Source organism: Ceratotherium simum, chromosome 2, assembly GCF_057802395.1.
Source record: "Ceratotherium simum simum isolate JZ-2026a chromosome 2, ASM5780239v1, whole genome shotgun sequence".
Lineage (NCBI taxonomy): Eukaryota > Metazoa > Chordata > Mammalia > Perissodactyla > Rhinocerotidae > Ceratotherium > Ceratotherium simum.
In genome coordinates, this window is record NC_141901.1 from 43105897 (window position 1) to 43177334 (window position 71438).

Consider the following 71438-nt stretch of genomic DNA (forward strand, 5'->3'; position numbering starts at 1 on the left):
AATGAATAATAGAAATAGGAATTGCAATCCAGATTGCAAAAGGGAGCCAATACCAGAAGGGAGTCAAGTAAACAAATCAAGACTTGGTGTAGGGTCACTCACAGCATTCACCTACTTCTTCACGTGCCTTAGCAGAGATGACACATTGGAAGACTTGTCAGGTATAAAAACACAGCATTCAGTTTGAATGACTGCACAAGTACCACCTTGGGATGCAGTTAAACTATCTAAAGACATTCTATTTTAAATGGCAGCTTTTCTCATTAAAGACATTTCAGTATTTAATAAGACTATTCCTGCTTGATTATCATTAAGGTCTTGTTGAGTAAATTTAGTCAGGGCTTCTCTATGTGATATGACATCTTCTAGCCCCAAAGAAGGAACAAACACAGCCGTTAGGTGGTCATACCAGTGGAACACTGAATGAGCCCATCTGCCCTTAAGGAGAGGAAGATTGGCAACACTTGTTAGTTTGGGGAAAATCCTTCCCTGCTTCCAAGGGAAACCCAGGGTACAGTGTCCTAGCCATTGGGGAGGTAGCCAAGGCCAGAATTTTGTTCCATACAACCATTGAGTTCTATTAGGAGCCACCCAATAAATGCCTGGCCTTCAAGACCAGTCTGTTCCAAACCAATCACTTTCTTTAAGTATGATAGTGTTATGAAAACCTTACATGGTAGAGTTATAAAATGGGATATGGTTTAAGCATTACAAGGGTTTAAATGAGGAGATATAATGTTGGGAATACATGCCTGGTCCAGAGTCTTCAGACAGCTGTCTACAATGGATGCCGTCTTCTTCTCATCTTGGTTTGGAGGTATTTGTCTTAGTTAGTCAAAGTCAGGTGTCAGAAAGAGGAATTGAAATCCACTCAAGCAGAGGAGCCTTTTTTAAATGAGAAATATGAATCAATGAGTCTACGCTCTTTAATTTTGTAGTGCATGGATTGGTTAAAAGTACCTGTTATGGTTCTTTCCAATGGGGCTGCAGAGTCTTTTATTTGATGCCTCTTCCAATAAATAAATTCTCTAGGATGTAGTCCATGATCTTTAAGGTCTTCGTCTCCCAGGAGCTCTCTGTGAAAGGAATCAGCTACTAACCTTTCATTCCTGTCAAGCACCTCAGTGAGACCCTGACAATAATGCAATATATCCCCCTTAAGCAAAGTTGGTTCATGTGTTTCCTCATCTAATTGCATAGGCTGTCCTGTTATTATTTCAAAAGGAGACATCCAATGTTTACCAAAAGGTGTAGGTGAAGTTACTAGTGGAAGAGCTTTTGGCCATGAGAGATTAAATGCTTCTTAAATCTTTGCCAGTTCAGTTTTGATTGCACTGTTAGTTAAAATGTTGCTTTATTGGCCAAAGGTCGCAAATAGATTTAATTATTTGTCTGGTGAAATGAGTTCCCTGGTCACTGTCTAACTTGGTAGGAATTCCTCAAACAGGAATTATCCTTTCCAATAATCATTTACCTAAAGCCATCACTCCTCTGCAAGGAAAGGTTTCAACCCAATGTGAGAACATACAGATCATTACTAAGGTATACTTATATCCTTGAGATGGTGGCATTTTAACAAAGGGTCCCTTAGAAAAGGGAAATTGGCCTGGTGACCCAGGAAGTGGTTTCCTGGGATTATATTTAGGACATATAGTACAACAAGCATATCCTTTATGAGTCACTGTGGGAGAAAGTTTCCAAAAGTATTGCTCTCCCCGTAAAATCATTTTTTCAGGTCCCCAATGGGTTAATTGATGTATATGATGGAGAATTAGCAATTGCATTCCAATAGACACTATGGTTTGTTGTCAAGTCAAAATCACATCTGTGTGGTGGTGTCAGAAATTCCCGCTTTTTGTTTCCACCTTTGTTTCTCTCCTTCCATGGTGATTTCTTTTATTTTCTTTTTCTTTTTTTGCTGAGGAAGATTCACCCTGAGCTAACATCTGTGCCAATCTTCCTCCACTTTGTATGTGGATTGCCACCACAGCATGGCCACTGATGAATGGTGTAGTCCATGCCCAGGAACTGAACCCGGGCAGCTGAAGCAGGGTGTGCTGTACTTAACCACTGGGCCACAAGGCTGGCCCCCTGTGGTGATTTCTTGAGCCTGTAGAAAGAAATCCTTTACTGGGTTAGCAGAGTTAATAAAAAGTAGTGAGTATTCTCGAGGCTGGCCAGCATATCCAGCTTGATAATACCCTTGCTTATCTTTTCAGTAAGACCCAGCTGTAAGCCAAATTAGATAATAGGACGCAGTCATGGTCGTTTTCCTCCTGTGGTGCTGGAAGCAAGGTGGAAGGGTTAAGATGGTGAATAATATTTAGCTACACAATATAACCTAAGGTTTATCATCATTTACTTGGCAATGCTTTTCATGCAATTTAGCACACCAAACAAGCCTAATTAGTTTAGTGTTGCCCTCGTTATAGGAAGAGAGAAAAAATTTATTTGAGAAGTCCCAGGGACCCTCTGAAAATTCTCAGAGAAATTTTTAAGTTAAAAGAAACACTTCCTATAGGATTTGAATTTGGGGAAAGCTTGTCAAAAATATCAAAAGGTTTAAACACTTGGTCAATCAAGATCAAGTATTTGTTGATCTTGTGTCACTGTGAAACACTGGTCGCTATGACATACTGCTTAGTTATCTATTTAACCAAAGTGGCAAGAGATATTGAAGGCAAACAGTTTAAAAAAAAGCCCTTTAGTTATTTTAATAAAAAGATTTCAGCCTTTTAGAACATAGGAAATTATTTTGACAAAATATAGAATTTCTGTCTTTTAGGTAGATTTACTCAAAGGTAAAAAAATACCTTTTATAATCTCATTATCAAGAGCCAACTAAAAGTTCAGCAAAATTATCCTTTTAAGAGAGAGAAAGCCAAATTCTAATTTTTGTACCAGCTTCCTTTTGGTATTAAAACTCTTTTACTTAAATTTATTCCAATCTTAGCCAGCTTGACCTTGCATAAAACTCTTTTCTCAAGGTTCCTTTTACACAAACCTACTATAACTTTCTTTTGGCCTTCAGAATTTGTCCCATGCCTTTTTTCCCTAGTACTTTAGGACAAATTTATCTTTCTTAACAAAACAAGCAAAAATATTTCCCATTATTTATACCTTCTTTCTGAAAACACACATCTTACTTTCCTTGAATACAAAGATGTTTCCTTACTTATTTTTAGTAGCTTTAATCACATATATTAATTAGAATTATTAACCCTTACAGACCTTAATTTTTAGTGGAACCTAAGAAGTAAGCAATTATAAACTGTCTTTTACATTAGCATTCTGTGGCTTTGCAAATTTATGAATATTTTTAATAATTTCTAGAATTGCGCTACTTCATAGGACAATCTTTTAATAAAATACAAGACATGTTTACTAATAGACTCAAACATCTTTTAGTTTCTCTGTAATAAGAAGCCTAAAGTAGAGAAACCTATATTTAGTAAGTAATGTCTAATGTTTTATCTTATGTGGAAATGACCTAGATACTCAACAAATTTCTATCATTTAACTTAACAAAACTCTAAGGTTTTTCTTTTTTTTTTATAATTTTTTATTTATTTATTTTTCCCCCCAAAGCCCCAGTACATAGTTGTATGTCATAGCTGCACATCCTGCTAGTTGCTGTATGTGGGACGCGGCCTCAGCATGGCCGGAGAAGCGGTGCGCCAGTGCACACCCAGGATCCAAACCCGGGCCACCAGCAGTGGAGCGTGTGCACTTAACCACTAAGCCATGGGACCGGCCCCAAAACTCTAAGGTTTTAAGTCACCAAAAGGTTTTGAAGTTATTTTAAGTACATATAGCATAACATAAAATTATTGTTAAAAAGTTCACCCCAAACTTTTATATTTTTACATCTAGTTAGTTTACTTGTTTCCAATAATTGTTCAGATTGCCTACAAAAACTTCATGGACATTAGACAAAATCAGCTATGATTCAAAGCTATTTTGCTGACAAATTTTGTAACAGAGATAACATGAGCTTATTTGACTAATAAACCTAAGTAGAATGAAGGTTGCATGTTTGCGTCATATCCAATGCTGATAACTCTGAAGACATACTTATTTTGATCAAAGAAACAAACTTAAATAGGCTGTTTACCAAAGATTTTTTTCCAAGTTAACTTAAAAGACATTTGGGTAAGTTTCTATTACATTTATATAAACTCTTACTTTAAGCCAATTAAATAGATCTCTTTAGAAATTATACCATCTGTGGGTGGAAAAATATCACATATATTAAATATACATAGACATACACATAAGCACACAGACAGATGCAGCAAAGGTTTTATAGTCTCCATTTTCAAAATTTTCCTTAGATTTTTGGGCAAGGGTGCTTTCACAGCAGTCTTCAGCTCCAAAAACTTCTTTCTCCTCCCTCCCCTGTTTTTTTTCAGTCTTAGGAATCTGGGATGGTCTAGATAACAGCTCCCAGAGAGGTCGAAAGTTTTTTTGAGATAAACGGGGGAGGTTAGTTTCTTTTCAAAGGACTGACACATCCGTCCAATTACATTTTCCTTAATTTGCTTCTTTCCCTCTGAGTACTTAGTTTTATCTTAATTTAGGGAAGAAGGCCTAAAATATTCCTTCAGGCTTTAAATATCAGCTTCCAATTTGGCCAAATTTCTGATCATATGTTACCAAATCCTTTGAAATATCTTGTCAGGTTTCAGCTGGGACAAATAGTAACTATTCCTGACAGCGTTAAACAACTCCATTAATTTTTAAAATTTTAGTTTCCCCTTGACTGGTTAAGGGTAGCAGTTTCCCAGAAAACCTTTCAGAGTCTCTTTAATCCTGGGAGGAGCTCATATTGGGTCCTCCTTTGAAGGTAGATTACAGGGGTGTCCATAAAGCCATGACTTAATAAGCACACTTCTTAAATGATCTTACCTAATTTGAACGTTCCTTCTAATAGCCAATCTACAAGTTTTGGAGGCTCAAAGGAGCCCCAAAGTGGCCACACTAGTTTTAAATTATCCTGGGTGATCTTGATCCAAAGATCCAATCATTTACAGCTATCCCCATTTTGTTAAGCACTTGCAAGTATCCGCTGCACCATATGTATTGTACACAAAGCCAGCCAGAATTTCGGGGGTGGGGGCTGCCTTCCAGGAGCTGGTTGGCTTTTAGAAGTGAGATTTCACGTTGTCTTTTAGTTTTATTTTACTATAATAAAGAACAATACTTAAGGAGAGTATAGTGGGTCAGAAGTGTGCTGCTTGTGAGTGTCACTCCATAGAAAGTTCGTGAGCATTCTCTTATGTGTCTCAGTTTCTCCTGCCAGCAGTCTAAAACTACTATGGGGGCTCAGAGCTCATGGACAACCAACCCTCACGTGCAGCATCCCCAGATGAGCTGTCAATTACTTAAAGTGAAATATCACAATGGAATTCCATATAGGATTGCTGCATGTCTCAAGGCTCAACCTCAGACACTGCCACTAGGTTCTCAGTTGCCTGAGAATGCCTTACAGCTGGAAGGAGCTGGTATCCCTTCTCTTTGGAGCTAAATGAGTTTTCAGTCTCTAATTTTGCTGTTAAACAATTTGTTCAGACTTTGTGGACACAATTCTTTCAAATTTAAATCCAAATTAAAAAGGTCAGCCTGCCCTGTTCACTCCAAAGTTCCCTCTAGGCTTCCCTGGCCTAGGAAATTCCCCCTAGGTTCCTCTTACCTAGGAAGGGTACCAGTACCCCCTTAAGACACCTAGTCTTAAAACTTGAAACAGCTCAAGTAAAAGTCAGGACCTACAACTTAAATAAGGAAGTCTGGGTTTCAGGAAAACTCACTGGGGGCACCTGAAGAGTGACATGAAGCTGGAAGGGCTCAATGGGCCTGTGTGGTACCAAGTGCCAGTTCAAAGTAGATTACAGGTAGTCTGGTGGCTTTCTCTGAAATCCTACTGACTACATCAAGAAATGTTGACACAAGGGGCCGGCCCAGTGGCGCAGCAGTTAAGTGCATGTGCTCTGTTTCGGCAGCCCGGGGTTCTCAGGTTCAGATGCTAGGCACGCACCGATGCACCGCGTGTCAAACCATGCTGTGGTGGCGTCTCATATAAAGTAGAGGAAGATGGGCACAGATGTTAGCCCAGGGCCAGTCTTCCTCAGCAAAAAAAAGAGGAGGATTGGTATCAGATGTTAGCTCAGGGCTGATCTTCCTCACACACACACACACACAAAAAGAAATGTTGACCCAAAATAATGAATAACCATTCTATAGATAAGAGAAATAAGGTGAGTTTTACTTGAGCCAGAGTGAGGATTATAACCCAGGAAGCATTCTGAAGAAGCATAGTTTTCAGGACAGTCTTGTATCTTCTTAGAAAAAAGAACATACATTAAACATATCTAGGATATATTTTCATCAAAGTTTCAAGGAAGTATTTAGTTGCAAATTAGTAGGTCAATACGAAAGGGATTAATATAGGCATTACCAATAGGCTGTTACTAATACTGTGTAGGAGGGGAAGTGTGCATTCTTATCTTAAGAGAGAGCATTCTTTACTTCAATGGTTAAAGCAGATGTACAATGTATGTTTGATAGGCCATAAGTGAGGCTTCTTTAGTTCAAGCCAAATCAGTTTTGAACCTGAATAGTAACCCCATATACCTCAATATGTGAAAATCTCTTATCATCTTCTTGGAAACATTGCTAGGAAAAAGCGCCTCAGAGTTTCTTACTCTTTGTGGATGTTCTCATGGGCAATATGCAGCACAGTGGCCACCAGGAAGATGAATTCATTAATGTTGACCTATCCATCTCAATCAGCATCCAGATATTGGAATATTTTGTCAATGGTAGCTTGATCTTTGGTATTCTAGGAGAAGGGGAGAGGAGAGACAGTGAGAACAGACTCTGCCTCTGCCTTTATCCAGACCTCTCATTCCTCAGAGCTCAGCTTATGTGACCCCAGGAACATTACCTCATTATTGAAAACTGTGCTGGATAATCCAATGTGGCAAAACAGAAGATATAGAGAAACAACTATCATGAGCCATCCTAGAATCATACAAGTATTGACCTGGAACGTGCTTTGCAGCTCACTAATCAGACTCTTCCCCTCCCTGCCCCGACTCGCTCCACTCTACAGATGAGGAACAATTCCAGAGAGGGGAAGAGAGCAGAGCCTAAGGCGATAGAGTGAGTTATTGAGAGAGGGAGGCAGAGCTGTTGTCTCACAGAAGAGTGGGAATATTCTTGGGAGCTCAAACTGGGGCCAGTCCCACCTCAGTCCTTGTCACATCATCCTTCTGGCCTTGCCACTGGCCTCAGTGCAGGGGGGTGGGCAAGTTTGGATGAGAGGGGCATCACCTACCTTGAGTGTATTTGTAAGTTCCTTTGTGACCAGCTGCTTCAAATCACCCTTGGAGAGCTTGTCAAAATGCCCCATCTGAACTGGGTACTGGTGGAAGACATTGATGACTCCGTCCAGGTGGTCTTCCAGCTTACTCATCTTCTCAACCTCAGGTTAACCTTCAGGAGACAAGGGGGGTCTAGGGTAGCTCCTCCCCTACCCATTACATCCTCATTCTCCTCTATTTTTGCATCAAGGGTTTAGACAAGGGATGCCTTCCCTTACATCTGCTTTGTGTTCTCACTGCTCTGTGTTTGACCCATGGTGAATTTTTCATTTGTAGATAGGATGGGGGGTGGGGGTAAGGACATAAAATACCATCTAAAGTCTAAAGGAATCAGCCTCAATTGCCACAGTGTTCCTTGTCCCCCTGTCTCCTAGGGAGCATGATATGGAGGGTATTCCTCACTAAAGCACATCTAGGAAGGGTTTTGTGGTTGGCCAGGCTATTCCCTCTCCCCAGGTGATGGTACTTTGGCTACAGGTCTTTTACAGACATTCACCAACTACCCACCTTCACCAACCCTTGGTCCTGAGACGAGTCCACCTACCACAGTAGCAGCTGATTTCTTTGAGTCCAAAATGCAGTCAGCCCAGAGGTGCTCTGGTAAGCAGATGGCTGTGTCTTCCAATAGCCTGCAAAGGGACTACCTTCAATCACCACCCTGTGGACCCCGTGAAGGTCCAGCCAAGGAGAGAACACTTACTCCTCAATGCACAGGAGAGTGGATCTGTAGCAAGAAGCCACCATTGGTAAGGAGCGCTGAGCCAGGGAGGTTTTTATAAGGCATTCCAGGCTTATCTTTCAACTTCAATTGAAGTAATCTCTCTGCTTCACCTTGAGGCTGTTGCTGGGCAGTGCTCTGTTGCTCAAGAGGAGCTTCAAACTTGTGGCTTTCACTGCAGCATGGGCAGCTCAGATGGCACCCATCACACATGCCACCCTCCTGCTCAACCTGAAACAGAATCCCAACACCACTCCACTCACACACACACAGGTGCTCTACACAGTTCTCAGCTCTGGGACAGGATTTACTCTGTCCCTACTTCTGAAGAAAAGGCTAAGGGAACAAACTTTACTGCCTGGATGGCAGCTACCTGGAAAGAAAAGGATTGGAGAGAGACATTTGCTGAGTGTCTATTACAGGAAAAATGATAATGATAGTAAAAACAATCCAAGTGAACATATAATCCTGGAACAGAAAAAGGACATTGGTTTAAAACTAAGGATATCTGTATAAAGTATGGAATTCAGTTAATAATAATGGATGAAGAGTGGTTCATTAATTGTAAAAAATGTACCACAGTAAAGTAAGGTGTTAATAATATGGGAATCTGGAGGTGACGTCAACAACATGGCAGAGTGAGCTATTCCCTTTATCTCTCCCCTTTTGAACTACAACTAAATGGACATTCATTAACAGGTGGAGGACAACCACACAGCACAACAGGATGCCTGAGAGACCCACGCAGCTATACATCTGAAGATGGATGGACTGGCTCCCTAGGAAGTGGTGGAGATAGGTGAGCACTCTCCTACCCTTCCCCAGCAGCCTTTGGCAGCAAAAGTGGGAACATGCCTTGGCACGACTATGGGAAGGGGTGGTGGCAGCCCTGGGCCTGCATGCTAATGCTTTCTTGGCCAGTGGGTGAGCCTACTCTGCCACTGTACTCCAAATGAGTGGTCTAGGCTCAGACCCCACAAAGAAGCCCCTCCCATCAAGCACAGCAGCCAGAGCAACTACAAGAAGAGGTGGCAGCTGACATATGCACACACCTGAATGCTTTCCCAGCTGATGTGAGTGCCCATAGTACCACTGCAGCCCTGAAAATGAGAATGTGCCTCTATGCTACTGTGGTAAGAAGCAGCAGCAGCCCTGGGCCTGTGCGCAAACACTTTCCCGGCTGGTGGGAAAGCCCATTCTGCTGCTGCAGTCCCAATGAGTGGCCCAGGCTTGGACCCCATGAAGAAGCCCCACCCATCAAGTGCAGCAGATAGCACAACTGTAATTAGAGGCGGCAGCTGATATATGCATGCACATGAATGCTTTCCCAGCCAGAGTCCCCAGAGTACCGCTGTGGCCCCACAAGTGGGAGTGTGCCTTGGCACGGCAGCAGCCCTGAGCCCATGTGTCAACACTTTCCTGGCTGGTGGGAGCACCCACTGTACCTGCACAACTTGCAGCATATGGGGTGGGATCAGAAACACAGCTCCTGCTTTCCCGCAGGGGTAGCAGGTGGAATCTACAACCTGATGCTACCACAAATGCACCTGCAAAAGATTAGTTCATCAAATACCATGAGAAACTACAGCAACAATTCAGGGCAGAAGAAAAACGACAAGTCTCCAGAAACCAACCCTGAAGTCACAGAAATTTACAATCTAAATGACAGAGAACTCAAAATAGCTGTCATAAAGAAACTCAGCAAGTTACAAGAAAACTCAGAAAGACAGTTAAATGAGCTCAGGAATAAAATTAATGAGAAGAAGGAATACTTCCCCAAAGAGATTGAAACTATATATATATATAAAAAACCAAGCAGAAATTCCGGATATGAAAAACACAATTAATGAGATAAAAAATAACCTACGATCTTTAAAAAATAGAGCTGATGTGACAGAGGAAAGAATTAGTGATTTAGAGGATAGAAATATAGAAATTCTTTAGGTGGAGGAGGAGACAGAACTAAGATTTAATAAAAATGAAGTAATTCTTTGAGAAATATCTGACTCAATTAGGAGAAGCCACATAAGGGTTATAGGTATTCCAGAGGGACAAGAGAGGGAGAAAGGGGCAGAAAGATTGTTCAAAGAAATAATAGCTGAGAACTTCCCAAACCTGGGGGAGGAACCAAAATTACAAATACATGAAGCCAATAGAACTCCTAATTACATCAATGCAAAAACATCTTCTCCAAGGCACATAATAGTAAAAGTGGCAAAAGTCAATGATAAACAAAAAATATTAAGAGTGGCAAGGCAGAAGAAAATATCCTACAAAGTAACCCCTATCAGGCTTTCAGTGGATTTCTGGGCAGTAATCTTACAGGCTAGGAGGGAATGGAGTGATATATCCAAAATACTGAAAGACAAAACCTTTCAGCCAAGAATACTATATCCAACAAAACTACCCTTCAGAAACAATGGAGAAATAAAAGCTTTCCCAGGTAAACAAAAGCTGAGAGAGTTCATTGCCACTAGACCTCCCTACAAGAAATGATTAAGCATGACCTCACACCTGAAACAAAAAGGCAAAGATCTACAAATCTTTGAGCAAGGAGATAAGTACACAGACAAAATCAGAAAACTGTAGCTATCTTGCAGAACAGGGTAGCAAATACTTAATTTTAACTTAAAAGGTAAAGGGAAGGAAAGCATCAACAATAACTATAACACTTCAACTTAGTCATAAACTCACAACACAAAACAGAATAATTTGTGACAACAATAACTCAAAAGAGGTAGAGGAAAGGGATGGAACCTGCTTAGGCTAATGGAGATGAAATGCTATCAGAAAATGGGCTATCTCATCAACAAGATCTTTTATACAAACGTCATGGTAACTACTAAACAAAAAATCAGAGCAGAGCCACAATTTCAAAAAGAGAAAACTGAGAAAGGCTCCACAGAAAACCACCAAAATTAAATGGCAGTCAGAAATACAAAGGAAGAGAAACACTGGAATGTAGAACAACCGAAAACAAGAGATAAAATGGCAGTATTAAGCACTTGTATATCAATAATAACTCTAAATGTAAATGGATTGTATTCTCCAATCAAAAGATAGAGTTGATGGATGGATTGGAAAACAAGACACAACAATATGCTGCCTCAAGGAAACACATCTCAGCTCTAAAGACAAACATAGGCTCAGAGTGAGATGACACTTCTGGCATATGGCAAACAAAAGAAAGCGGGTGTTGCCATACTTATCAGACAAAGCAGACTTCAAGATAAATAAGACAAGAGAGAAAAAGATGGCAGTATATAATGATAAGAAGAACATTCCACCAAAAGGACATAACACATATAAATATATGCACCTAACACAGGAGCACCAAAGTATATAAAGCAACTATTAACAGACCTAAAGGGAGAAACTAACAGCAGCACAATAATAGTAGCGGACCTCAACACCTCATTTACATCAATGGATAGATCATCCAGACAGAAAGTCAACAAGGAAACAGTGGATTTAAATGAGACACTTGATCAGATAGACTTAATAGATATATAGAGAGCATTCCATCAAAAAACAGAAGAATACACATTCTTCTCAAGTACACATGGAACATTCTCAAAGATAGACCATATGTTGGGAAACAAGGCAAGCCTCAATAAATTTAAAAGATTGAAATCATATCAAGCTTCTTTTCCAACCACAATGCCATGAAACTAGAAATCAACTATAAGAATAAAGCTGAGAAGGTCACAAGTATGTAGAGACTAAACAACATGCTACTGAACAACCATTAGATCAATGAAGAAATCAAAGGAGAAATTAAAAAATACCTGGGGCAAATGAAAATGAAAATACAACATAACAACTCTTGTAGGATGCAGGAAAGCAGTTATAAGAGGGAAATTCATAGAAACACAGGCCCACCTCAACAAAAAAGAAAAATCTCAAACAAGTAATCTTAAACTACACCTAACAGAACTAGAAAAAGAAGAACAAATGAAGCCCGAAGTTGGAAGAAGTATGGAAATAATAAAAATTAGAGCAGAAATAAGTGAAATAGAGACTAAAAAAAGTAGAAAGGATCAATGAAACAAAGAGCTGGTTCTTTGAGAAGGTAATTGAAATTGACTTAGTCAGACTCACTAAGAAAGAAAGAGAGAAGGCTCAAATAAAGAAAATTAGAAATGAAAGAGGTAAAATTACAATGACTACCACAGAAATACAAAGGATTATAAAAGAATACTATGAAAAACTATATGCCAACAAGTTGGATAACCTAGAAGATATAGATAAGTTCTTAGACTCATACAACCTTCCAAAACCAAACCAAGAAGAAACAGAGAATCCGAATAAACCAATCACAAACAAAGAGATTGAAACACTAATCAAGAACCTACCAAAAAACAAAAGTCCAGGACCAAATGGCTTCTATGGAGAATTCTACAAAACATTCAAAGAAGATTTAATACCTATCCTTCTCAAACTATTCCAAAAAATTGAAGAAGATGGAAGGCTTCCCAACTCATTCTATGAGGCCAACATTACCCAGATACTAAAACCAGGCAAGGACAACACAAAGAAGGAAAATTACTGGTCAACATCACTGATGAACATAGATGCAAAAATCCTCAACAAAATATTGGCACACTGAATACAGTAATACATTAAATGGATCATAGACCATTATCAAGTGGGATTTATACCAGGGACACAGGGATGGTTCAACATCTACAAATCAATAAATGTGATACACCACACTAACAAAATGAGGAATAAAAATTACATGATCATCTCAATAGATGCAGAGAAGGCATTTGACAAGATACAGCATTCATTTATGATAAAAACTCTCAATAAAATGGGTATAGAAGGAAAGTACCTCAACATAATAAAGGCCATATATGACAAACCAAGAGCTAACACCATACTTAAAGATGAAAAACTAAAAGCCATCCCTCTGAGAACAGGAACAAGACAAGAGTGCCCACTCTTGCCACTCCTATTCAACATAGTACTGGAGATTTTGGCCAGAGCAATTAGGTAAGAAAAAGAAATAGAAGGAATCCAAATTGGAAAGGAAGAAATGAAACTCTCACTGTTTGCAAATGACACAATTCTGTATGTAGAAAACCCTAAATAATCCACCAGAAAATTTTTAGAAATAATCAACAACTACAGAAAAGTTGCAGGGTACAAAATCAACTTACAAAAATCAGTTGCATTTCTGTACACTAATAACAAACTAGCAGAAAGAGAAGTCAAGAATACAATCCCAGGGGGCGGAGTCAAGATGGCGGCGTAGGCAGACTCTGAACTCACCTCCTCCCGTGGACACAGCCAATTTACAACTACTCGTGGAAAAATTACCCCTGAGACAGAACTGAAAACTGGATAAGAGGAACTCCTGCAACAACGGACAATCCTAACTGGGGTAGAAGAGGCAGAGACTCCCTTCTGGAGAGGAAAAACGCCGCCTTCACAAGCCGCCAGCTTCACGGCCGCCGGGAGCAGCTCACAGGTACGCAGCCTCCCTGGAGGCGCGGGGCCCTGAGCCGGGAGCGCCCCGCTGTGGGCATTTTGTGGACCCAGCACAATTGAGACCAGCAGCATAATATCTGACTTTGCCTGCTACTAAAGCATTGGGTAGCACCCCAGAAAACCCGGTTCACAAAGAAACTAAAACTGGCTCTTAAAGGGCCCACGCACAAACTCACCCGTTCCAGAAAGCATCCTAAAATCACCAGAAAGAAAGGTGCACAGTGCTTCGGTGACAAGAGACTCACCTAATAGGCCCTGAGTGCATCTCGGTGAGGGGTGAGACCTCTCCAGGGACTGGGACATTGGCGGCGGCCATTGTTGTGGCCTGGTGTGAGCGTGCTGACACAGACGCCATTGGAGTTCTCCCTGAGACCTGCTAGCCCAGGGTCTGCTCCACCCGCTAGAGCACCGATTTAATCCAGCTCAGCCAGGGCAGGCAGCCCACCCTAGAGACTAGCCCCACCCAACAACAAGCCCTCAGGCAACGTGTGGGCCTGCATAGATTGGTGACTGGATTCTCTGCAGCCTGGCAACTGAGCTGACTTGAGCGGGGCAGGGTGTGCACAAGGAGCGGGTGGAGAGTGTGGGGCGGTGGCAGAGTGTGTGGGGCTCCCACCGTGGAGAGACTGGGTCCACTTGGGGAGGTCGGGGCGCTCACACAGGGCAGGACTGTGTTGACTGTGTGTGTGGACCTGTGGGCGGCAGGGCTTCTCAGCCACAGAAGACTTGTACTTCTCAAAGACCCACATAGGAGGTTTGCCCCACCTTCCAAAGCCTGAAACAATTGGGTGCTCCTGTGCCTGAGGCCAGCCCCACCCAGCTGCAATCCTCAGAGAGCTGGCAAGAGACCTAATAGGCTAGAGGCTTACAGCAATTGTAAGGCCCTGAGCCTAACAACCTGCCACAGTGGGGGCCTACTCACTTAAAAGAAATACTGCAACACAAATGTGGTATTAGAACTTGCAGCCAACTGTGCTGGGGCTCCCCACAGCTGATAAAGAGACTGAAGGGCCCACAACAACTACAAGCAGCTGAGCATTACAACAGCTGGCCAGGAGCATAACTAAGCCTCCCTGGGCGCCTACAGGGAGAGCAAACAGGCCACAGCAGAAGGATACACGTAGCCCACATAGGGGTCACCCCTGGAACATTAAGAACTGAGGGAAGCACACTGGAAGCCTCCTAAGCCATCACTTACATAAGGTCACCTATCCAAGAGCAGGAGACGTAGCTGACCTACCTAATACGTAGACACAAGCACAGGGAAAGAGGCAAAATGAAGAGGCAAAAGAATACATTCCAAGTAAGGGAACAGGACAAAACCCCAGAAAAGGAACTTAGTGAAACAGAAATGAGCAACCTACCCGACAGAGAGTTCAAACTAAGAGTGTTAAGGATGCTCACTGATCTGGGGAGAAGAATAGATGGACTCAGTGAGAATGTCAACAAAGAAATGGAAGATATAAAAAGAACCAATCAGAAATGAAGAATACAATACTGGAAATGAAAAACTCATTAGAGGGACTCAAAAGCAGAGTAGAGGATACAGAAGAACGGATCTGTGAGCTGGAAGAAAGACTAGAAGAAATTACCCAAGGTGAACAGGTAAAAGAGAAAAGAATTCAAAAGAGTGAGGACAGTCTAAGGGACCTCTGGGACAACATCAAGCACACTAACATCCGTGTTATAGGTGTCCCGGAAGGAGAAGAGCGAGACAAGGGGGCAGAGAATCTATTTCAAGAAATAATAGATGAAAACTTCCCTAACCTAAGGAAGGAAACAGACATCCAGGTACAGGAGGCACAGAGAGCCCCAAACAAGATAAACCCAAAGAGGCCCACACCAAGACACATCATAATCAGAATGTCCAGAATTAAAGATAAAGAGAGAATCCTAAAAGCCGCAAGAGAATGTCAAGTTACATACAAAGGAAACCCCATAAGGCTATCAGCTGACTTCTCAGCAGAAACCTTACAGGCTAGAAGAGAATGGCATGATATATTTAAAGTGCTAAAAGGAAAAAACTTACAGCCAAGAATACTCTACCCAGCAAGGTTATCGTTCAAAATGGAAGGAGAGATCAAAATTTTCCCAGATAAGCAAAAATTAAAGGAGTTTGTCACCAAGAAACCAGTGTTACAAGAAATGTTAAAGGGACTGATTTAACGGGAAAAGAGAAGACCACAAATAGGAAAAATTATCTATTTCCACGATTAGAACGTAATGGATACAAATGCACAAAAAAGAGGTTGGATATGATATCAAAAACATAAAAGGAGGGAGGAGGGTAGTTAAAGAGTACAGCTTTCAGACAGAGGTCAAACTAAAGTGACCATCAATTCTGTATAGAAGAAGAAAGGAACAGAGAAGGACTACTAAAACACTGAGGAAAAAAAAAAAAAGTTAAAAAATGGCAGTAAGTACATACTTATCAATAGCTACTTTAAACGTCAATGGACTAAATGCTCCAATTAAAAGGCATAGGGTGGCTGACTGGATGAAAAAACAAGACCCATATATATGCTGCATACAAGAGACACACTTCAGACCTAAAGACACTCACAAACTGAAAGTGAAGGGATGGAAAAAGATACTCCACGCAAATGGCAATGAAAAGAAAGCTGGGGTAGCAGTACTCATATCAGACAAAATAAACTTTAAAACAAAAACTGTAAAACGAGACAAAGAAGGGCATTACATAATGATCAAGGGAACAATCCAACAAGAGGATATAACACTTGTAAATATCTACGCACCCAATGTAGGTGCACCTAAATATATAAAGCAATTATTAACAGACATAAAAACAGAAATAGACAGTAACACAATAATAGTAGGGGACTTTAACACTCCACTTACACCAACGGATAGATCATCCAAACAGAAGATCAATAAGGAAACATTGGCCTTAAACGACACACTAGAACAGATGGACCTAGTAGATATATACAGAGCATTCCATCCAAAAACCGAAGAATACACGTTCTTTTCAAATGCACATGGAACGTTCTCCAGGATTGATCACATATTAGGCCACAAAACAAGTCTCCATAAATTTAAGAAGATTGAAATAATACCAAGCATCTTTTCTGACCACAAAGGCATGAAACTAGAAATCAACTATAGGAAGAAAATCAGAAAAGCCACAAATACATGGAGATTAAACAAAATGCTACTGAACAACGACTGGGTTAATGAAGAAATCAAAGAAGAAATCAAAAAATACCTGGAGACAAATGAAAATGAAAATACGACATGCCAGAATTTATGGGATACAGCAAAAGCGGTTCTAAGAGGGAAGTTTATAGCAATACAGGCCTATCTCAACAAACAAGAGAAATCTCAAATAAACAATCTAACAATGCACCTAAAGGAACTGGAAAAAGAAGAACAAACAAAGCCCAAAATCAGTAGAAGAAGGGAAATAATAAAAATCAGAGCAGAAATAAATGAAATAGAGACCAAAAAAACAATAGAAAAAATAAATAAAACGAAGAGGTGGTGCATTGAAAAGATCAACAAAATAGACAAACCTTTAGCTAGACTCACCAAGAAAAAAAGAGAGAAGGCACAAATAAGTAAAATCAGAAATGAAAAAGGAGTGGTTACAACAGACACCTCAGAAAGACAAAAGATTATAAGAGAATACTATGAAAAACTATATGCCAACCAATTCGACAATCTGGAAGAAATGGATAAATTCTTAGAATCATACAACCTTCCAAAACTGGATCAAGAAGAAGTAGAGAATTTGAATAGACCAATCACCAGTAAGGAGATCGAAACAGTAATCAAAAACCTCCCCAAAAATAAAAGTCCAGGACCAGACGGCTTCCCTGGTGAATTCTACCAAACATTTAAAGAAGACTTAATACTTATCCTTCTCAAACTCTTCCAAAAAATTGAGGAGGGGGGGAAGCTCCCTAACTCATTCTACGAAGCTGACATTACCCTGATACCAAAACCAGACAAGGACAACACAAAAAAAGAAAATTACAGGCCAATATCACTGATGAACATCGATGCGAAAATCCTCAACAAAATACTAGCAAATCGCATACAACAATACGTTAAAAAGATTATACACCATGATCAAGTGGGATTTATTCCAGGTATGCAGGGATGGTTTAACATTCGCAAATCAATCAACGTAATACACCACATTAATAAAATGAAGAAAAAAAATCACATGATCATCTCAATAGATGCAGAGAAAGCATTTGACAAGATCCAGCATCCATTTATGATAAAAACTCTGAATAAAATGGGTATAGAAGGAAAGTACCTCAACATAATAAAGACCATATATGAGAAACCCACAGCTAATATCATCCTCAATGGTGAAAAACTGAAAGCTATCCCTCTAAGAACAGGAACCAGACAAGGATGCCCACTGTCACCACTCCTATTTAACATAGTATTGGAAGTCCTAGCCAGAGCAATCAGGCAAGAGAAAGAAATAAAAGGGATCCAAATTGGAAAGGAAGAAGTGAAACTGTCACTATTTGCAGATGACATGATTTTATATATAGAAAACCCTAAAGAATCCACCAGAAAACTTTTAGAAGTAATAAACGAATATGGGAAAGTTGCAGGATACAAAATCAACATACAAAAATCAGTTGCATTTCTGTACACTAACAACGAAGTAGCAGAAAGAGAAATTAAGAATACCATCCCATTTACAATTGCAACAAAAAGAATAAAATACCTAGGAATAAACTTAACCAAAGAGGTGAAAGATCTGTACACCGAAAACTATAAAACATTTCTGAAAGAAATTGAAGAAGACACAAAGAAATGGAAAGATATTCCGTGCTCTTGGATTGGAAGAATTAACATAGTTAAGATGTCCATACTTCCTAAAGCCATCTATAGATTCAATGCAATCCCTATCAAAGTTCCAACAACATTTTTCACAGAAATAGAACAAAGAATCCTAAAATTTATATGGAACAACAGAAGACCCCGAATAGCTAAAGGAATCCTGAGAAAAAAGAACAAAGCTGGAGGTATCACACTCCCTGATTTCAAAATATACTACAAAGCTATAGTAACCAAAACAGCATGGTACTGGCACAAAAACAGACACACAGATCAATGGAATAGAATCGAAAGCCCAGAAATAAACCCACACATCTATGGACAGCTAATCTTTGACAAAGGAGCCAAGAACATACAATGGGGAAAAGAAAGTCTCTTCAACAAATGGTGTTGGGAAAACTGGATAGCCATATGCAAAAAAATGAAAGTAGACTCTTACCTTACACCATACACAAAAATTAACTCCAAATGGATTAAAGACTTGAATGTAAGACCTGAAACTGTGAAAGTTCTAGAAGAAAACATAGGCAGTACGCTCTTCGACATCAGTCTTAGCAACATCTTTTCAAACACCACATCTGACTGGGCAAGAGAAACAATAGAAAAAATAAACAAATGGGACTACATCAAACTAAAAAGCTTCTGCACAGCAAAGGAAACCATCAACAAAACGAAAAGACAACCTAACAATTGGGAGAAGATATTTGCAAACCATATATCTGATAAGGGCTTAATCTCCAAAATATATAAAGAACTCATGCATCTCAACAACAAAAACTACCAACCCAATTAAAAAATGGGCAAAAGACCTGAACAGACATTTCTCCAAAGAAGATATACAGATGGCCAACAGACACATGAAAAGATGTTCAAAATCACTAACTATCAGGGAAATGCAAATCAAAACTACAATGAGATATCACCTCACGCCCGTCAGAATGGCTATAATTAACAAGACAGGAAACAACATGTGTTGGAGAGGTTGTGGAGAGAAGAGAACTCTCATACACTGCTGGTGGGAGTGCAAACTGGTGCAGCCACTATGGAAAACAGTATGGAGATTCCTCAAAAAATCAAGGATAGAACTACCATATGATCCAGCTATTCCACTGTTGGGTATTTATCCAAAGAACTTGAAAACACCAATTTGCAAAGGTACATGCACCCCTGTGTTCATTGCAGCCTTATTCACGATAGCCAAGACTTGGAAGCAACCTAAGTGCCCATCAAGGGACGAATGGATAAAAAAGCTGTGGTATATATACACAATGGAATACTACTCAGCCATAAGAAACGATGAAATCCAGCCATTTGTGACAACATGGATGGACGTTGAGGGCATGATGCAAAGTGAAATAAGTCAGAGGGAGAAGGTCAAATACCGTATGATTTCCTTCATTAAGTAGTAGATAATAACAACAATAAACAAACACATAGGGACAGAGATTGGATTGGTGGTTACCAGAGGGGAAGGGGGGAGGGAGGAGGGTGAAAGGGATAATTGGGTACATGTGTGTGGTGATGGGTTGTAATTAGTATTTTGAAAAAAAAAAAAAAAAGAATACAATCCCATTTACAATCACAACAAAAAGAATAGAATATCTAGGAATAAATTTAACCAAGAGGTGAAAGACCTATACAATGAAAACTATAGGATATTATTGAAAGAAATCAAAGAAGATATAAAAAATTGGGAAGATATTTCATGCTCATGGATTGAAACAATAAAAATAGTTAAAATGTCCATATTACCTAAAGCAATCTATAGACTCAATGGAATCCCTATCAGAATCCCAATGATATTCTTCACAGAAATAGAACAAAGAATCCTAAAATTTATCTGTAACAACAGAGGACCTCAAATAGCAAAATCAGTCCTGAGAAAAAAGAAGAAAGCTGGAGGCATCACAATACTGGGCTTCAAAATATACTGCAAAGCTATAGTAATCAAAACAGCATGGTACTGGCAGAAAAACAGACACACAGATCAATGGAACAGAATTGAGAGCCCAGAAAGAAGACCACACATCTATGATCAGTTAATCTTAGACAAAGGAGCCAAGTACAATGGAGAAAGGAAAGTCTCTTCAATAAATGATGTTGAGAAAACTGGACAGCCACATGCAAAAGAACGAAAGTACGTCATTATCTTGCACCATACACAAAAATTAACTAAAAATGGGTTACACTTGAATGTAAGACCTGAAACCATAAAACTCCTAGAAGAAAATATAAGCAGTACACCCTATGACATCAGTCTTAGCAGCATCTTTTCGAATACCATGTCTACTCAGGCAAGGGAAACAAAATAAAAAATAAACAAATGGAACCACATCAGACTAAAAAGCTTCTGCAAGGCAAAGGAAACTAGGAACAAAATGAAAAGACAAACCACCAACTGGGAGAAAATATATGCAAATCATATATCTGACAAGGGGTTAATTTCCAAAATATATAAAGAGCTCATACAACTCAACAACAAAAAGCAAAACAACTGAGTCAAAAAATGGGCAGAAGTTATGAACAGACATTTCTCCAAACAGGATATACAGATGGCCAACAGACACATGAAAAGATGTTCAACATCACTAATTATTAGGAAAATGCAAATCAAAACTACAATGAGCTATTCCCCTTACACCTGTCACAATGGCCATAACTACTAAGACAAAAAATAACAAATGTTGGAGAAGATGTGGAGAAAAGGGAACTCTCATTTACTGCTGGTGGGAATGCAAACTGGTGTAGCCACTATGGAAAACACTATGGGGATTTCTCAAAAAATTAAAAATAGAAATACCATATGATCCAGCTACCCCACTACTGGGTTTATCTAAAGAACTTGAAATCAACCATCCAAAGAGATTTATGCACCCCTATGTTCATTGCAGCATTATTTACAATAGCCAAGATGTGGAAGCAATCCAAATGCCCTGCTAGGGACAAATGGATAAAGATGTGGTATATATATACAATGGAATACTACTCAGCCATAAAAAAAGACAAAATTGTCCCATTTGCAACAACATGGATGGACCTTGAGGGTATGATGTTAAGCGAATAAGCCAGACAGAGAAAGACAAATACTGCATGATTTCACTCATATGTGGAAGATAAACAAATGCACGGATAAAGAGAACAGATTAGTGGTTACCAGAGGAGAAGGGGGTGGAGGGTGGGCGAAAGGGCTAAAGGGCTAAAGGGGCACATATGTAAGTGACGGATATAATTAGACTACTGGTGGCGAGCACAATGCAGTCTATACAGAAACCGATAAATAATAATGTAGATCTGAAATTACACAATGTTATAAACCTTTATGATTTCAATAAAATAATTGAAAAAAAATGATATGGGTATCTTGGTGCAGGTATATGGGAACTGTCTATACTGTCTTCTCAACTTTCCCATAAATCCAAAACTATTCTAAAAACTAGTTTGTGTGTTTTAAAGAGTGGATATTGGGTACTCACAACATGCCAGACACTTCTTTACACAAACCCACACTTAATTCTCAGCCCTGTGGCATAAATGCTAATAAGATGCCCATTCTGCACATGAAGAATATGAGTTTAGAGACGTTAAGTAACTTTTCTAAGTGTCAAACTCTAATTTGCCTGCTTTCAAAACCTTTCCATTTTTGTAATTTTTTTCCCTGAAATGAGAAGAGTTTTTTTAAAATTTTTTGTTTATTGCAATAACATTGGTTTATAATATTGTAAAAATTTCAGGTGTACATCATTATACTTCTATTTCTGCATAGATTACATCATGTTCACCTCCAAAATACTAATTACAACCCATCACCACACACATGTACCGAATTATCCCTTTCACCATCCTCCCTGCCCCCTGCCCCCCTGGTAACCACCAATCCAATCTCTGTCTCTATGTGTTTGTTTATTGTTGTTATTATCTACTACTTAATGAAGGAAATCATGTGGTATTTGACCTTCTCCCTCTGACTTATTTCACTTTGCATTATACCCTCAATGTCCATCCATGTTGTCACAAATGGCTGGATTTCATCGTTTCTTATGGCTGAGTAGTATTCCATTGTGTATATATACCACATCTTCTTTATCCATTCGTCCCTTGATGGGCACTTAGGCCGCTTCCAAGTCTTGGCTATTGTGAATAATGCTGCAATGAACACAGGGGTGCATGTACCTTTACAAATTGGTGTTTTCAAGTTCTTTGGATAAATACCCAGCAGTGGAATAGCTGGATCATATGGTAGTTCTATCGTTGATTTTTTGAGGAATCTCCATACTGTTTTCCATAGTGGCTGCACCAGTTTGCACTCCCACCAGCAGTGTATGAGAGTTCCCTTCTCTCCACATCCTCTCCAACACATGTTGTTTTCTGTCTTGTTAATTATAGCCATTCTGACGGGCGTGAGGTGATATCTCATTGTAGTTTTGATTTGCATTTCCCTGATAGTTAGTGATTTTGAACAGAGAAGAGTTTTTTTATTATAAAAAAATACATGCTCATATTTTGTCAGGAAACATAATTTTTGGTAAATGTAGACAGTCATATCAGACTCTGATCTTCTCCTTCTAGCTTTTTTCCTAATATAGTCAATTCTCGATTAGCCTTTTTAAAAACGCACCCCTTGTCCTCCATGCACCACTACACCCCAAAAGCACTGTGTGGAAAGTCTCCTGCCAGGCTCTGGGACAGGTAAGCTGTCTGCAGGGCCATCGATAGTGACCATAAAGTTGGATTCAGGATGAAAGTAAAATGGGGGAGGAGGGTCAGAATAGGATGAACAGTTGGCAGGAGTGAGCAGCTGGACAGGGCTTCATAACAGATGGGAGTCTGCACGTGGGGATACCATGTTGGCAGTGGGTTCCCTCGTATCAGAAGGCCATAGCGGGCCCCATGGTCCCAGGCTAGCCCAGGCCTGGGTGTGGCCAAGGCTGAGCTGTGGAGGTCCTGACCTGGCCAGAGGATGGAATGAGGGATGGTGGGAAATGGGCTCTTCTCCCTGGAGAAACTCAGAGCCTCTTGCTAGGGCATGAATTGGGGCAATTTTCCTGGTTCTGGACAGTGACCCTGGAGGTTGCCATTGGGGGAAAAGGATATGGTCTCCTCAGCTGTGTTAACCAATAGGCAAACAAGTAAGCAGGCAGAGGCTCCTGCAGCTTCAATCCTGTCACTGTGCTCCTCCCCGATGCCCGGGACCGAGGGTGGCTGTGTGTCTGTCCCCATCTCCACAGCCGTCCTGCTCTTGTCCTTCAGGGAATTTTGCCCCTTCTGAGTAGCTGATGTTAAACCGGGCGCTATAATGGACACAATGGGGCCTTCCCCAGGCTCTGCATCCTTTCACCTATGGGATCCTGGTTGAAAGCTTACAGTGCACTGAGGGGCTGAGAAGCTGGGTTCTAGCCCTAGCTCTGCCAGACTTGCTGGGTGGGCTTTGAAAGTCACTTCCATGTCCAGGCCTCCATTTTCTTATCCATTAAGTGAGGAAGTTGGATCAGCTGGCCTTTAGGTCATTTCTAGCTCTGACCCCAGGTTCGATGGAATCTTGGTGAGCTCCACAAATAACACAGGCCTTGTGGCTCCAGGGCTGTGTCTGACCCCGGATTACCTGCTGTTCCCCCAGCAGATGAATCAGGTTTCTCCTTCCCACAGGGCAGCTGGACCCTGGGGCCCAGCCCCTTCCAGCTACACCCTGCTGCCTCTTCCTCCACTTGCTTCCTTCCTCCCCTGCCCTCCTTGCCTCTGTCCCAGCCCAGGACCCTCAGATGCTCGTCCACGCAGATTTCTGGATCTGGACTTCTGACCACAGACCCCCCTGGCATCCTCTGTCCCCTACTGCCCATTCTGTGTCTCTGGTGCATTAGAATGGCTCAGAGAAGTTATTCATGGGCAACAAGACCGCTGTTCTGCGCCTTTGGGCTCAGCCCATACCAAGCCTTGGCTACCTCCTTGCTTCCTTGAGGCCTTCACTGATGTCCGTCCTGAGGTCTCTGAGACACCCTGCTGACAGCAGCCCGTTCCCTGCCCCCTGCCGCACTGCTCCAGCACCCACAGTGAGGCCCCTCCAGTAACCTGGCTTCCTAGATTCTTGACCACAGTGTTCCCAGTAAACAACCCCTTCTTCTCCTCCTTGGCTGTCTTTTCTCATAACCCTCATGATTTCTGGGAAACTTTACCTTCCAAATTGAAAAATCTGGTGTTCCCTTTTCTGTTCCCTGGCTTCTGTTTTTCCAGTCCTTCTCCTCTTCTGACTCTTGTAGAAACTGTTTTTTGTCCTCATTATGTTCCCAAGGTTCCAGATCCTTCCAAAAATCCTGGAGAGTATCTCAGTATCTCACTGTTGGCTTCCTGTGCCTCTCAGGAATTGCTTTGAAGTATTCATCCCTTTATAGAAAATAAAGGACTTTCACATACATTACCATATTGGCATTCTAATTCCTGGCCTTTGAGTCGGTCTCCTTCACAAGACTATTAACTCCTTGAGAGTGAGGGTTCTGGTGTTTACTCATCCCTGGATGATAAGCTTTGCATATGAGAGACATCTGATAAACGTTTGCAGAATAATGTCAGTGACTTGGGTTTGATGGAACCTATGCTTAGGTTATTATTTCCTGTAATTAAGGAGTTGTGCAAAACGGGAGAATGCAGAGAAGGAAAAAAAGGAAGTGATGTGCAGTGAAGGGGATAGGGAGATGGGGGAAGATTCCTGAAGGTGAAAGGGGGTGCTGGGATTATCAGGGTGTGTGCTGCCCCCTTGTGGCCGGCTGTATCAGGGCAGCCTGTGGCATTCCTCGCCTGGTTCTCAATCTTTGTTATGGACTCTTTTACATATGAAAAATTATTGAGTAAATCTCTTTGAAGAAATGTGTGTTCAGGTCTTTTGCCCATTTTTTTTTAAAGATTTTATTTATTTATTTTTTCCCCCCAAAGCCCCAGTAGATAGTTGTATGTCATAGCTGCACATCCTTCCAGTTGCTATATGTGGGACGCGGCCCCAGCATGGTCGGAGAAGCGGTGTGTCAGTGCGCGCCCGGGATCCGAACCCGGGCTGCCAGCAGCGGAGCGCGTGCACTTAACTACTAAGCCACGGGGCCGGCCCTGCCCATTTTTGAATTTAGTTTTTTATTTGTTCATATGTATGAGTTCTTTATATATTTTGGATATTAACCCTTTATCAGATATATGGTTTGCAAATATCTTCTCCCAATTGTTAGGTTGTCTTTTCATTTTGTTGATGGTCTCCTTTGCTGTGCAGAAGATTTTTAGTTTGATGTAGTGCCATTTGTTTATTTTTTCTATTGTTTCCCTTGCCTGGTCAGACATGGTACTTGAAAATATGTTGCTAAGACCAACGTTGAAGAGCGTACTTCCTATGTTTTCTTCTAGAAGTTTCATGGTTTCAGGTCTTACATTCAAGTCTTTAATCCATTTTGAATTGATTTTTGTGTATGGTATAAGATAATGGTCCACTTTCATTCTTTTGCATGTGGCTGTCCAGTTTTCCCAACACCGTTTATTGAAGAGATTTTCCTTTCTCCATTGTGTGTTCTTGGCTCCTTTGTCGAAAATAAGCTGTCCATAGATGTGTGGGTTTATTTTTGGGCTCTTGATTCTGTTCCACTGATCTTTGTGTCTGTTTTTGTGCCAGTACCATGCTGTTTTGTTTACTATAGCTTTGTAGTATATTTTGAAAGCAGTGAGTGTGATACCTCCAGCTTTGTTTTTTTTTTCCTCAGGATTCCTGTGGCTATTCGGGGTCTTTTGTTGTTCCATATAAATTTTAGGATTCTTTGTTTATTTCTGTGAAAAATGTCATTGGAACTTTGATAAGGATTGCATTGAATCTATAGATTGTTTTAGGAAGTATGGATATTTTTACTATGTTAATTCTTCCAATCCAAGAGCACAGAATAGCTTTCCATTTCTTTGTGTCTTCTTCAATTTCCTTCAACAATGTTTTATAGTTTTCAGCATACAGATATTTCCCCTCTTTGGTTAAGTTTATTCTTAGGTATTATATTCTTTTTGTTGCAATTGTAAATACGATTGCATTCTTAATTTCTCTTTCTGCTACTTTGTTCTTACTGTATAGAAATGCAACTGATTTTTGTATGTTGATTTTGTATCCTGCAACTTTACCATATTCATTTATTATTTCTAAAAGTTTTTTGGTGGATTCTTTAGGGTTTTCTATATATAAAATCATGTCATCTGCAAATAGTGACAGTTTCACTCCTTCCTTTCCAATCTTGGATCACATTTATTTCTTTTTCTTGCCTGATTGCTCTGGCTAGGTCTTCCAGTACTATGTTAAATAGGAGTGGTGAGAGTGGGCATCCTTGTCTGGTTCCTGTTCTTAGAGGGATAGCTTTCAGTTCGTCACCATTGAGAATGATATTAGCTGTGGGTTTGCCATATATGGCCTTTATTATGTTGAGGTACTTTCCTTCTATACCCATTTTATTCACAGTTTTTATTGTAAATAGATGCTGGATCTTGTCAAATGCTTTCTCTGCATCTATTGAGATGATCATGTGATTTTTATTCTTCATTTTGTTAATGCAGTTTATCACTTGTTGAACCATCCTTGCATCCCTGGAGTAAATCCCACTTGATCACGGATCAGAACATGTACGAAGTTTTTAATGTATTGTTGTATTCGATTTGCTAGTATTTTGTTGAGGATTTTTGCATCGATGTTCATCAGTGATATTGGCCTGTAATTTTCTTTTTTTATGTTGTCCTTATCCGGTTTTGGTATCAAGGTAATGTTGGCTTCATAGAATGAGTTAGGAAGCTTCGCCTCCTCTTCAATTTTTTGGAATAGTTTGAGAAGGAGAGATATTAAATCTTCTTTGAATGTTTGGTAGAATTCACCAAGGAAGCCGTTTGGTCCTGGACTTTTATATTTGGGGCGGTTTTTGATTACTGTTTTGATCTCCTTACTGGTGATTCATCTATTCAAATTCTCTATTTCTTCTTGATTCAGTTTTGGAAGGTTGTATGATTCTAAGAATTTATCCTACAGATGGCCAACAGGCACATGAAAGGATGTTCAACATCATTAGCTATCAGGGAAATGCAAATCAAAACTACAATGAGATATTACCTTACTCCCATCAGAATGGTTATAATTAACAACACAGGAAACAAGTGTTGGAGAGGATATAGAGAGAAGGAAACTGTCATACACAGCTGGTGGGAGTGCAAACTAGTGCAGCCACTATGGAAAACAGTATGGAGATTCCTCAAAAAATTAAGAATAGAACTACCATATGATCTAGCTGTTCCACTGCTGGGTATTTATCCAAAGAACATGAAAACACAAATGAGTAAAGATACATGCACCCCTGTGTTCATTGCAGCATTATTCACAATAGCTAAGGCTTGGAAACAACCTAGGTGCCCATCAAGGGGTGAATGGATAAAGAAGATGTGGTATGTATACACAATGGAATACTACTCAGCTATAAGAAATGATGAAATCCAGCCATATGTGACAACACGGGTAGACCTTGAGGATATTATGCTAAGTGAAATAAGTCAGAGGGAGAAAGTCAAATACTGTATTATCTCACTCATAAGTAGAAGATAAAAACAACAACAAACAATCACATAGAGACAGAGATTGGATTGGTGGTTACCAGAGGGGAAGGTGAGAGGGAGGGGGGGCGAAAGGGATGATTAGGCACACGTGTGTGGTGATGGATTGTAATTAGTCTTTGGGTGCTGAACGTGATGTAATGTATACAGAAATTGAAATATAATGATGTACACCTGAAATTTACATAATGTTATAAACCAATGTTACTGCAATTGAAAACAAAACTAAACTAAAAAAAAAAAAAAAAAAAACTAAAAAAAAACACCAAGAAAAATTATTGAGTATTCCAGGGAGCTTTTGTGTATGTGGGTTACACCTATTCATATTTACATTAGAAATTTAAAAATTTTATAATACTTATTAATTCACTTAAAGTAGCAAACCCATTATATATTCACATTTTTTAAATGGAAAATAATTATATGTTCCAAAAAGAAGCTAGTGAGAAGAATGATATCATTTTTAAAATTTTCGCACACCTCTTTAGAAGAAGACAGCTTAAAAGAAGACAGATGGATTCTCATATCTAATTCTGCATTCAGTGTGTTGTATGTTGTTTTGGTTGAATGTGTGCAGAAAATCCAGTCTCATACAGATAAGTAGTTGGCAAGGGGAGGAATATATTAACAGTCTTTAGAAGTCGATGTGGGTAGTCTTCTTTGATAACCCACCAAAACTCAACAAGTGGAGGTTTCTTAAATATTAGTTGCACTATAGAATCTGAAAACTTATCAATGAATCCTTTGGGTCTATCATGAAATCTGACAGGATCTTTTATCCAGGCATGATTTTGTAACTTCATCTATTGGTCATTTGGAAAATATTGATTCACTGAGTTATCCACATGTTCCAAATGCTGACACATTTTATTATCTAATATATATACATACAGTCACATTTATTAATATCACCATTGATCTCATCAGAAAAGTCTTTAAGTATTGGGAGACTGTCAACTTACAGTGGCAGACACAAATGTACCAAAATTCTAATTTTTGCTTGAAATCTCCAATTTTATTATGCCAACAAATCCCTTTGGGTTTTTTCCTTGAAGTGAAAGGTTCGCTCTGTTCATTTTCGAGAAAATGTCTGCCTCATGTACCCTAGCATGAATATCCATAGTTGGGCTGTTATTTGTTCTTTCAAGTAAAAATGATGCTCCATGAAAAAAGTGGCTAGTCCAGCTCGCCACTCCATCGTACAAATGCTTTTCCTTGAAACAACCATGGTTGAGATTTAATAAAATGAACACTTCTCACTGCTTCATTAAGAATTTTCTCGTGGATCATTTATTCATTTTGAAAGAATCTACTGTGAAGAATACAATGACGGCCAGTGCAGTTTGGTGCCACTGCCTTTGTTCCTGCTAAGACACTCGCAGTTTTACCCACTGTTGATTTTGTGTCATAGTGTAAAAATCAGCAGTGAGGAAGAGGAGGATCTGGGGATTCTTGGTTTGCGGGGTGCTTCCTGTGGTGGGTGGCTCAGGGTATATTATTCTGGAAATTGTGTTGACCTCATGGAGCTCCTGAATGGTCTTGGAGACTCCCAGGTTTCCTGTACCACTCTTTGAGAACCACGGCCTTAGGTGATGCATTATTTGAAGCACATGTGTGTGCCTGCCTGCTTTTCTTTTCCTTTCCTTCTTTTCCACAGGAGGACTCTTGGAAGACGCCAGGCTGATGTGGAGCCTCAGGCCCGGGTGAGGAGTGAGGTGGGGACACTCAGGAAGTGAACTGCTCTGGATAGAGATGTGAGAGTGGGCTGGGGAGGGTGACCAGGGCCAGGTCATCCAGAACGTAGCAGGTCTGTTAGGATTTTAGTCCTAAGTGCCAGAACCAGAGGGACACAGCCCACGCTGCACTCTTCCTCCCTCCTGACCCTCATCCAGAACAGGCGTTTGCCTCAGGGAGCCCCTCAGCCTATTGCTCCCCAAGAATTTGTTGGTCTCTAGGTAGGCCCTAGGCTCTACCTGCTTCCTCTTCACTTAGGCAGCCACCACCCAGTCTCTCCTTAGGGCTTCCCATTCTCCAAGCCCCTCTGCAGAAGGGAACCAGGCTCCTTACTCCCTAACTTGATGCCCCAGAGGTGAGCCCCCAGGCCTTCTCATTGTGAGAGTTTTACTACCAGTCAGGATGGAGAGACAGCAGAGGCATGGAGAAACAGAGCAAGTGACAAGGTTCAGGAACCCTACACGTCCCTCCAGTGTCGGTCCCCAGGCTTCAGTTCTTCATCTCCTCCATCTCTTCTCCAGGCCTGCCCCGTTTCCACTCTTGCCCCAGGATGAGCTCATGAACCCCCTGCTCTCCTCACACTGCTCCAGGCGCCTTTCTCCCCAGCCCTGGGCCTGGGTGGATGGACTGGGGAGGATAGCAGATGGAATTGGTGTATTCTGGGGTCCCTTCAAGGGGACTTTTCTGGGGACCATGGGCCTGAAGGTGAGGCTTCAGCTCCACTCAGAGCAACTTGTGTGGACTTGGGGCATTCCCTCAGAAGTGTCCATCTAGCAGTCTCAGGAGGCTGCCCCACCTGCTGGTAGGTGAGGGCCCAGCAGGTCCCTGTGGAGACACATGTCCTATTGCACTTGTGAAAAGTGTCATGTGGAGTTTCCCCTGTGAAGATTCAAGGGCTCTGGGAGACCAGAGCTGCAGACTGTGGAACACATTAGGTGATGACTCTAATTTGGCCTTCAGCTGGGAGTGGGCAAGGGGCTGGAGATTCTTGGTTTGTAGGAGGTGTCCTGAGTGGGTGACAGCTTGATGCTAAGGTGGGGGTGGTGGATGAATGTGCCAGTGGCCGCAGGGTCAAAATAAGTTCTAGTGATGATGACACCTTCTGTGCTGCTTCCTGGAAAGTACCTTTCTATTTCTCTGCCTCCATCCTGTCCCTGCTGGTGACCCTGGTGGAAGGGGTGCATGGGACATGGTATTGGTGAGTGACCTCCACCCACAGCCTTCACAGTCCTACAGCAGATCTGTCTCCACGGGCAGCAAGTCCCTAGATGTCGGGACACAACCCCCATGTCCCTCCTCAGGCACCGCCAGTTTGGCTGGGCTTCCTGAGGTCTGGGGATGGGGAAGTTGCTCAGGGAGCATTGGTCAATCTCATCTTTTCCCAGGGAGGAGGTACCTGGGCTTAGTCACAGGGCGGGTCCCTGTGCTCTCAGCCAGAGTCTGGTCTCACCTAGTTCCTCTCGGTGCTATGGACAGAGCCGGCTCAGAGCCTCAGAACTCTGCTCTCCTCCTCCTCACTACGTTTTGTTAGGGATCCTGGGCTTTCCTCTTCTCTCTGGAAAGCCAGAGCCCCAGTGCTCCTTCCCAGGGATGGAGTGCCCTCTAGTGCACAGGAGAGTGACGGCCAGAGGAGGCAGCAGCTGGAGAAGGGCAGGGCCAGAGGCCAAGTCTGGAAGGGAGGAGCGCCAGCCAATGAGGGGTGAGCCGCCTACACCCTGACCTTTGGGGCTGGGACAGCACGGGACCCACAGGTATTCTGAGTGTGAGTGTGAGTGTGAGTGTGTTTCTTCTTGAGAAGCCCTCTCTCTCCAAAGGGACAGGACTCCACCAGATGGAGTGTTAAGATCAGGAGATTTCCCCTGCACTAGACCTGGGGTGCTCTCATTCCTGTACTCCCCCAGCTCACCCTATCCCCAACTGGGAAGTTCTCTGTGCTAGACCCATCCATGTGCCTTTGGATTTCTTGGTTCTAGTATTCCTGGATCTTACAGCCCTCTTCTTTAAGAATGGGGGTCAGTGATCCTACATGCAGGGTTAGTGTGAGGATTAAATAAGATTGCATGTGCGAATGTCCATACAGGCCTTGCGCATAGTAGGCACTCAATGAAATCAAGTTGCCCAGGGAAACAGGATGAGGGTGTTGACTGTGATGACCACCTGAGGTGTGCTGGGACCAGAGAAGTCTGGCCAGGTGCTGACCCTCAGGAGGAGCACAGTTTGGTGGGGAGGCAGACAGGGGCACCAGGCAGTGGGGTGGGTGCCCCGTTTGAGGGGTGAGCACTGTAGGGTTAACTGTCAGTGTTTCTCCTAGGGCTGCAGTCCACACTTTCCCTGTCAGTGTTCTGGGACCACTTGAGGATGCTGCGGTGGCTTCTTGTCTTCTCTGCTCTGGGTCTCGGGGCCTGCGGTGAGTTTTCCTTCTTGGATCAGAGAGTAACTGAGAAGGATCATCCTGAAGTCCCATAACAGGAATTCTTTAAATGCTTGCTTTCCCTCAGGGAGAAAGAATAGCTTTGCGTTTAGAGCTCAGGACTTGGAGTCTGTAGATCGGGATTTGAATCCTCGCCTTGCCTCGAGCAAAGATTTTGAACAAGTTATTCAGCTCTTTCACCCTTAATTTTCCCATCTGAAAATTGAGAAAAGATTATGCTCTCCTAAGCTTATTGTGAGGATTAAATGCAATAATGCACATGAAGGACTTCGCACTTGGGCAATGGGAACAATGATTGTATTTGTATTATTATCATGTCAACCAGAGTCAACCTATGCCTGGGGTTTGTGCTTGTCAATAAGAGAAGTTCCTTGTGGGTAGGATGTCATCCCCATGGGCCCCACACAGGAGCACAGGCATAGCAAGCGCCCCCCAAATCAATCACACCTCCCAGAGAAACTGACTTGATTTGTGTAGGTTATTCTGATCCTTTCTCCACATAGTCTCCCCCGTCGCTTCCGTTAGGTAAATCCACACAAGAGAGGACTTGGTGGTTGAAGTGCTTGGATGCATTTCCAGGTTGGATTTTTTTTTTGCCAATTGTGTGTGTAGATGCAGCTTGTGAGAAAAGGACAATATTTCCAACTCCTTGCCCTTGGCTCTTTAACTATCTCCCTGGGGGATAACCTGGGTTGGTATTGGAGAAAACCACGCCATGTGCTGCTACTGGAGGTGGCCCTCTGGTCAGCCTGGAGGTCAGCCTTGTGATGGGGCTCAGGGATCTTAGGAGACAGAGGGGTCATGGAGAGGGGGAGGCCACTTCTGGCCTGAACCTGTGCCTCTGAGATGGCTGGTCCTGGGGCTCCCTGAGGACTGAGGCAGAGTGGAAGGTTCCTTTGCAGGTGATTCCTCCTGGGATGAAACACAAGCTCAACACTTGTCAGAGGGGCTTCAGTACCTGTTTGGCAACGTCTCCCAGCTCATTGAAAAAGGCAAACTGGGTGTCGGTGGTGAGGAGGCCTGAGAACTGGCTGGGGTTTCTTGTGTGACCAGAAGTGGTGCTCAGATCTGAGAGCCACTTGTGGCCCCGATGGGGGCGGGTGGGGCTGAGATGCAGAGAGGTGAACTGGCAAACCACCAGCATGGATGGCCATGGGCCATAGGGGCTGGGGGTGGTGCTGGGAAAGGTCAGAAACCCAGGGACAGGAGAGGCAGCCTCTGCACCCAGGAGCCCCCTCGCCTGGGTATGGAGACCCACACCTTGCCCTCAGGGAGTCCTCAGACTGAAGGGAAGACCCAGGCCCTACCTGGAGGGAACCCCCAGGCTGAGGAGGAGATGTAGCCCCTCCCAGGGAGCTCGGAGCAGGACAAAGGACACAGTTAGAGTCACAGAGAAAACTGTCAGTGAGCATAGTGCAAATGGAGGGCATTAGTGCTGAGGTGAAACTGAGAGGGGTTGCTCAGGGCTTTCCCAGAGTGAATGGTGAGGAGATGCTTCCTAAAGCAGGGGGGCCTAGAGCAGAGCAGGGAAGAAGCTGCAGGATGGGATCTGTCTGTGATGGGGGACGTACTGGGATCAGGTAGCAAAGCATCTTGGCTTCTCTGGGCAGGTGTAGACTCTGCATTGGGGGTGAGTGGAAGTGAAATGGGAATGTGGAAGTGAGAAGAGGAGGGTTGCCTGCCGGCTGAAGACCTCTTCCTAGGGATCTCCCACCACCATGGGGCAGACACTGTCCAGACGGCACGTGTGGCCCAGGGGGCTAATGCGGTAACAATGGGGCAAGATACACCCCCCTGTGGTTACCCGACAGCTGTCTCCACTATGGTCTCTCGCAAGGAGTGGGGGGCGGAAGCTGTTGGCTGCGGCACCAAGCTGACCATGCCAGTGAATTTTCTTGTCACGCATCATGTTCCTGGACTGGAGTGTCACAACCAGACTGTCTGCAGTCAGAGGCTGCGGGAGCTGCAGGCCCATCACGTGCACAACAACAGCTGGTGCGACATGGCCTACAAGTAAGAGGCTGGGCTGGAGGCATGTGGAAGGACGTGGTCAAAGCTGCTCCTTAGGGCATTTCTCTCTCCCCTTCTCATCTCTGTTTTCCTTATTTTCCGGGTTGAGGTTATATCAGGTTTATAATGAATAAAACAGTAAAAAACCCTATAAAATTCCAAATCCTTTGGAACTTTTATGAGATCCTTGACTCCGAGATCTCCTAAAAGGGAGCAAGGAAGGTTAAGTAATAACTATACTTTCTATTTGCCTCATACCTGGTTCACACAGCACATGACAGGTTATGAATGACTTCCATGGATGTGAGCGCATTTGCTCCCCCGACAAGGTGTGAGGTTGTAAGGCAGGCGTTACCATCTCTATGCTGTGGGTGAGGGGACCCAGCTCAAAACTGGCTCTTTGCCTGCTGCCTGTCCCACTGCACTGCATGTAGGGGCTTTCACGTGGGTGAGGCATCTCGTACCCCAGAGGTCACTCTCATAGACCCTCTTGGTGCCCAGGACCACAAGCCCTTGGCCCATCTCTGACTTCCGCTGTGGACAGTTCCTGTGCATGGTGATGGCTTTCTGCCGCAAGTGCCCAGTGCATCTCTGTTTTCTGCTTCAGGCTTTCACCCAAGACCCTGATAGTGAAGGGGAGTTAATGTAGCTCTGGGGGGTGGGAGTTGTAGAAAACTTCCTCAGTCCCCAGCCCTTCTGAAGGGCAATTCTAAGGTGCATATGCACGGTTACTTGGAAGATCACGTGTCGGCAGAGTGACTGAGCCCCAGGTGGTCATGGTGAAGCCAGCCCAGTTCCACCCACTTTGTTGGGTTTATTCCTTCTGCCTCACTCTCCATGTTCCCTCACTCTGGCTCCAGGGATCTCTTCCCAAATAAACCGCCTGCATCTATGTCCTTGTCTGAGTCTCTCCTTCCTGGGAAGTCTATGTAAGACGATCACCCTGGCAGGGAGAAAGCACATGAACAGGTTGTGTGGAGATTACACAGGCAGCATGCATTTTGGAGGAAGGAAGAGAGTCATGTTTGAGGAAATGTGGAAGCTGAGAAGAATCTTACATTGTGTGTTTGGGTCTGTGTTAGCTACTGTGGTGGCTCCAGGACTTCTCCTTCTGAGCTTGCAGGGTGATTTATATAAAACCTGGGTGTCTGAACAAGGGAGGGAGGTGGGAAGCATGGGAGTGGGTCCTTCTGAATTCTAAGGATGAGTATAAATCACTTGGTCTTTCCATTGTCTGTGATGAATCCTTGCCAAGTCCCTTTAGTGAACATGACTGTAGTCCTCCTCCCGTTGGAGGTTGGGTAAGTGGTTCTTCTTACAGGGATGTGCTATGGGCCAGCCACTAAACCTGTATTACCCTGTCCCACAGCTTCCTGGTTGGGGACAATGGCAGGGTGTATGAAGGTGTTGGCTGGAACATCCAAGGCATGCACACCCAGGGCTACAACAATGTCTCCCTGGGCTTTGCCTTCTTCGGCACCAAGGAAGGTAATGGTCATCTCAGCTTTCCCTTCTATGAAGAGTTATCTACTTTGTTTCTACACTCTCTCCTCACCCTTGTCATACTTCCCTGATGATCCACTGTCTCCTGGAATTCTGCTTTCCCCTGACTTCCATGAATGGCATTGGCGGTCCTCCTCCTACTGCTCTGGGATCCCTCTGAGCCTCCGTGGCAGGATTCTCTTCCTCTGGCCATCTCACAGTGCAGGTGCTAGCCAAGCTTCTCCCCACAGCCTTGTTCTCGTCCTGGGAGGATCTGGTCTTCAGCTCTCACTTCTGTGTCAATGACTATCACATCTTCCTCTCTAGCTCTGTCACTTTCTTTTGCTAGGCCATGCTTTCTCATTTCCTGCCAGGCATCTCTCTTACTCTGAGATTTTCTATACAATTATTAAAAACCACTTGAGGCCTCCAATCCCTGAGTCCCTTCCACTTTCTTCTAGTCTCATTGCTGCCCCATCCCACCCACATCCTAACATACATGCTCCAGGACCATCCGTTGACTTTCTGCACCCTTGATTGGTAACAAAGCTCTTGCACATCTAGTTTCTCATTGATCCCTCCCAATACCCTTTGAGATAGTCCAGATAAGTTTCATGGTCATATGACACAAAGGTGCAGCCTGAGTTTCAGAGAGGTAAGTGACCCAGGTGACACAGCTGTAAGGAAAAGAATCAGAACATGAGCCCACATCTTCCATTTCCAGCTCCAAGGCAGTTTCCAGAATGCCACAGGACTCTTTGTTTTCAGCTTGGTTTGTTTTCATGACCACTCTTTGCCTCCTGGGCATCACCTTGTTAGCTGTGGAATCTTGAGCACATTACTTCTCAGAGCCTCAAGTTCCTCTTTGTGAGTGATGGGGTTCATAATGGAATCTACCTCAGAGGTGAGGATTAAAGAAGTTAATGCAGGTAAAGAGACTGGCACATGCCTGGAAGGGCCCTATCGATGGAAACTCTGACCTAGCCAAGTGGGTATCCCTGAGCATGGCACTGCCTTCCAGCTCTTCCACAGAGAGAGAGGGTGGATGAAGGAGGTCTTGGCAGGTCATTGGGAAAAGTCTTCACCTTGGGCCACTGAGTCTCCATCCAGGTGGATCCTTGACTCTCAGGCTTTCCGACCTAGGAGATGAGGCTATTCCCCTCCAACAGCTATGCAGGGGCTGGCAGGGCATCTCGTCCTTTCCCAAAGCCCCCTGAAACTTAGGCCAGACTGAGGTTTCCCACAGATCTCTCTCTTCCAGGCCACAGTCCCAGCCCTGCTGCCCTGTCAGCCATGGAGGGCCTGATCTCCTACGCTGTCCAGAAGGGCCACTTGTCATCCACGTATGTTCAGCCACTTCTTGTGAAAGGCGAGGACTGCCTGGTCCCTCTGCAGAAGGCAAGTCCCAAGAAAGGTAAGACCTTCAAGCCCACTGGGCCTCCCTCCAGATTCCCCCCCACCAACTTCCAAACACCGTGGGAGTGACCCTTCCAGTCAGGCTCCCATTGGATTCCATCTGACAGGCAACTGGTCATCCAGCTCTCTGAACCTTTAGGACTGGAAAACCTTGAGAGGGATCCTCCAGGTCACCTCTTTATCCTTCAGATTCCTAGAATGATAGAACCATGCACTATGTGTGGTGTAATACATGTGCACTCACTTCTTTAATCATTCAACAATTATCTACCGAGCACCTGCTAGTTATTGAAGATATTCCAAGCAACAAAAGACACAAAAGCAGTGCCCTCATGCAGTTTCAATCTAGAGGGAAAGACAATAAACAAATAAACAAGTGAAATATTTGGTATGTTTTATGGTGAAAAGTGTTATGGAAGAAAAAGAACCATGGAAAGGTACAGGATATACAAACACACAAGCACAAATGCACATCTTTCTGAACGCAAAAGCTAGAACAACACTAATAGCCTGAAGTGCTTAAGTCACCACTTGCACTGACTTCAGAGGAAGAGTTTAACATAATTCAGGTAATAAAAAGTAGATAAAATTTAGATTATGGGTTTAACAAGCAGGAACATCAAAACCAGTATAGTTAACAAGCACCTTCAGCCTTTTCTTGGGCTTAATAAAGTTGTAAAGAAAATTAGCTCTGTTATATAAAGCTCTGAGTGAATTTGATCTCTGCCTTTGGATTGGTGCCATCTGTCAATATTAATAACTGCTTACATTGACAGAGAGTTTTGTGGCCTGCTAGCGACTTTCAAAGACATGTTTTCAGAAGAAAATTCAACTGATTTCTCCAAAAGGGCCCTGTTACACATGTACACACACACATGAAACAATCATGCAGACAAATAAGTACACCTTGCTCTTAGAATAGACCACCCATGTCCCCTCAGGATCAACATTCCCACTGTCCTTTGCATTCTGTTTTTTGGGTTAGAACCCATGGATTTATGGTTCCTGCCTCTTGACTCCAATCCCTCTCTGCAGACTTACCCTGTCCCCAGGTGGACCATTCCGAGAGTTGCTGGGCTCTCTCGAGTTCCACACTCAGGGTCAGGTCAGGATGCCCAGAGGGTGGTGGGGATGTTCAGTAGTGAGGTAGTTGACATGGGTGGGCAAAATGAATCCTAATGTCCACGTTTTTTGCCCCACCACAGGTTGCCCCTACATTGTCCCTCGGTCTGCTTGGGAGGCCAGGGAGGCCCACTGCCCCAGGATGAACCTACCGGCTAAGTACGTCATCATCATCCACACCTCTGGGAGAACCTGCAACATGTCTGATGAGTGCCGCCTCCTGGTCCAAGATATCCAGTCCTTTTTGATGGACAGACTCAACTTATGTGACATTGGGTATAAGTAAGTCTACTTGAGGATACATGGGCTTCTTTTCCCTTGGGGGCAGTCACTGAACCTTTGAAAGGGAGGGGAAAGGGGACTAATATTTACTGAGTGCTCACCATATAGAGGTGCTCCATATATAACCACACTGATTTCTCACACAACCCTGGGTGGGCCTTAGTTAGGATAAAGCCAAAGGAGTGGTCATTTCCCTTGAGCATGTTCTCAAAATGTGAGTCCTTTTTAAAGGTCATGTATTGACATGATGGAGGCCAAGGGTTTGCTTAAAAGATATTAGAGGAAGTTGTATGCATGCAAGGTTGTGAAACCCGTAGAAAGGATAATCTAAAGGGTGTGCCTTTTTCATGCAATCGCCTCCCACTACTCAGTGGCTCAGGCTCTGCCCCTCGGTTTGGCCACAACCGGAAGTTTGTTCTCCTTCGTTTTAGACTGTTCCTCTGCATCTGGGAACTGTCAACCTGCTTGGGGAGAATATCTTTCCTGTCTGAAGGCAGAGGCGAGACCAGATAATAGCTTTTGATTTCCCTAATGCCAAGGTCCGTATATCTTTAATAAAGAAGGCATCAACCTAACAGGAGAGTAGAAACTTCTTGAAGGGGGCCTGCAGATAAGATGTCTGGGATTAGACGCCGTCTAATGTCCCAATAGAAACAATCACACTGAATTTTAAGTCTTAAGATGGGCCACCACTAGCCCAGAGGGCATATTGGTACATAACAATCAAAGGAGCCCTTCTCTAGGGGTGTTCATGGCTTAGCTAGTGCAGTTGGATTTTAGTCCCTGCTTGCCCCCACGCTAGGCACCTCTGTGCAGGGTGCAACCACCAACCTGTATGCAGAGGCCCTGCCTTAGATGGATTTGCCATTACTTGATACATGCTTCTGGGCTGACTGCCTCTCCTCTCTCTGTCCCCATTTTAGTAACAACCCTTTCAAGATAGGAGAAAACTTTTTCTTCAACGTCTGTTGTCTATCAGGACCTACCGTATGCTTTGTTAGGTTCTGCTATGCAGGATTATTCACAGCATTGCTCTGTTTAATTAGAGCAGATACCTGAAAATTGACTATAAAATTGGAAATCCTAACCTGGAAAATGATAGAGGCTGAGGGAATTCCTTTCCCTTTTCCCATTCAGGTTTCAGAGGGCAGTTTCCTGTCCCTAGGTTTGGCCTTTTATTGTGTCTTCTGTACCATAAGTTAGTGACCATGCTGTTGCTTGCCTTGAGATGGTCTGCAGTCAGGAGGAAACACCCACTTGGGATAAATTAATTCACTGAGCACATGATTGAGTGCCTACTCTGTGTGGGCACTAGGATCTGCTCTGTGGACGCCATCAGATGTAGCTCAGATATGGTTCTTGCCTTCTTGGGGCTAAGACTCTGGTGAAGGAAAAGATAATTATGCAAAAAAATCCTAATAGAGTACATTAAGGGTTATGATAGAGGATGCATGGGGTGTAAACAGGAGGTGTTTTTTTAACTCTCGTTAGGTCTCTGAGGGAATGGGTGTGAAGGAAGCACTACCTGAGGGAGTAACATATTATCTGGGACCTAAAGGATGAGTAGGGGCTGGTCAGAGGAGGGAGAAGTGTTTCAGGCAGATGGAAAGGACTTCTGTGGAAATGCCAGATGCCAGCCTGAGAATAGTGCCTTTGAGGAGCTGAGAGAAGTTTATCATGATAAAAATAGATGCCAAAGAGGAGTATGGTGAGAGGTAAGGCTGGGGAGGCAAACGGGGGCCTTATCATGAAGGATCTTGTCACTTAAGCTGGGGAGTTTGGACTCTGTGACAGGGGCTGAAAGTGGGTTTTATATAAGATTTGTAGTAGAAAGGCCACTCACAGTTTCAGGAATGGAGAGGAAAAGGGCAAAACTGGAGGTGGTGATATCAATCTCTGAGGACTGTGCAGCAATCCAGGGAAGACAGGGTGGTAATATGGCTGGGGGGAAGCAGCTGTCATGGAGAGAAGTGGAGAAATCTGAGAGGTCAATGGAGATTGGTGGTTCACGATGAGGGTGCAGGGGTCAATCAGGGAGAGTGGTTGGGAGACGCGGTTGACAAGCCATTAACGAGTGGATGAAGTGGGTGATTGATGCCCATATTCCTGGCTGGGCTGATTGGAGGATGGGTGGTGGTGCCTTTCACCAAGATGGGGAGTCCAGAAAGGGGAACAGGTGGGGAAGAAGGTGGCTCCAGATGTGTCCATGTGGACTCTCCTGAGTGGTCACTGAAGCAAAGGAAGTGGTTGGGGTAGTCCTAGAAGAATGTGTCGAGTGAGAAGAGGAGAGGTCTTAGGGCAGCATCCTGAGGAACCCTACATGTGCAGGAAAGCACACAGGAAGAAGAAGTGCAGAGGAGTCTGAGGGGCAGTAGCCAGAGAAGAAGACAGCTGGGAAAGTGTGGTAGATGGGAGCTTAGGGGAGAGAACACTTGAGAAAGCAGGAGGGAGGGGTCAGTAGGGCACCTGTAGCGAGATCAGGTAAGGCAAGGTCAGAGAAGTGTGCTTTGTACTTAGTGATGTGGAGGTCACAGGTCACCCTGGGGGAGGCAGTTTCATGGGTGAGGTGCGGGAAAGGCCAGGTGGCAGAAATTGAAAACTGTCACTCTTTTTCTTCTTAGGCTGAGAGCTACTTGGGGCAGCCAGATGGGCTCATGAGACTGGACTGTTGGAGATTCAGGAATTTTAAGAGCCAGTTGTTAAATCATTGGTAGCCTGCAATCAGCCACGGTGGGAATTTTACACCACAGAAATCAGTAAAGTCTACAAATCAGGGCTTCCTGCCCTCCCCCTCCTCCATGAGAGCGGGTTTACCAGCACACCACTGGCAAGGACTCTGTCTTTTTGCAATCCAGTGCCTGGAATTCAATAGCTAATCAATGTCTGATGAGTAAAGGCATGAATGAATGAATGCAACAATCCCAGAGTGCCTCTCTTTCATGCTGGTCACCATCTCCCCTTGCTGTCCTCTAGCTTCCTTGTGGGCCAGGATGGTGTCGTTTATGAAGGAGTGGGCTGGAATGTCCAAGGCTCCCACACCACTGGCTACAATGACATTGCCCTGGGCATCGCCTTCATGGGCACCTTCTCAGGTAAGAGGATGCCTTGGGTAGTAGTGGTCGTTGTACAGTCACATGTCACTTAACCTCGGAGATAAGTTCTGAGAAATGCATTGTTAGGCCATTTTGTCCTTGTGCAAACATCATAGAGTGTACTTACACCAACTAGATGGTATGGCCTACTACACGCGTAGGCTATACGGTACTAATCTTATGGGATCGCTGTCTTGTATGGGGTCCATTGTTGACCAAAACGTCGTTATGCGGCTCATGACTGTAAGGTGTTTGAAGGAGAGTATCTGACACGGAAGACAACGGCATCAGACTCAGGCATCATTTTAGTGCCTGAAAATGCTGGATTTACCTAGCTTCAAATTTGATGTTTGACTAAGCTCAGTGTGACCAGAGGTGACCCCCAGACAGAATGCCCACCCTAAATCTACTCCCTTCACACTCGACCAAATGTCTCTCTCTTTCAATCTCCAAGGCACATGTAAGACAAGAGGAAGAGATCTTTGTGGACGTTTTTTTTGCTAGGTTTTTACCACGGCAGCAAGGTAGGGACACTTGCCTTATTTGCCACAGCTGCAGATGAGCCTCTGTCTCTGCATCCAGAGTGCACGCTGAGAATTGTCATTGCTCAGAGCTCTTGATCAGAGTTTGTTTAGATTCAGGGGTGTTTTGCTGAGCCTCTGGGAAGAGGAGGCCATGTCACTGGGGCTGGTTCAGGTTGATACTAAAATGGGTGTTGGGTGGGAGCAAGGGGTGACCCAGGAATGTGCCTGGAGATGGGGCTGGGCATATGAATAGTGCAGGAAACATCAAGTGGCTAAACCAAGGTTTCTCAGTCCATGATTGACATTCTGGATCAGATAAGTCTTTGTTGTGGGGCTGCCCTGTGTACCACCCCTGGCCTCTACCACTAGATGCCTTTAACATCCTTCCCCTAGTTGTGATAACCAAAAATGTTTCCACACATTGCCAAATATTCCTGGCAGGGGTTAAACTGCACCCAGTAGAGAACTACCAATCTAAACTTTTGCAGTGGACAAAGGCTTTGTACATCCCCAGAATAATTATATATGTTATCTCAGGCTCTGCTCTTTTGATTCAGGAAGAACTTTGGTGCTGAGGAATCTGAAGTCTTGACTTGGTTTTCTGTCTGTCTCTATAGAGTGGCTGGCAACAGTGGATATGCTAGCTTGGTGGTTGGGGTGGATTAGGGGGGATCTAGGAGTGTGTCCTGCCCTGGGCAGGGCGCCCTGGAATCCTATAACTGATTGGCTGGCTGTGTTTTGCAGGTACCCCGCCCAATGCTGCAGCACTGGAGGCAGCCCAGAACCTGATCCAGTGTGCAGTGGATAAGGGATATTTGACTCCCAACTACCTGCTGGTGGGGCAGAGTGATGTTATCAAAACGCTGTCTCCTGGGAAGGCTTTGTACAACATCATCAGCTCCTGGCCTCATTTCAAACACTGAGGGAGCCCCTGCTCCTTCTGAGATTGCTCCCCCTGCCTCCTGGTTGCTGGGCCTCCCCTGCCCTCACCCTCCATCCTGGTTCAACACCTCGTGTCCCCTCTCTGCCAGCCCCATCGTGTCCCTCCTGTCTGGGTTAGCATAATCATCGCCTGCTGGCATCCTCCAGCATCACCCAAACCCCATATCTGGGCATTCCCAGCCCTCTGAATCTGGACCCAGCCTTCCTCTCTCCTCGTCTTCCTTTCCCCTGGGCACCCACCTCCTCAGCCAGATGAGACGCCAGGCTGGTCTCTGTTTGACTTCTCGTTCCCTTTGCACACGCCCCTCTGCCTGGTGTGCCTTCCCCTGCTGTTTGCGTGGCAGCCCCCAACTTCACCCATCAGCCAGGTCAATGCCCAGCCCCTCCTCTCTGCTCACTCTGACCTGTCATATTTGGATGCAGCCCTGAGTTTAGGGCTCAGTTGTTTATGGACGTGTCTGTTCTCTCCACTGGATTGTGAGGTTGTCCAGTTTTATTCATCTCTGTGTCCTCAGTTCCTCAGTTCCTACTGTCTGGAAGCCAGTAGGTGCTATAGATGTTTGTTGAAGAATTGGATGAATAAACAAATGAGTGGATCAAGTCCCTGTTCCCCTTGCCAGTTTGCTCTGTCATCCCCACTCTGAGGACGACTTCCTGGAAGGTCCCCCATCCCTCCAGCATTCCCTCTGTTCCTGTTCCCTCCCAGTCTGGGGCCAGAGCTGGCTCTAGTTGCTCATCTGTAGTGGTTGCTGTGTCTCTCGAGTCTTGTGTCCCTGTCCCCTCTGAGCTTCTGAGGGCAGGGACAGTGCACTCCTACAGGCCCAGGCCCGGGCTGTGTTCACACTAGCCACCCAGTGCCTGCTGCCTTCCCTTGCCTGCCGAGCCCTCTGGGCGTTGGGCTGAGCAAGGACCCAGAGTCATGGGACTCGGCAGCCCTCCATGCCTGGGCTGTTCAGCCTCTTATTGGAAGCAGAAGATGTGTTCTTTGTTTTCTCTGGATCTTAGTCTGGAAGAAAAGGGAGGAGAGACAGAGGATAAAAAATGGATAGGATAAATAAAAGGAAAAAATTGTGTATGAAGAGCTGTAGATTTGTACCACACTGTGGAAGATCTGTATCTCTCTTCTCCAGTCACACTGTGCTTCCGTACTGTGGGGATTTCCTCACATGTTCCCCTGAACTCTGGCCCCCTTCTATTTCCTCCTGTCCACAGACTCCCCTCTAAGTGGGCAGAATTTCAGGCAGTATATGTGTTTTTTGCTTTGCCTGGAGGATAAGATGTCTCCTGTGGGCAGTGGCTAATGGTTTCGCCTGGTGACCAAGGACTGGAAAGAGCAAGATTGGACAACTGGTGTTCCATATGAGTGTTCATCAACATTTGTTGCAGAGCAGAGTCTTGATAATCAGGTAGATAAGATGATTTCAGTCTGTTTCCCTAACCACCTGGGTACTTGCTCAAGGGACTTATATAAGTAAGTAGCCATGTGGCAGAGATGAAGGCTATACCTGGGCTCAACAACAATGTCCTTCCCTTCACTAAACCAATCTGGCTACCACTCCTGTTGGATGTTCAACCTGCCAGTGGCAGAGGCCAGTAATGAGTTCCCAATTGGCACTGTTACCTGGGAGATCCAGCCACCACCTGGCAACAGCCTGATTACCTAGTGGTAGAGTTAGCAGCTTGTCTTCCCTGTAAGAGACACTTGATATAGATATGCCACCTTGCACGTAATGCTTCTGCCAGCACCACCACCTGTGGACTTTTGGAATGCCTTGTTCACAATCATGGAGTCTCACACAGCATGGTTTCTGGCAAAGACACATATTTGACGGCAAAAAAGGCGTAGTGGAAGATGGTAGCCCCAGCACAAATTTTGAATGTCCCCCATAAAAAGACATAAATCAACTAAGATAGCAAAATGAGTGAAAAATCCATAGGAAAAATAAACACAACAAGATGACAGAGTATCCTCACAAACTCCAAATATGAGCAGGTTGGGACAAACCAACAAGAGCCATAAGATCCATATAGTATCAAAATCTGTGTAAGAGGAAGCAGAGGAAATAGCAGGGTGCCTGATGGAACTTAGAACCTCAAATAACTAAGATGTACTTGCCCAAAAGTTTAGATAGCTCAGCAGGTAAAATCAAGATGGGTTTACACACTCCAGCGGTGTGTGCATACAAGGGTTCTGCGGTGCATTTGCAGGACCTGGACCAGTCAGGTCCTATGACTCTCAACACTAGCCAGCCGAAGTTCCCTTCTAGGACCAAGTCCCACAGGGGAGAACATCTGGGAAAGAATCTAATAGAGATCATGGATAAGAGATACGGAAGAAAAGAAGAAGGTTCAGATAAGAGTGGGTATGGGGAGTCAAGCTCGGAGCTCTCTGAACAGAAGCAGCCACATCCTTGAACACTTACTTGACAAGGATGACGAAGAGGGAGCTCTAGACTGGTGATATTAGAAAAGCTATCTCAAACCATACATCCCCTTTAAAAGTTCAGGAAAACTAATTTTATGTAAAATAAGCAAGAGAAAGGAATTGAGGTCCAACCCCATATAAAGTTATTAGAAGACAAAAAGACAGTCAGGTCAAGAGGGTGGGGCCCTCATGATGGGATTAATGACCTTAGAAGAAGAGACATCAGAGATCTCCTTCTCTCTCTTTCTTGCCCCCCACCATGTGAGGACACTGTGATACGGCAGATGTCTACAAGCTAGGAAATGATATCCCACCAGAAACTGACCGGGCTGGCACTTGATCTTAGACATCTAGCCTCAGAACAGTGAGAAAATAAATTTCTGTTGTTTAAGTCACCCAGTCTATGGTATTTTGTTATGGCAGCCTGAACTGAGACACCAATATATCTTAATTTTAATTTTAAATCTCCAGATTTTTGAATAATCATGGCTGATGTAGTTGAATTACAAAACTAAAAATAATATGCAGGCCCCATAAAATGTGTCTCCAAGCAGTCAGGTGCAGCCTCTGCTCTGAGGGTAGTTGTTGGTGTGCTGGTCCAGGGTCCCCCTTCCGGCCCTGAAATTCTTAGGGCGGGGACCTTGTTTTGTTCATCTCTGTATTCCAAGCACCTAGCCAGTACCAGGTACAATGTGGCATAGTAAAAGTTTGTGATTTTTGGAGTCCATTCCAAATATTGCCCTCCCTGAGAAGATTTCGCTTTGTGTCCACCTACCTGACCCCTGGAGCTGCATCCTTGGCAGAAGACTCTTCGAGTTTCCCTGAACACTGTGCACCTCCTTCTATTAAGTTGGACTGCCTGGCACGCTGGTCTATGATTGTTGATGTCTCTGCTTCTCCTCTAGATTGTGAAATCCTTGAGGCCAGGGTCTTATCCATGGCTCTACCCTCAGTGCTTAGCATGGTGCTGGACAGGGCCTGGCCCACAGTTTCTGCTGAGTGAATAAATGCTGAATAAATAAAGGCATGAATGAGTGAATGAATAAATGAATAAATGAATGAACATCAAGTCTGTTCACCATTGTCCTGTGATTTTGCTGTAATTATATATAATCACATGATATATATTATATAACTATATATAATCGCATTATACATATCATTACACATTACATATGTTATATATGATGTATTTCGTTCAGGTGGAAAATAAAATGGGGGAGGAGATGTAAGGGAAGAAGGATCAGGAGATGTCTGGTAAAGAGCAGGTGGACCAACAGCCAGGGATTCCACATTTACTGTGGGTCATCCACAGAGGGCAGTCCTCACTGCGGAATCCCACTTCATTAGTGGGTCCCTTGTCTCTAAGGCCATAGCAGGCGGATGGTTATTCCAACCTCTGCAGGGCTTTGGGGCTCCAAGCTCTCACCTTTAGCCTGATACACAGGAGCCCCTGCCCCAGACTTGGCTCCTCACTGTAACCAACGTCCCCAGTTAATAGTGAGGGGGCACAAGGGGTAGGTTCTTCTCTTCAGGGGTGCTATTTGTCAAAAAGGGTGGCACCTCTGCTGGTGCATGAACAGAGGCAACTGTCCTGACTGTGTTTTTAGTCACTGGGAGGCAGCCATGGCGTTTCTTCAGATGGCTGTTCAAACACAAAACAGAACAAAGCAAAACAGAAGCTTATTCGCACCCACTCAAACCAGCATTCCTTTCTCTTGCCCAGGACAGAAAGAGTCTAATTGCATCCCGCTGATGCCTTTGGAGCTTTTCTCCTTCTAGAGAGCAGTCAAGGCCATTGAGACTTGATTTTGCCCTCCCCCATCACTGGGAGGTGGTGGGGGTTGTTCCACCTGATGCACAGAGTGACTGTTCCAAGTTCTCTTCCTCTAGCTCTGAAAGATCAGAGTCCCCTGTGCCCACTAGATGGTGGGGATGAGAGCTGTATTCTAGATTCAGCTTTGCCTGACTTTCTCTGTGGTCTTGAGAGTCTTTCCCTCTCGGGGCTTTAGTGTTCTTTTCTTTAAAATGAGGATTTTGGACCACTTCTATAGCTGATTAGAGTTTTCAGATTCTATGTTACCATGAGCCTCAAGGCTCCAGGTTCCTCTTCTGAATCAGGTTTACCTGCTGCTCCACCAGCAGAAGACACCCTTGTCCTATCTGTGTACACTGACCTCTCCTCCCTGGAGGAGTTTGAGGTCTGGAGAGAGTCACAGACTCCCAGAGGTGGGCCTTGAGCCTAGCACCTTCGAGAATGAATTCCAACCCTCTGCTCCTCAACCTCTCCCTTCATCCCAGGTCTCCTCTCAAGGTGCTTTCTGTAACCATAATATTATCTGGCGCTATTGTCTGCAAACTTCTTGACACTGTCTAATGCATTCATAGTCTACCCACTCCCCTGTGTCTCTTGTGCATTAGAAGGTCTCAGCATACTCTTCAAGACTCAAAAAGTGTCTTCAGACCGTGGTCCTGTCCTTTGGGCTCAGTCCAGACCAAGACTTGATCACTCTGTCGGCCTCTAGGCTCCTTTGACGTTCACACTGAGAACACTTCTGTTATCTTATTCCTTCAACCCACTCAACTCCAAATGCTTTCCTCTGACTTCATCTCAGTTGTCCCTGGTCACAGAGGTCATCATCTCTGGGGACTACCTCACTTCCCAAACTGAGAACCCTGGAAATTCCTTTTATATTCCCAGTCTCTTATACTTCTAACACTGTTCCCACCATTTCACTCCCTGGCTGAGCTCAAGCATGAGGCCACCGAATTACAGCTTAATAGCCCATTTAATAGCTTCAATTCCTGACTTGATAACCCATTCCTGGCCTCCCTGTTCCTCCTTATAATTCCTTTTACAAAATATCACTTTACAGACAACATGTATTTCCATACTGCACCTCATCGTCACAACAATTATTGGTGTTTGAGCCTATGTCCCACATTATATGATTAACTCCTTGAAAGTGAATTAATTCTTGTTTTACTTATCTTTGGATAATGAGCTTGACATAGAGTACACCTTGATAGTTGTGTGCAGAATAATTGAATGAATAAAATGGTTTTGATTTGAAGGATTGGTGTGGCCAGGAATATGGTAATGCTACAAATATGTATAGAACACTTACACGTTCTCCTTAAAAGATACTAAAAAAATTTCTAAAAAATTCTGTGGTCCTTTTTCTCCAAAACTTTTAAACTTGGCAGTAAATGAAGAAGCTGAAATTTCTTTTGATACCCCTAATATTTTTTTTTTTGCCCGAGAGCTTAATACTTATCTTTCAGTATCAACAAAATATTGAAGTATATTGAAATGAGATTTAACAAAAATTAATTCAAAACCATCATCTGTTTTTGATGGAAAAGTCAAATTAACACCTTTAATAAAGATATATTTCAGAACTCAACCTAAGTTATATATTTTATAATAACCATTTTTAAATTCATTGCCTTAATAATAGCTTGGCATAATGTATTTAATAAAATTATTTTTATGAGAAAAATTATGTAAGAATCACAATTCAGTGTTCATAATGTTCTTGAAAGCAGACAATTTAAAGAAACTATTAAAAAAAAGAGGCAAGAATATTTATGGAAAATGTATTAATTATGCTCACAAATTAGGAATCCCTTGACTATGACAATAATTTTTCCAGTGTACAAAATATTAGAAAAAAAGAAGACTCATTTCAATGAGTCTCATATCAACCCATCTATGAATCAACCGATATTTCAAACTTTTTAATAAAATGGATGTGCAGTGTCATTTTTTTTTTTTTTTTAAAGATTTTATTTATTTTATTTTTTCCCCCCAAAGCCCCAGTGGATAGTTGTGTGTCGTAGCTGCACATCCTTCTAGTTGCTGCACGTGGGACTCGGCCTCAGGATGAACGGAGAAGTGGTGCCTCGATGCGCACCCGGGATCCGAACCCGGGCCACCAGCATCGCAGTGCGCGCACTTAACCACCAAGCCACAGGGCCGGCCCTGCAGTGTCATTTTTACAAGAAAATTCTATAATACAGATAGAAGATTATGGCCTTTTTAGTATTTAGATTTCACATAAATTTTGAAAAATTATGATGAACATGCAGTATTACAACCAGGTAAAATTTTATAATTGAAATAAATTGATGAACATAGTAAGGAAAGTGAAATTGATTAGACATCTGTGTAGGAGAGAGTGGAGACTGTTATTTTCTCAGTCTACTGTGAATCCTGTTGAAGTTGAAACATATTTGCAGCAAAAATGTATTAGACATCTTTCTGACTACTTTTGTAACTTTCAAGACGTATTTAACTTGGATATCAAACACTAGTGGAGAATATCACTTCTCAAATTAAAATGTATTTAACATGACCCAAGAAAGACTAGATATCATCAGTCTCTCATCTTTAAGAGAATGAGATACTGGATCAAATAAGCATCAAAATTAGTATAAAGAGTTTTGTTCCATAAGAGTAAACTACATAACAAATTATTACATCTCAGTGACTTTTAGTTCTTAATTATTGTAGTTAAAATTTTTAAGTGATATTTTATGGTTAATAATTTGATATACATGATTTATACAAAGTGATTACCTATCATAATTGTTTTTTTATTGAGAAATAAATAACATACTAACCACAATTCTTAACTGTGTGAGGAGTACCTTTTCTGATTCTCATAACAATACCCCACGGACTATCAGTGGCCTTGCCTCAGATTTTCCACTAGTTAATCCCCAAGTGTCCTTTAATCTCTATCAGGGACTGCAGGGCTCTACCTATTTTCCTTTCCCCTTTTGGGCTGCCACCACTCCCTTTACCACTTGGATTTCTTCTTTTACAAGTCTGGGCTTCAGAGTAAGAGTCTCCTCAGCTCTCCCTGAATGGGAGATGAGCTCACAAACCATTCTCATTTTAAGGAATTTTTTACTAATCCCAATGGGAAAAAATCCAGAGTAATAAAAATTTCAGACATGAGGACGTTGTCAAGGTTTAGGAAAACTTGTAAGCTCACTTCTGTCATTGTCACCAGCTGTAATTTCTGGTCCCTTTGCTAGATGTCGCTTTCTGAGGCCTGATCCCCCACCTTTATGGAGGATGGAGCTCATTAAACATGTCTCCTTCAGACCCCAACAGGCATACAAGGCTCTAGGTTCCAAGAAAGATCTTCCTAGCTCTTGTTCCTGAAGTTGATTTGAGCCCATTGGTGTGTAGAACATAGTGGTATTCAAGTAGCCTCTCGAGATGGCAGCGTGCTTTTCAGGGCCTCTGGTCTGAGCACTCCCGTTTCAGGGGGCTGCAACTCAGGTACCCTTGGCAGAGCATGACTGGAAAGTCTTATGTGTAAACCTTCTCAGAGAAGGTACAGGGATTCTAGGAGACTGGAGCTAAAGACTGAGACCACTATGAGGAGTGGGTGGAAAGGTGGAGAGCCCCTGGTTTGTAGAATGCTTCTTGTGGCATTTGTTTAAGACAGTTTTGTGCTGAGGTGGGGGTGGTAGATGAATGGGCCAGTGGCCACAGGGTCAGAATAAGTTCTAGTGATGATGACATACTGTGTGCTGCCTCCTGGAATGTACTTTTCTATTTCTCCGCCTCTATCCTGGTGGAAGGGGGCATGTGGGGCAGAGTGTGGTGAGTGACCTCCATCCACAGCCTTCACACTCTTGGAGCAAATCTGTCTCCAAGGGCAGCAAGTCGTCAGATGTTGGGACACGACCCCCAGGTTGGCCAGGCTTCTTCAGAGCTGGGGATGAGGAATTTGCTCAGGGAGGATTGGGCAATCTCATCCTTTCCCAGGGAGGAGTTACCTGGGCTTAGTCACAGGGTAGGTCCCCGTGCTCTCAGCCAGAGTCTGGTCTCACCTAGTTCCTCTCAGTGCTATGGACAGAGCCGGCTCAGAGCCTCAGAACTCTGCTCTCCTCCTCCTCTCCACCTTTTGTTAGGGATCGTGGGCTTTCCTCTTCTCTCTGGAAAGCCAGAGCCCCAGTGCTCCTTCCCAGGGATGGAGTGCCCTCTAGTGCACAGGAGAGTGAAGACCAGAGGAGGCAGCAGCTGGAGAAGGGCAGGGCCAGAGGCCAAGTCTGGAAGGGAGGAGCGCCAGCCAATGAGGGGTGAGCAGCCTGCACCCTGACCTTTGGGGCTGGGACAGCACGGGACCCACAAGTATTCTGAGTGTGAGTGTGAGTGTGTTTCTTCTTGAGAAGCCCTCTTCTCCCATCGAAGGGACAGGACTCTATCAGGCCAAAATGTTAACAGGGTGGAGAGAGTTCCCCTCTTGTATTCTTCCACCAAATAAGAAAACTTTCTCTATTCTAAATTCTCCTAAATAACTTTAGTTCTACTTTTCCTGAGTCTTTCTTGCCAAGGTCAAGGCCCTAGGGTTACCTCTACCCAATTTCTTCCCTTTCTGTCTAGCCCTGGATCCCTATCTATTATGTCTCACTTGTCTCTTGTTCGAGTATTTCATCTTTAAGTATTCAGAATGCATAGTAATGAGAGCCAAGGAGGCTGAACCTTGGCTCCAGCCTATCTTGCCAGCTCAGTGTTTGCGATCAGAGGTGGAGGTGGGAGACACTACCACTCCCTGCCCTGGCATGATCAGAGGCTGGGCTCAAACCTGGCAATTTTAGCTGTATGATGTGACAAGCTCAGGATAGCTTTTGCCACATACACATTCCCGTTTGAGGAAGCACCATGATCAAGTGACCAGGGTCCAAACTTTCTGTTGACCAGAACTGATTGACGGTTTCTAGGTAGCTTTGCAGGAGGCCACCTCTTTTCCTGGGATGCTAGCCTACAGGGCTTCCATCTTGGGCAAGTTAATCCTTGCTTTTCATTTGGCCGACGAGGGAGGCTGAACACATTCCCACATGTTTATTAGGTGCCTGTCCTCCTCTGTGATGAGCTCATTTTGTCTTCAGTGCACAGTTTTCCTGAATGCACAGAATCCTGGGTCTTATTCGCCAAGGGATTGCTTGTCCTGATCCAGGAAGCTCCTACATGCTCAAATCTTAAACTGTCGTTCTAAACACTTTCCATCTGGGGACTACCGATTATAATATAAAAACTCTGGAGGGCCATGATCTCCCCCACTGTATCTCAAACCTCCTATAATTTCTCAGTAGGATTATTGGGAGAAAAGTTGATGTTTTTGTTGACATCTCAGGGAGTTGATATTTCATTTTGATTGAGCACAAGTAAGCAACTCATTTCCACCTGAGAGAGCTGAAAAGAAGCCTGCAGTTTGAAAGGACCCTAGAGATGCTGAAGTTTACCTCCTGGGCCCACCTTGAGACTCTCCTCCATCAGAAACTCAAGCGGATGGTGGAGAAGTTCCAGGCAGAGGTCCTGGAGTCAGACAGACCTGGGTATGAATCCTGACCTGCCCCTACTGGTTGGGTAACTTTGGGCAAGTGACTCAAAGTCTCTGACGCCCAGTTTCCTGATGATAAGTGTGGGTCTCCTAGGTCATTGTGAGGATTCTTAATGAAATATCTGTGGAGTCCTCAGCAAATATCTGGAATGTAGGATGTAATCGGTATGTGGTAACTGCTGTTGTTATTATTATTCTCACACAAGAAGTTAGTTGAGCATCTGTCATATGTCTTTGCAGGGTGGAGGACCAAACTGGATGACTTAACATGTCTCTGACTCTCAAATAGTACTGGGTATGAAGCCTACCCCTGCCTCTATTTGTAGTTCATTCCTTCTGAGCCTCAGTGTTCTCACCTATAAATAAGGGGTTATGAATATCTTATAGGATTAAATATAAAATTGCAGCACTAGATGTGAATATACCTACACAGAGCTTATTCATCACAGCTACTCAAGCATTTTATTATCTTTATTATCTGTTATTATCTATGCTGGGAGGCCTAAGATGAGGCACTGGGCTCCTGTGAGGGACCAGGAGCTCTCAGGGTAATAAGAGTTTGGTGAGTGTGGTAGCTAGACAGAGGTGTTGGCACCCTCACCTTTGTTGAGCACCTGCCAAGGGTCAGGCCCTGTGCTGGGGACCCTGAGAAGGCTCACCAGATGCTGGCCCTCAGGAGGCCCACAGTTGGGCGGGGAGGCAGATAGGGGCACCATGCAGCGGGGTGGGTGCCCCGTTTGAAGAGTGAGCATGGTCGGGTTAACTGTCAGCATTTCTCCTAGGGCTGTGGTCCACTCTCTCCCTATCAGTGTTCTGGCACCATGTGAAGATGCTGCCGTGTCTTCTTGTCTTCTCTGCTGTGGGTCTCGGGGCCTGTGGTGAGTTTTCCTTCACTGGGTCAGAAATTCTTTTCACATCAGCCGTAGCCTGGTTACATTTGTAAATCATCCTCTCCAGGATCATCACTCCTCCCTGCCAGTCCTATGTCCCCTTCAGAGCCCAGTCCAGGTCCCCTTTCCCCTGATGAGATGGGCTGCCGTCCTCCGCAGTCTCTCCAGCCTGCCTAGCATATCTAGGCCTCAGTGTCATGGTCATGTATTTGCTCCTGATGATTTCACAGCAAGTCAGAATCTCAGAACCGTGGTGGAGACCCTAAGTGACCTTGTCTTATAGACAGAGAAACAGGCCATGTGTGGCAGTGACTTGCCCAAGGTCATCTGACTTTGGGGAGGCTGCAGAGTGTAGTAGCTATGAACACAGTCCTGGGGTCAGACAGCCTGGGTTGGAATCCAAGTCCGCGGTTTAAAACCTGTACTGTCTTAGACAAGTAACTTAACCTCTCTGAGCCTCAGTTTCTCATCTGTTTAGAGGGAGTAGTTAATTTGCTTTGCTTATCTCATAACATTGTTTTAAACCACAAATCTGATAGTGCCCTTGAAAATGTCTTGTAAACTACAGAGCTGGCCTGCGGGAGGTGATGTTGGTGACGTTGCTGATTCTAGTGGTTATTGCTCCAATGACCTCTGGTATTGAACAGGCAGAGGGGGTTGAGGCATGTTCGTGATGACTAATTCTCAATTAATCCTATCTAAAAAATCTAGTTTGTGAGGGCAGTCACAACAGTCTGGAAGTTTCTATATTTCAAGAAGAGTCTGGATCAATAGGTGCTTAATCTATACATGTTAGCTCAAAATGATGATGACCATCTTGGTATGTGACACTCTGATCTATTAATAGGCATGCAGGCGAACCTGGAAAGGCAGAGCTGCTCAGATAAGGAGGCAGGAGAGACTTGATTGTCCCGAGTCCTTAGGGAAAGGTGTGTTCCAGGAAGGAGAGAAAACCCAGGGAGAAAAGACAAGGCCCTCAGTCCCCAGATCTCCGTAGGAGAGTGGAGACACCCTATCCCTCAGAGAGCTCCTGGGAGCTCCCAAGGTAAGGATAGTAAGGGAGCACTCAGGGGTCCTGGGGTCCTGGGGTCCTGTGTGGGACTCTCACAGCCCTGCCCACAGTGAGATTTCATCTGAAAGAGAGAGACATGTACCTGATGTTCATGGAGCTTCTTGTGGGCTCTGGAACCAGGGAGCCCCTAGTTTGACGACAGTAGCAGAGCTTTCCTCAGAGTCACCGTTCTCAGGGGAGGGCCAGACAAAAGACACAGTCAGAGACCTGGGGCAAACGCCAGTGAGGAAAATGCATCCTGAGGCATGTATGCTGATCTGTTGCAAGAGAAGTCAGCTCAGAACCACCTGGGTTGGGCATGGGTGTTGCTGTGGCTGCTTTCTGGAGGTGGGGAGCATGAAGCAGGCCAGAGAGAAGTTGAGGATGGGCTTTGTCCTCTAGGGAAGTACAAGGAGGAAGTGTTTGCAGAACAAGGCAACTTGACTTCCCAGGCTGAGTGCACAGTCTGCATGGGGATTGTTTTAGCCTAAACAGGACATGGAGATGCAAAGGGGAGGCTGTGGAGGGTGAAGGCCTCTCCAGGTGCCTCTCCCACCACCGTGGGGCAGGGGGGGCCCTGAAGTGACAGGACTCAGGATGGCATGGACAGCCTGCCAGAGGAAGTGGGTTGGTCTGGAGCATGCCATCCTGTGGTGCCCTCTGCAGGTTCTCCCACCATCGTCTCCCGCAAGGAGTGGGGGGCGAGATCACAGACCTGCAGGGCCCAGCTGACCCTGCCTGTGGCCTACATCATCACGGACCAGCTCATGGGGATAGAATGCCAGGAGCTGAACGTCTGCAGCCAGGAACTGCGGGGCCTACAGTCCCATTCTGTCTATACCAAAGGCTGGTGTGATGTGGCCTACAAGTAAGAGACTGGTCGGGTTCCAGGAGCCCACATTCAAGTTACTCCTCTGCGGGGGCCTCCCACTTCCCCTTCTCTGTTTTTCCCATTTTCCCATTCATGTTGCTTTTATAATGAACAAAAAATGAAACACAAAAGCAAAATCCAAAATCCCCCAGGGGTCATTAGGAGTGACGATTCTGAGCCATTTATTCATATGTGTTCTTGGACTCTGGGAGCTCCTGGAAAGAAGCAGGGGAGGTTGTTTAATAACGTAAAGGGAGTCACCACCTTAGAGTTCACAGAGCTTTACAGTTTATAAAGGTCTTCACAAGTATTACCCAAGTAGGCCCTCCCAGCTACTCTGAAGAATGGGTAGGAGAAATATCCCCATTCTCTGTTTTCCAGGTGAGAATGCCGTGATCTGGGGAAGTTAGAGAATTTGCTCAAAGTCACACGTCTAGGGAGTGTGGACTCAGAGCTGTTCCAAGCCTGCCTGCTTGTCCAGCACTTGTCCCACTTCCGCACACAGGCAGGGCTTTCATCCTGAGGAGCAGTCTCCCACCAGGGGTCACAAAGGCCACCTCACAGTGAGACCAGGTTCCCACAGGAGCAGTGGCGTTGCGTTTGGAGGGAGGAGAGCCCCCTGTTAACACAAGTGTGAGGCATGGGGATCCTTGCATTGTGTGCTGAGTATCCACTCTGAAGATTATCGGTGGAGGCCCAGAACCTCTTCTTTTCCCCTCAAGAATCTACATATATATATGTAGAAGGAGAGAGAAAGAGAGAATGGGAATGAGGCTTTCTTCCCTGAATTTGAAAGACAAATCTAAATGATTTCTGAATTATCCATTTTGGAAGGGATAACCCACGTCTTCTTATGTATTTATTTTTAGATGCAAATAAGTAAGAGCAGCTGGAGGCTCCCGTTGTAGGCACCGGAGCCCCTGGAACCGGGTGGGGGCCTTTTCATCTGCACTCTGTGGATGCTGTCTGTACTGGCTACAGTCAGCTGTTGTCCCTGCCTCTTGCGCCTCCACCGCCCTGCTGCTGTCACTGCTGCGTTGCCTACTTCAGCCACAATATTTCTAAGGGATTTTAGCCACTGCATCTCTAAGTCACGTTTCTGCGGTGACAATTTAACAATCTCCAGTTTGTACAATGCAGCTGAGTGTAGCCATATGGACTATTCACATTGGACTAACCAAAGGCGGCTGCAGAGTGACAGAGGAACCTGATGAAAGTACTGGCAGCAGAGCCAGGGACGTGGTGGACGTGCTGAGGCCCCCACCTCATCCTCAAGACAGTGTCAGCACAGGGTGGGAAGTTGGCCTGACACAGTTCAAGGTCTTTGGGTGACCTCAGGGAAGTGTTCTTTCTGTGTTCAGTTTGCTGTGGAAACTCCTGGTCTATTAAAAGCTGAATATGGCAAGAATTGTGAAAACATCAATTCTGAAGACTGATTAGAAAGTGGAGGACAAGAAAGGAAATAAAGAGGCAGAAAGAAAAGAGGAGGTAGAACAAAAGGATAGACACATTCGTTTTAAAAAATAAACTGAAAAAAGGAGCATTCTAAACAAATTTCTGTGATAAAGAAGAGCTTACGGGAATTCCTAAGGAGAAACTGAAGAAAAAGTCAATAGAATTCCTGAATTCAGGTTGATTGTTTTAAATGTTCAAATGCTTGGTCCTGTAGTTTAAAAACATGATGAATGAATTGTCATGCCCTTGAAAAATGATGAACTAATGTCCTCAGGTCCTTGAGAGTCACACATATCAATTCCACTTTGAACCAAATGTGTATTTTTAAAGAGAGGTTCGGGGAAACACATGTAAGCCAAGTCATAAGAAAATTTAAAGCGTATTTCCACATCTCTTGGAAGTCTAAAATGACTTATTCCCCCTCCCTCCCACTGTTATGTCATTGAAGCATAGTACTTATTTATGAGCCTCTAGAACTCTTTCCCTTCTGAGGGTGGGTGAGAGGTTTTCTGTTACAAGGATTTGCCATTAAATCTGTATCTCCCTGCCTGACAGCTTCCTGGTTGGGAACGACGGCAGGGTGTATGAAGGTGTCGGCTGGAACATCCAAGGCATGCACACCCAGGGCTACAACAACATCTCCCTGGGCCTCGCCTTCTTTGGCAATAAGATCGGTAATGGTCACCCCCTCTGCCCCTCTGCCAGAGAGTTGTCTACACTATTTTCCTCTGCTTCTTCGTCTCAACACTCATCTTTTCAGCCTGCATCATACTTTGTTCTCTCTGGCAACTGTCCCTCTCTTGAAGCTCTTTTCTCCCTTGGATTCTATGACATGGCATTGTTTTTGTCTTCCTCCTCCTCTCTGGTCTGCACTGCTGTGAGCTTGCTGAAGCCACTACTGACACTGAGCTCACAGTTGTTGCCGTCACTTCCGGAGCCTGATGTTGTGAGACTCTGAGGCTGTGGCTGGAAGAGGCAGAAAAGCATGCCTTCTCTCTTCCTGCAACATCTCCCATTGGTAGAACCCAACCAGATACCAGCAGGCAAAGAAGTCTGGGAGATGTAGTTTGCAGATTTCTAGCCTCCCGCAAAACAGAGGAAAGCACAAAGCTGGCGTGGTGTTGAGAGCTAATACATAAATAACTGGTACCTGCCAGGATCCTTATCTGCCAACTGGGGCTGGTGATGGCATTTATCTCAGAGGTTTTCTGTGAGAATTACATGAGTTAATGAATGTAAAAAGCACTGCCACATGCCTGATTGTAGGAGCTACTAAGTAAATACTGTCACCCTTTTCTCCACGCTAGGGCACACTTGACTTGGTCAGGTGGGCCTCCTTTGCATGTAGCTTTTACTGCTTCCAAGCTCTTCCACTTAGAGATGGAGCAGATAAATAAAGTCTTAGTTTGGCACTTGAAGAGGTCACCAACTTTGGCTTCCAAGAGCTCTGTCCAAGTAGTTCCTTGCCTCTTAGGCCCTCTGTCCTGGCTACTGGACCTGTTTCCTCTCTTCCCATCCATCTGTTATTCAGGCTGAGGTATTCATCTTATCCTCCTTCCAGATCTAGACCTGATTGGAGTTTCTTACTGACAGTTCTGTGTTCTGTGTCATTGTCTTTCAGGCAGCAGTCCCAGCCTTGCTGCCTTATCAGCTGCAGAGGGCCTGATCTCCTATGCCATCCAGAAGGGTTACCTGTCACCCAGGTATATTCAGCCACTTCTCTTGAAAGAAGAGAGCTGCCTGGCCCCTCAACAGCCAGTGATGCCCAGGAAAGGTGAGACCCTCAATCCTGCCTCACGCTACTCCCAGTTACCATCAGCCACATGAGAAGGTATTCTTTCCTGTTGGTGTTCATTGGCTTCTTGGACCAAGAACTTCTCCTGACTGTCATAACTGTGAGATCTGGAAAATTCTGAGAGGGTACCTTCCTGACCTCCTTTCCTTCCTACTAGAATGCTATAGCCATGGAACCATTCTCGACATAAATATATATGTACACACATTTTCACCCAATCAACAAATATTTACTGAATACTAGGAACTCGTCTAGTTCAGCTGCAAATAAAACAGACAAAACTGCACATTTTGGTGAAGAAAGACAGAAAATGAAGAAATCAATAAGTGAAATACATGTGATGTCAGATGGCATGAAGGCTATGGAGAAAAATAAGCATGGGAACGGGATGGAGTAAACATATATACCTATTTGTGTATACTACGTGAGTACACATAGACACACACACACACACACACACACACACACACACACACGCCTTTCTAAATGCAAAAACCAGCCAAACAGCAACCTGATCACAACACTGAGACAAACTTGAGTTCACAGATTATGCTGACATCAGAGTGAATATTCCAAGGAGTTGGATAATAAAACTTGTACTCTATTTTGGAGTGAACAAGCAGCAACCCAGAACCAGTACAATTAATAAACACTCTCAGTAGTTTAACACTCCTTTTAGAGTGGATATTTTCTTGGACTCAAGGATATTTTTTATTAAGCTTGTTTAAATTGTAAATCTTTGAATAAAGTTTTTCTTGCTTTCATACAGGTGCTATCTTCAGTAATGATAATTCTTTAACATTTGTAGAGTTTTTTATAGATTTCGAACTATTTCCATGTACATGTGATCAGTTCAGAGAGTCAGCTGAGTTCTGCATGTCGGCCCTGCTCCATAAGTAGACACATCTGCATGTGTTTGCAATGCATATTCAAGCACGTAGATGTACTTTGTTTTTTGAATAAAATGGACATGCTCTGTAGGAGCAACAGTCCTTTCCCTTCTGTTCACACACTGCTTCTATAGTTGTTACCAGAACCTGTGGATTGTAGCCTCTGTCCTTTGGCTCCAGCCGCCTGACCCAGACAATACCTATCTAGACTTTGTCAGAATCCCACAGCCGAGTTCATGTTTGGATGTGCCAAGGGTGCCAGAGTTTGGGGAGACTGAAGTGTAGGCCAGCTTGCAGTTGTGAGATTGTCCACATGTGGGCACAGGCTCATTCCCACATCCTTGGTTTTCCCCCTCACCACAGCTTGCCCCAACATCATCACGCGGTCAGCTTGGGAAGCCAGAGAGTCACATTGCCCCAAAATGAACCTCCCAGCCAAATATGTCATCATCATCCACACTGCAGGCACAACCTGCAACGTATCCATGGACTGCCAGGTTCGAGTCCGAGACATACAATCCTTCCACATGGACACACGGAACTTCTGTGACATCGGGTATCAGTAAGTGGGATTGGTGGAAACATGACCCTCCTTTTCTTCAGGGCTGTAGGAAGGAAGGCTTGGGAAGGGAAAGGATATTTACTGAGCCCTTCCTTTGTGCCAGGTGCTTTACATAATACATCATAGTTTATGGACCGTGTCTCATTCAGAACATAGCTAAGAGTCAGTTATCTTTCCTGTGCTTTTCTCCACAAGTTGTTGGGAAGACTCTGAAAACACGACACTGGAAGCAATAGTAACAAAGCAAGACTATGAGATCCTTATGGAAAGCCCTCAAAAGTTTGTGCCTTTTTTATGGAATGCCTTCCAACCACTCAGAGACACAGGCCCTGCTCACTGCCTACCACAGTCTAGCCCAACCTCAAACTTGCTCTCTATGATGTTAGAATCCTGCAATATCTCTGGTACTGTTTACTCCATTTTATAGATACAGAAATTTTTAACCTTGCTGGCTTCTTTTGCCTCATCCCTGCAATTGGGACAATAATACTTTATCTGTTTGAAGATAGAGAGTGAAATCAAAATGTTCCTCTAATTCCAGGTCTATAATAAAGAAACACATTAAGCTAATGGAAGAGCAGAAGCTACTTAGAAGATGCCTTGGAATTTTCATAGAAAGAATTGAGGGTTAGAGCACAACAAATTTCATTTATTCATCTGTGACTTAATCACAACAAATTTCACAAACTCTCAGGTGGATTTGCTTTTGCATGACTCCTTCTGGGCTGGCTGCCTCTTTCCTCTTAACTCCCACTTTAAAAGCAGCCTTTGCAAACAGGAGAAAACTGTTGCTGCACTCTCCAGGATTTCCACAGCCTTGCTATGGTTATTTAGCACAGATAATGGAGAATTGACTATAAATTTGGAAATTCAAGATGGAAAATTCCAGAAGCTGAGGGAGTGTTAGTTTTCCTTTTCATTCAGTCTTCAGGGACTCGATCCCTATTCCTTGACTTTTGAAACCTGTTATGGTGTCCCCTCCCACTCCAGCCTCATGAACCATCATCTCTAACTCTGATACAGACTGTAGTCAGGGCACAGCACACACTCACTCACCATTTTCTAATTTTTTAACCAATGTTTATTGGGTATCTTCCATGTGCCCGGTGCTTGGTAGGATAGATATGGTTCCTTCCCTTGTGGAGTAGAGAGAGAAGATTGTAAACAAGTAGTGATAATTCAGAGTGTTAGGCACTATGATGGATGAGGAACAGGATATGCACAGGATGAGGCTCTAACAGGACTTTGGGGGAGTAAGCGTGTCAGGAAAGGGCTTCCGGAGGGATGGGCATCCAAGCAGGGATGTAGATAAGGAGTGAGGGTTAGTCAGGCAAAGAAGGACGAGGAGTGTTCCAGGTAAGAGAGCAGCATATGCAGGGGCCTGGGGTCCCGAAAAAGCACATATCTTTGAGGAACAGAAATAAGTTTAACTCAGACCCAAAAATAGGTTTAAAAGAGGGAAATGGTGAGAGATAAGGCTGGAGAGGCTGAGAGGAGCCACATTATGGAGGGCCTTGGAGTTAGTCCTGACAGATTGACTCTATCTGAAAGGCAAATGGAAGGTCACCCCTCATGATAGGATTTGTATTTTAGCAAAACCTCTCTGGGTGCTATTTTAAGAATGTATTGGAAGAAGGCAAAACTTGGGGCAGGGAGCTACTGCAGTAATCCAGACAAGAGGTGATGTGACCTGGAGTAGTGTAGTGGCAGTTGGCATAGAGAGAAGAGGAGGAGTTTAAAGTAGGAGATACAATTGATGATCCATGACTAATGACAGGATGGGGCTGAAAAGAGGGAGAGGGAGGCATTCAGGATGATGCCCAATTTTCTGGTTGAGGAAATTGCAGAAGAAGATGGGTTCGTTTGGCCATGTTGGTTTTTATAAGTAGTGAATGAAACTATGGGACTGGATGATTGTCCAGGGAGAATATGTGGAATGAGAAGAGAGAAGGGCCTAGACCAGGGTCCCAAGGAGCACCACATTCAAGGAAAGGAAGGTGGGAAGGCAGAGGGACCTGAGGGAAAGCAACAGAGTAGAGCAAAATCAGGAGGATGCAGGCTTGTGGAAGAGAACATTTCAAGAAGAGAGTGGTCAACAGGGTGAGTATAACCCGGAAGAAAAATAAGTTTCCATTGTTCTAGTGTCGAGGCAGTCACTGGTCACCTTGGAGGGGTCAGATTTAGTGGAATTGTGGAAACAAAGGTCATGTTGCAGCTGATTGAAGTTGCTGAGATCATTGTTTGCCACTGTATGTCTTCCCTTCTTGGGTCCAGGGACTGTGGCTGTTTTGTACACATTGACACACAGAGATGTTCAGTCAGTATCGAATAGATGGATGAAAGAAGGAATGAATGATTCAAGGAGTGAATAAGCCAATTCCCCTTCCCAGCGTGACTTTCTCCATTTTCCTTTGCCCAATCCTAGCTTCCTGGTGGGCCAGGATGGTGGTGTGTATGAAGGAGTTGGCTGGCATATCCAAGGCTCTCACACCTACGGATACAATGATATTGCCCTTGGAATTGCCTTCATAGGCAACTTCATAGGTAAGGGGCGAGCATGGGGCAGAGGGTTCTGAGTGATGAAGTATCCTGTGGAATGTCTGGGAAGCATGGGGGAAAAGGCAACATTGTGGTGCCTGGCAGTGTCAGCAGAACATTTTAGCTTTAAAGTGGACTCTCAGTAGAGGATGCAGGTCACCAAGACATTTTCCCAAATACACCCATTCCCATACCCAGCTCATCTCTCTTTCTAGCCATACCCAAGGCAAGTGTGGAGCAAGAGAGAACAAAATCTTTTGCAAACCTTGGTGCTTTTATGGCAAATGCATCCTCTTCCTTGGTAACCATGGCAAGAATGTGGGGGAGCATCACTGCCTGTTATGGTGAAGCAGCTGGATGGCCCAGTGGTGCCATGTCTGCCTTGTGGTTCCCATGAGAAGTAGTATGTTGTGCGGCAGTTCTCTTCCAGAGCAGTTTTGAACTTTCTGGAAGAAGCTTTGCAAGGAGGAATCAGGGAACACAGTGACTTTGTTTTCTTTTTGTGCCTGGTTGCCACAATTTGCATGAATTTGTTGGCTATGGTGGTGGTAGGGGGTGGGATGCAGAGGGAGACTGGACTAGGTGCTTGTCCCTACCCTAAGCAAGTATCCTTGAGACCCTAATGATTGATAGGGTAAATGTGTTTTGCAGAAAAGCCACCAAATGCTGCAGCGCTGGAGGCAGCCCAGAACCTGATCCAGTGTGCCGTGGTCAAGGGTTACCTGAGTCTCAACTACTTGCTTGTGGGGCACCGTGATGTTATCAATACTCTGTCTCCTGGGAAGGCTTTGTACAACATCATTAAGACATGGCCTCATTTCAAACACTGAGGAATCCCCCGCTCATTCTGAGGTTGCTCCCCCTGCCTCCTGGTGCTGGGCCTCCCCTGCCCTCACTCTCCATCCTGGCTGAACACCTCGCATCCCCTCCCTGCCAGCCCCAACATGTCCCTTCTGTCTTGGGTTAGTATGATCCTCTCCTGCTGGCATCCTTCAGCATCTCCCAAACCCCATATCTGGGCATTCCCAGCCCTCTGAATCTGGGCCCAGCCTTCCTCTCGCCTCATCTTCCTCTTCCCTGGGCACCTACCTCCTCAGCCAGGTGAGACGCCAGGCTGGTCCCTGTTTGACTTCTCGTTCCCTTTGCACACGCCCCTCTGCCTGGTGTGCCTTCCCCTGCTGTCTGCCTGGCAGACCCCAACTTCATCCATCAGCCAGGTGAATGCCCAGCCCCTCCTCTCCGCTCACACTCACTTGTCATATTTGGATGCAGCCCTGAGTTTAGGGCTCAGTTGTTTATGGACGTGTCTGTTCTCTCCACTGGATTGTGAGGTTGTCCAGTTTTATTCGTCTCTGTGTCCTCAGTTCCTCAGCAGTGTCTGGAAGCCAGTAGGTGCTATAGATGTTTGTTGAAGAAATGGATGAATAAATGAATGAGTGGATCAAGTCCCTGCTCCCCTTGCCAGTTTGGTCCGTCATCTCTTCTCCGGAGATGCCTTCCTGGACAGTCCCTCATCCCTCCAGCATTCTCTTTGTTCCTGATCCCTCCCAGTCTGGGGCCAGAGCTGGCTCTGGTTGCTTGTCTGTAACTCTTGCTGTGTCTTTAGGGTCCATGTTTCTGTCCTCCCAGAGCTCCCTGAGGGCAGGGACTGGCCACACAAGTCACCCAGTGCCTGCTCCCTGAACAAGGTTGAGCAGGGACCCAGAGCCTGGGGCTCTACACCCCTCCCTGCTGGCTCCTCTGCCCAGAGGGAAGCCCATCATTTCAGATGGGGAGACAATGTACTGTAGTTCACTGGAAGCATGTAAGCTGGCTCTTGTTTTTTCCTGATCTGGAAACAAGAGGAGGAAGAAGGGGAGGAATACATAGAAGGAGCCAGACACATGGCCTTTTCCCCCCTATGCCTTTGGTATTCATTCTGTGTCTTTGCTTTTAGACTGTTTTACATCTTTTACAACAAGTCAGGTTTTAAAAGCTTCACATTTTTATAGCCCTGTGTGCTTTTCAACGACTGTCCCTCTGATCTGACTGGATTCAGTCTGTCCGTTTGTCACTTGCCCTCTGGCCACTTGGCATGTAGCAGGGGAAGGAATGCTTTCTCTAGAGGGTCAAGTAGGCCCAGGGGGACTCAGTGGCCCTTCCTGATTACACAGCAATGGGGATGCGGCTCCAGAAGGAGAACCACCTGGCATGGATGTCATCCTACTGGACGACCAACCTGGTCCTTTCTGTGGGTGGAGGCCCAGCACAGACTTCCCAGAGGAACTGTCCCCAACTCTCCAACATGTTTCCTCCTTCTCTTATAACACCCAGGTGAATTTAAAAGCCCCTCATGTGGGAAGTAACAAAAGGGGTGAAAGTGAGATGCTGCAAAATGCTCTCATGAGAAAAGCTGTCCTTCAGATTTCTTGGCCTTTCTTATAATCGTCTGAAGCAGAGAGTCTCCTCTCCTTGATTCAAACCATATTCCCAGGCCTCAGGGTCTCATTGGCCCCCTCCACTCTCTGCCCAGGCAGGCTTTGGATGGAGCTGTAGACTCCCTCATCTCTATCAGCCCTCATCAAGGCCTCCTCAAATCAACATTATTGCATGGTATGGATTACTGTCTTCTCAAAATTATTTACTTTTATTAGTCTTAAATATACAATATAGGTAAAATAATGGCGCTCAGCTGGTAAATGCTTTTTCAAGGTAAATTCTAAGGCAGCCCATTCCATGCAGTTTGCCTCTTCTGAGTCCTTAGTAGAGAGAAATTGTTCTCAGCTCCCCCTTCGTCATTTAAGGTGGGGTTCATACTGTTGATGCAAATATTCCATAACAAATCTATAAATCAAAATTGGAGTGAGTTTAGTATGAGCCAGATCTGAGGACTTTGTAGCCCAGGAGAGTCCTTTCACAAAGGAATGGAGCACTCCAAAGAAGTGTGAGTGTACAGAGTGGTTATATACCATCAAAGAGCATGTATCACATATGATTGGAAAGTCCCTTTTACAATAGTCACGAGGTTGCCTTGCTGGCACAGTGATTGATGAACACAGCAGGTAGCAGGTCTGTGGTCTTGAGCTGGGTGGTAACAGGATCAGTGCAGCAGGACAGCTATCAACCCTTAGTTTAGGGAGAGATGCTTATCCTTAAGGAAATGCCAGTGTGGGAAGTTACATCTTTATCTTTAAGGGCATTGTTCTTGTCTTTGGGACATGATAAATACCTAAAGCACATATACAATGCATGCTCAACGGCCATGTCAGGCTCTTTTTGGAAAAAACAAGTTCAGGCTGAATTAGTTTTACACCAAATGGCTACCTCGTATACTCTAATATGTCCTATTGCTTGACATTTATTTATCATTTTCCCCCTTTTGATCTATAATATTTAGATAGGAAGTATTCATGATCAAAATATTGTCCCTTGGCACCAGGGTGGTTGCTGTCTGCCCTGGGTCCATCATATCCCTCAGTGAAGGCTTTTATCTCATTTATTTTCCCAGATGTCCACGTTGGGTGGAAATAATGGGATATAGTGGACAAGCATAGAGTTACATGTATACTAACAGAGGAAGCATTTCATAGGTTTTTTTTTTGATTAATTTTAGGCTGTTGCACAAACATTGTATATGTGCTTTTCTATGACTCTTTATGTATACATTGTTTACAATTACAGAACAAGTACAATAACAATGACAATAATTCAATATATTTGAAAAGATTCTTTTAAAATGAGTTCTTAGGCATAGTCCTTATCAGAAAAGGAAATTTGTCCAAGGTTATAAGATCAATCGACCATTTCAAGTCGTCGAGCAATCATTACTCTAGCCTGCATGCCAGTCTTACAACACTGAGTAAAGAAAACAGCAATTAGTTTGAATATTAAGATTAATACAAGAATTCCAAGAAGTAATAGAAACAGGAATTGCAATCGGATCGAAAAAAGGAACCGATACCGGAAGGGAGTCAATCAAACAAATCAAGACTTGGTATAGGATTGCTTAAGGCATTCACTTGTTTGTTTTTTTTCATGTGCTGTAGCAGAGATGACACATTGGAAGACTTGTCAGGTATAAAAACACAGAATTCAGTTTGAATGATTGCACATGTGCCATCTTGGGATGCTGTAAGAATATCTAAGGCCATTCTATTTTGAAGGACAGCCTTTGTCATTAAAGACATTTCAGTATTTAATAAAGTTATTCCTGCTTGACTATTGTTAAGGGCTTGTTGAATAAATTTAGTCAGAGCCTCTATATGTGATATGACATCTTCTAGCTCCAAGGAAGGAACAAATATAGCTGGTAGGTAGTCGTACCAGTGGAACACTAAATGAGCCTATCTGGCCTTAAGGAGAGAGAGATTGGCAACAGATGTTAGCTCTGGGTGAAGGGAAACCCAGGGTGCAGTGCCTGAGCCATCCAGGTGGCAGCCAAGGCCAGAGGTTTGTTCCACATAACCACTGAGTTCCATTAGGAGCCTTCCAATAAATGCCTGGGCCAAGACCAGTCTGTTTCAAACCAATCACTTTCTTTAAGTATGAGAGTATTCTGACATGAGTCAGGGGGTATCTAGCCCATCTTTCAAGTGTAATTTGGTAGATTTTGTTTGGAATGATTTCTTTGTTCCCAACATAAAGGTACCGGTATGTTTAAAGATCCATGGCTAGGAGTAAGCCAAGCATATCCATCCCAAATTTGTGTGAAACCTTCCACAGTTCTTACTGTAATATCTGGTTTCTTTTGTTCATTTGCAAATTGTTGGGATAATTGGATGGTTTGAGTACCAGAAAAGGAGTAGCCATGCCCTGTATCATTAATAGTATGGGCTATTGGCTATGTTTCAGGACCATAATTAGTAATATCAGACGAACTGTGAACATTGGAACTAGATCTTTCCTTCACAATAAATTGTTTTAGAGCTTTCCAATCTGTGCCTTGAAAGGGAGAGACCCACCAAGGCAACCCAGAGGTGCTAGAAACTGGAAGTTGGCCACATATCCAACAACTGGACTGATTTTTCTGTACAGCAATGTGCCCACTGCAGAAAAACATTGCCTTCAGAGGCCCGTTCAGATGTGGATTGGAAAAAGAAACATAATATTAGGAAAATCTTAAATGGCATTTTTGTAATTAATAGAAGGTTTTGTAATTAGGTTCTAATCTATTTTATAAAGTTGGAGGGTAAAGTATTAGGGTAGGAAAAAGGTAAGACAATCTAGAAATTGATTATTTTAGCAATTACATAAAGTTTAAACATTACAAGGGTTTAAATGAGGAGATATAAGGTTGGGAATACATGCCTGGTCCAGTGTCTTAGGACAGCTGTCTACAACAGATGTCATCTTCTTCTCATCCTGATTTGTAGCTATTCATCTTGGTCAGTTAAAGTCAGGTGTCAGAGACTGGAGTTGAAACCCGCACAGGTGGAGAAGCATTTTTTAAATGAGAAATGTGAATTCATGAGTCTATGTCTTTTAATTTTGCAGCACATGAGTTGGTTAAAAGCAACTGATATGGTCCTTTCCAACGGGGCTGCAAAGAATCCTTTATCTTATGTCTTATCCAATAAACAAAATCCCCAGGTTGTAATCCATGAACCTTAATGTCTTCGTCTCCTGGGAGCTCACTGTGAAAAGAATCAGCTACCAACCTCTTGTTTCTTTTAAGTGCCCCAATGAGACCTTGACAATAATGTAAAATATCTCCTTTAAGTAAAGTTGGTTCTTACATTCCTTCATCTAATGGCATAGGCTGTCCAGTTATTATCTCGAAAGGAGACAGCTGATGTTTGCCAAAGGGTGTAGATCTAAGATTGAGGAGAACCAGTGGAAGAGCTTTTGGCCATGAGAGATTAAATGCTTCTGAAAGCTTTGCCAGTTGAGTTTTGATTGTGCCATTAGTTCTTTCCATCAGTCCTGAGGATTGGGGGTGGTAAACACAGTGGAAATGCTGCATTATTAGCCAAATATTACAATTATATTAATTGTTTTCCTGGTGAAATGAGTTCTGCAGTGACTATGTAACTTGGTAGGAATTCCCCAAACAGGAATTATTCTCTATATTAATAATTTACCTATGGCTAGAGCCATTACTCTTCTGCAAGGAAAGACCTCAACCCAATGTGAGAACATACAGATCATTACCAAGATGTATTTATATCCTTAAGATGGTGGCATTTGGACAAAGCCCAATTGCCATACCTCAAAGGGTCCCTTAGGAAGGGAAAAGTAGCCTTGTGATCCATGAAGTGGTTTCCCTGGATTATACTTTGGGCATATAACACAAATATAGGCTTTATGGGCCACTGTGGGAGAAAGTTTCTAAAGTATTGTTTTCCCCATAAAATCATCTTTTTCAGGTGCCTAAAGTGTTAATTGGAGTATGTGCTGGAACAGTGGCAATTGTGCTCCAATAGGTACTATGGGTTTCTTATGGGCCTGAACCACATCTGTGAGGGGGTGTCAAAAATTCCCCCTTTTGACTGCTGTATCTGTTTCTCTTCTTCCACGGTGATTTCTTGAGCCTGTAGAAGGAAATCTTTTACTGCGTTAGCAGAGTTAATAGGAATCAGTAGGCATTCTCAAGGCTGGGTAGGGCAAGACTTCAAGGCTGCTTATTTAGCAGGTCCATCAGCAAGTTGGTTTCCTTTAGCTTCTGAAATATCAGATTTGGAATGCCCTGGTATTTTAGTAATTGCTAGTCATCTCAGTAGCTGTATAGAATTTAATAATTCTGCAACCTGTTTCCCGTTCTTTGTAGGTTGACCTGAAGGGGTTAAAAACCCTTGTTGTTTCCACAGCATTCCAAAGTCATGTGCTACTCCAAAAGCGTAATGGATATCATTGTAGACATTTGCTACCTGGTCTTTGGACAGATGGCAAGCTCAAGTTAAAGCAATTAACTTGGCTTGCTGTGCTGATTTTATCTCTGGTAAATAAGAACGCTCAATTATGTCCACTGAGGACGTTACTGCGTATCCAGCCCGATAATGTCCTTGTTCATCCTTTAAGTAAGACCCATCTTTAAACCAAATTAGATCAGCATTATCAGTGGGAGTGATTCTTGCAAATCATTCCTAGGAATAAGTAGGTAATCAGTTAATAAAATGCAGTCGTGGGCATCTTCCTCCTGTGATGCTGGAAGTAAAGTTGCAGGGTTAAGATTATTACATTGGGCTAAGGTAATACTAGGAGCAGAGAGAAACAGAACTTCATGGGAGGCTAGTTGGCTTAGAGAGTAATGCTGAGTGTAATGAGAATTTAGGAGAGATTCAACTGAGTGAGGAACGTAGATAGTTAAAGGAGACCTCATCACTATTTCTTTAGCGGTCTTGCATAAGAGGGCTGCTGCTGAAATGACTTTCATACAAAGTGAAGCACTCTTGCCACTGAGTCTAGTTGCTGACTGTAATACCCTATAGGTCAATGTTGATCTCCATGTTTTTCAGTTAAGGTACCTAAGGCATTTCCTTTATCTTCGTGTACGAAGAGGAAAAATGGCAAGCTATAATTAGGCTGTCCTAAGACTGGTGCTTGAGCCAAAATAGACTTTAAGGTGGTTACTGCCTTCTCTCCTTCTGGCATCAATTCAATTAAATCAGGATGGTCAGACTTAATAATGTATATAAAGGTTGGGTAATAAGTGAAAAGTTAGGTACCCAGTTTCTGGAATATCCAGTTAGTCCTAGGAATTTCCTTAACTGTTTCTTTGTCTTAGGGAGAAAAAAAGCCGAGATTCCTTTAATCCTTTCAGAATCAACTAATAGCCCATCCTTGGATATTAAGTGTCCTAGATATTTTGCAATAGGCAGGCAAAATTGTAGTTTGTCCTTGGACACTATATGCCCCTTAGGTGCTAAATGTTGCAGCAGATAAGTTGTATCTTTCTGAGAATGCAACTTGGTTTTTGAACATAAGAGCAACTCATCCACATATTGAATTAAAGTGAGTTGTTAGGGAACTCTATATTAGCTAAATCAGCCCTGAGTATCTGGGAAAAATAAGAGGGTCTTTCAGCATAGCTCTGTGGCATAACTTCCAGGTATACTGGCAATCTTCCAACATGAAGGCAAAAAGATGTTGACTATTCTTTTCCATGGGAATACTAAAGAAAGCACTGCATAAACCAATGACTGAGAAATAGCAGCTGTTAGTTGGAATAATTGAGAGCAAAGTGTGTCGATTTGGAACCACAGATGTTGGGGAATCACAATGTTATCTATAGCTCTCAGACCTTGAACAAATCTCCAGCTCTTCTCATTAGGCTTTTTAACTGGCAAGATTAGTGTATTACAGGGACTAGTAGGAGGAATTAAAAGTCCCTTTTCAAGAAATTCCTGAATGATAGGACTTACCCCATTTAATGCCTCTGGTTTAAGTGAATATTGCTGAATATTAGGTAGAGGCTTAGAGTTGTCAATAGTTATCTTAATAGGAGTGGCCGATTTAATTTTCCCAATATCTGAAGAGGATGATGACTATAATTCTCTAGGCATTTGTAATAACAGGTCATCAGTTTTCTCTTCTGTTTGAGTCATTGATTTCACAATCATCAACATTTCAG

General features: G+C 43.8%; 3 protein-coding genes across 4 annotated transcripts; 2 read left to right on the plus strand and 1 right to left on the minus strand.

Annotated features, from left to right (window-relative positions):
* Positions 1 to 4111: 4111 nt before the first annotated feature.
* Positions 4112 to 13986, minus strand: LOC147917932 (protein S100-A12-like). The gene is given in 4 exon segments (XM_087443046.1): positions 4112 to 6838; positions 7337 to 7494; positions 7927 to 8011; positions 13842 to 13986. Coding segments are annotated over 2 exon segments (279 nt in total). The 5' UTR covers positions 7475 to 7494; positions 7927 to 8011; positions 13842 to 13986; the 3' UTR covers positions 4112 to 6697.
* A 15397-nt stretch (positions 13987 to 29383) lies between these two features.
* LOC101389911 (peptidoglycan recognition protein 4) lies at positions 29384 to 43817 on the plus strand. Of its 2 annotated transcripts, none has more exons than XM_087443050.1 (8): positions 29384 to 29717; positions 32060 to 32155; positions 33991 to 34192; positions 35559 to 35677; positions 36933 to 37085; positions 38293 to 38491; positions 41465 to 41583; positions 42852 to 43817. In XM_087443050.1, the coding sequence occupies exons 2-8, from the start codon at positions 32107 to 32109 to the stop codon at positions 43028 to 43030; spliced, it is 1020 nt and encodes a 339-aa protein (XP_087299176.1). In that variant the 5' UTR covers positions 29384 to 29717; positions 32060 to 32106; the 3' UTR covers positions 43031 to 43817. The 2 variants fall into 2 exon arrangements, with proteins under 2 accessions (XP_087299176.1, XP_014647351.2); XM_014791865.2 differs by lacking the exon at positions 29384 to 29717 and adding an exon at positions 33082 to 33189 and having other exon boundaries at positions 32066 to 32155.
* A 9820-nt stretch (positions 43818 to 53637) lies between these two features.
* Positions 53638 to 63824, plus strand: LOC101387661 (peptidoglycan recognition protein 3). Its single transcript, XM_087419377.1, has 7 exons — positions 53638 to 53716; positions 55446 to 55647; positions 57661 to 57779; positions 58727 to 58879; positions 60154 to 60352; positions 62778 to 62896; positions 63542 to 63824. The coding sequence occupies exons 1-7, from the start codon at positions 53668 to 53670 to the stop codon at positions 63718 to 63720; spliced, it is 1020 nt and encodes a 339-aa protein (XP_087275503.1). The 5' UTR covers positions 53638 to 53667; the 3' UTR covers positions 63721 to 63824.
* Positions 63825 to 71438: the final 7614 nt, after the last annotated feature.

Coding starts and splice junctions, on each gene's coding strand:
- LOC101389911 (XM_014791865.2), top strand. CDS start 32,107: ATGCTGCGGTGGCTTCTTGTCTTCTCTGCTCTGGGTCTCGGGGCCTGC. Junction 32,156..33,081: donor TCTGGGTCTCGGGGCCTGCG/GTGAGTTTTCCT, acceptor GTTCCTTTGCAG/GTGATTCCTCCTGGGATGAA. Junction 34,193..35,558: donor TGGTGCGACATGGCCTACAA/GTAAGAGGCTGG, acceptor CCTGTCCCACAG/CTTCCTGGTTGGGGACAATG.
- LOC101387661 (XM_087419377.1), top strand. CDS start 53,668: ATGCTGCCGTGTCTTCTTGTCTTCTCTGCTGTGGGTCTCGGGGCCTGT. Junction 60,353..62,777: donor TTCTGTGACATCGGGTATCA/GTAAGTGGGATT, acceptor GCCCAATCCTAG/CTTCCTGGTGGGCCAGGATG. Junction 62,897..63,541: donor CTTCATAGGCAACTTCATAG/GTAAGGGGCGAG, acceptor TGTGTTTTGCAG/AAAAGCCACCAAATGCTGCA.